Source organism: Malania oleifera, chromosome 11 (genome assembly GCF_029873635.1).
Source record: "Malania oleifera isolate guangnan ecotype guangnan chromosome 11, ASM2987363v1, whole genome shotgun sequence".
Taxonomy (NCBI): Eukaryota; Viridiplantae; Streptophyta; class Magnoliopsida; order Santalales; family Ximeniaceae; genus Malania; species Malania oleifera.
The window spans coordinates 17774169-17846257 of NC_080427.1; the positions used below are offsets into that span (position 1 = coordinate 17774169).

Below are 72089 nucleotides of genomic sequence, written 5' to 3' on the forward strand. Positions count from 1 at the left end.
AACAATGATAAACCCTTGGAAGTTAAAAAGAAAAATATTTTCATAAAGGGTTCATGTTCTGTTTATCAAACCCATGGTCATGTCTCATCAGGTAAAAACAGAATAAATAAGCATATCCCTTCATGAAAATCCAAAGCCTACTTATTTCGAAAAATAAAATGGCACGTTCAATCTACTTGTCCATCTAGAAGTGCCAGAGGCTTCGATAGGAAGATGAAGTGGGTAATCATGAAAGCGAACCCCGTAGTACCTTTGGAAAAATGGATCTAGATTAATATTATATAATCATCTAATCCATCCTTAGTACCTAGGTTTAGGGGTTAGTAATGCCAATAGGCTTGGGTGGCTTAGGTTTAAAATGTAGAAGCTTTGTATACACAGCCACTTCCAAATGGACAAGGCTTCTATGCCTGGTATATAATTCAAAATGCTTAACTCACACATAAATATGAAAATCTTAAGGTTAAGTATACATTGTCCATAGCTCAAGCTTGTGGTTGACGAGATCCATATATATCATTTAATCCTAAACCCATCCTTGAACTTAAAAGCCTTGAATAAGTAGCAGTCATTACACTAGGCTTAAAACACTATTGATCATAAATGACGAATATATATTGAATGCTTCTCATAGCCATAACCAAATTAGGGACATCCACTAAGGAAATCAAATCATCTAGTTAAATCAAATATTTCTTTTGTGCTTAAAACATAAAAATATTCTAATTTTGGTTCACCGTATCTTCCACAGGAAATCCTTACCAAACCACGATCATATTCGGTAAGGTTTCACCCATTCCTTGGTTCGTATCCTTGCTTCTCTATGTGATCATATCTAAAGGATACATTCCAATCACCAAAGAGCATCGGTTACTAGTTATTCATATCCTCCACAATGCTCTTTGCCAGAATAAGTTAGGACATATTCTTTAAAATGCTACTAACTTGTACAATGTCCTGCTACTACCAAAATACTCTTCCAAACATAATAGATATTAAAAACTTTAAGAGTATTTATTTTAATTTGCTTCATAAGTTCTCAAACTTTAAATCAAATAATTTAGAGCTTTATCTTCACGAATTAAGTTTAAAGGCTAAAATGATTCTATAGGTTTCAATCTAGATGATCGAACAAAATTCATAGAAACCTATGCATGAACGATAAGATGGAAAAGCCATTTGAACTTAGGCCTCTCGCGTATTGCAAATCATAAGAAAATAGGCAAATATAGGCTTAGAACTCTCAAAGATATACTTTATTATGACTTTTTGGTCCTCTAAGCTGATAGCATTTAAAGCCAAAATATAATCATAGAAACTTAAAACACTTGGCTAAAGAACTTGAATAATCAGAAAATGGCATAAAATGAGTTGAGCGCATAACTCAAGGGGAGCATATATTTTTTCATAGTATAAATTAAAATGCTCTCATATTTTTATTTCATGCCTAAATGTCCATATGAGTACTGCAGTGAATTCGTAACTATCCATGGTTATTTATTGTCCATGGTATCTAGTTAGATGGTTCAAATTTTATATGGATTGTTGATTATACTACTGGAATGCATACTTAGTCTAGAATGCCTCCTGCATGGCAGATGCAGTTGATGTATATTGCATGCTAGTAGTGGTTATACGTTCTCACATGCTCAAACTGAATTATTTTGAATTGATTACTTGAATCTATCAGGTTTTGGTGCATGAAAATTTGGGAAATGTCTGATTTACAGACGGCATGCTGCTAAAATTTTGATAGGAATTTTCCCAAACCAAAACCTTGTGTTCAAGATTATTGTGATAAAATTAATGTTAAAATATTTTTGAAAAGATGAGTGAAAACTCAAATATATAATTAAACTTCATCCTAGCATAATCATCAATCGTTTAGAAAGGCTCAGATCCATCCCTATAGGAAGTGCATAAATGATCCATATGCATCCCTTTTATCTACTGAATTATTGAGGCTCTTATGAAATCCCTGAACATTATATCCTGCGCTTGAAGTTTTATGGTTTGATATAGAATGTTCTTGGGTCATGAACATTATTGCATGTCTTAATATATATCTTCTGATACATCTATGGTCTATAGGGACAACTATACTAATCAAGTGACAAATGTAATTGACAAATACTCAGTATAGTTGATTTTAAAGATTTGGATTAATGGCTTCTACTACTAGGCATAATGAAATAATTCTCTATCTAGTATAAGCAGCTTATTGTATCTAAGCATGAATTCCAAACGATAAGGGGAGCATCTAAAATTAAATATTCATCTTGTTATGCTCTCAAATACTGTTAGCTCAGATCTGTTTTGAATCAAGTGTGGTTTATGCTTAAATAAAATGATTATATTGAAAATCTTAAGTTGAATCATGTTGATTTGTCACAGTCATTTGATTTGTCATATGATCTTGCATAAGATTGTCGAATTTTTAGGATCATTATGGTCTTGGTTTTTTGGTTATATTTCAGTTTGTGTGCTTAATTAACAAACCAGAAAAATGTTGTTTGCTTGCATGATCTTTAAATTTTTTTTTTTTTTTGCAAGCAACCCCCAGTACTTTAAGCAAACATCATAAGGGAGATATATATTTATATACATACATACATACATATATATATATATATATATATATATATATTGTAATACTTTATGGCAAGAACTAATTTCAAAACTAAATTTTTTCTCTCTTGCCTTATTATTATTATTATTATTATTATTATTATTATTATTATTATTATATACATATATGGTTTTCAAGTCGCATAACTGGTTTAGTAACTATACATAAAAATGCATACGAACTAATTAGACTGTTTTTATGCTCAAACCTTCTCTTTGCTATCATATGTCGTGTGTTTTAAACTCAAATCTTTTACGAGTCTCATGATATGTTTCAATTGCCATGGTTTGTGCATATTTATGGTTTAATTTAGTTTTCATGTCATTTAAATCTTTAAATGACCAGTTATATTATTTGTGTGCATAATTGCTATATTTCATACTTTGTCATTCATTGTGCATTGTATGGTTATATTATTATCTTTTTGGATGCTGAACGTAATAAGTCTTAATCATATTGAACTGTTTGAGTAAGTAATTGTGGATATCTTTGAAGATATATTATTGAATCATGTCACTTGTATATAGAGATTTTTGGGAAATGCTCTATTCTCAAATAGCATGTTGCCGAAATTTTTAAAAATCTTCCCAACTTATCTCTTGTATATAAATGTGTATTCCTATTTGCCTATATACTTAAATGTTTATTTAGGTTCTTTTTGTTGTTGCCAAAAGGGGGAGAAGTAGGCAAGTATTTGTCATCATCAAAAAGGGGAAGATTGTTGACCCTATGAGTCATTCTCAATTTTGATAATGACAAATACTCTGATATTTGATGGCTTTCAAGTTTATGTGCAGGTTCTTATTGGCAAGTTCATACTTGATGGCACGTGAAAGCTTGAAGCTTGAAGACCCTAAAGATTAGTTGATGTTGTAATTTATATTACCATTCAATTCAGGTCTGTAATAGTAAATAGGAAAAAGGTTTGTAATATTTAATGCATATCATGCATGTAGAAACTACAAGCTCAACTGTTATATTTAATGCATATCATGCATGTAGGAACTGCAAGCTCAAGACCTTAGGGAGCACCCTTCGGTCGACTTTGGGACTATCTCAAAACGACTTTAGAAAAGACTCTAGGTCTTGCACAATCACTTAAGTAAGTCTCCAACATCACTCCCTATATCAAGGGAAATTAAGTAAGCGAAATTTGCATCTTAATTGAAAATCATGAAAGAGGTTAGGCGACCAAACCATGGCGTGTAAAACACCTCGGGCGACCGAATAAGTCCACATGTTGACTTTGTGTTTGGGCACCCGAACCTGTGTCAAAACACTTTTCAACTACCCAGGCACCCGAACGATCATGTTCAAAAAGGATTCGGGCAACCGAATTGGTCAGTTCGGTTAACCGAACTTAGCTTTGGGCACCCGAACCTCAGATATTTGGCTACTAACTTTGGTTTAGCCACCTAAGCATAATTTCGAGCATCCAAACCTTTTAAAAATGATTTTCTGGCTAATTCTGTTCGGGCGACCGAACTTAAGTTCAACCACCCGAATCTCTCGGGTAAAATTATTTTGTTAAGAGGTAAATGGGGTTAATCTTTTTCTAAACCTATTTTAAACTTTTCTAATTATTCCCATTGGGTCCCCAACGTTCAAAAATCCTTCCTTGCCTATAAATACATGTACATTTGCAACAATTAGCAAGGATTAGCAAAATTGATTAGGGTCAAACTCTCTCAAATTCAAAAATCCTTCTTTAGTCTAATACTCCAAAACACTTATACACATCATCTTTCTTGATCTTGCAAGTGTTTTGAGTATATTTTGTGTGCTTGTGCTTCATTCATACTTGCTAATACTCTCATTAGATTATATTGATTGTTTGATTTTATTTAGAGTAGAAGCATCAAGTTCTTCTACTAATTTAACTTGATAAATCTTGTTTGGGAAGACTTGGAAGGTTGTGGTTCTTGCATTGCCATTGCAAGTTACCTAAGCCTATATTTTTGTGTGCAAACATCATTTTCAAAACTTGTTTTCAAACAACTTTTGTGCTTGCTACATTGAAGAAAATATTTTTGAGTTTGTTTGAATATTATTGCTAACATCTTTGAAACCATAATCAAACATTGAGACTTAGTTTATCTGGTTTTCAAAGAATAGCTTGTTTTATACACTCTTATGCTTGATTGTTTATAGACACAACCTTGAGTATTGATTGCACACATAGAGCACCGAGCTTATAGTTCTTACATTATTGAGGTGCATTGATTATATTGTGCTAAATCGGTACATATCAGCTTATGTAAGAAACGTTTATTTGTACTTAAAATTTCATATCTGTTGTATTCTAGGCGCAGGCCTGAAGAGGGAGACTAGCCCTGTTGAATAGTTCTAGATTTGCTTAAACCCAGTTAGGAAAGTTAGGTACGCTATCCTAGTAAGGCGTGTTGGTTGAGGTCAACTCTATTAATTGACCCAGTTGTAGACGGTGCCGCTCCACTCGTTAAGTGAGTATTAGTAAAATCCTCAGGCTTGCGAACTAGAGGCAGGGACGTAGGCAATATTGGCTGAACCCCAATAACATATCGTGTGTCTATTTATATATCCGTACTTTATATTTACAGCACGTGTATGTTATAGTGTGAATGATGCACATGATTTAAATTTTTACATATTATATTTATCTACGCATTTGGGGTTGCATAGAAAGATCCTAGGTTGTGATATTCTGCTAACATTTGTTTTAACCTAGGAATAAGTTTTAAAATTCCAATTCACCCCCCCCCCCCCGCCCCTCTTGGGAATACACCAAAGCTAACAATAATAATAATAATAATAATAATAATAATAATAATAATAGTTAGAATATTAAAAATTAATAATTGTTTATATGACCTAAAAGAAACCACGACATTTAACTTGACATTAAAAGACATCAAGAAAGTGATGTTGTCTCTTCTCTAAAAAGATGAAATCTTTTGTGCTGTTAAAGTTAAGGTTGAAGATGGTTGTGAAACTCATGAAAGTGATGTTGTCTCTTCTCTAATATGGGCAGTACTTAGAGCCTTCATAGGAGAACCAGACAATGCTTTAGAAAAAAAAAAAAAAAGTGTAATATTAGTAAATTTAACTTGTCCTAAACCATCAGACTTTACATGGTACAAAGATGTGTTTCTTGCAAAAGTCTTATGGGGATCTGACGGAAGAAGTGGATTTTGGAAAGAAAAATCATAGGAGGATTACCAAAACTATTTGCTCAAAGAGGTCGTGAAAGAATAAAAGATACTTTAGGAACAAACTATACAAATATAACATATGATCAGATTTTTGTAATGAACTCAAAGTTCAATCTCAAATGAAAAGTGAATTCAAGAAAAGCAAAGGAGAATTAGGAGATATTTATACTCAATATGGTTATGAGAAAATTCAAGCACCCTCAAGCTACTCTTTCTACTGTAACTTTCCGCTATTGTCTAGACCCAACTCGTCTAGACAAATTAAGCAACTCAATAAAGATTGAAATTGGCTCATTAATCGCTATTTCTTATTGTTTGCTAGCTTAGCAATTCTGATTTGTTTGGAGTGCTAATTTTTGCACTGTCTGCTGCCTCCCAGTCTTTGTAAGTAAAAAGATTCCTATATACATTATTTGTAAGCATTATATTGAGTTATGTAAGTATCAAACTGTTTAAATAATTCTAGAAACATTTAGTGTCCATCTAGTTATGGAAAATAGTTTTTATTTTTACATTTTAGTTTTCCAAAAAAAATTACAAAAAAAAAATTAAGTTAATTTTTTTACAGCATTTGTATGAAATAAATGAATAACAGTAAATAGTTTTGGCACTATTTACTAGTGAATGTTATTAGTATACATTCACATGTTTCACTTGTTTCACATGCATTTATATTAGTATACATTTATAATGTGACTGTTAAATTAATTTACGATAAAAAATAAGATTTTTAATTAAATTAAAATTTTAATTTATTCTATGTGAAAATTTAAATTAATAAATGATTCTTCGCTCCAAAATTTTAATTTATTATATTTATAATAAATAAATAAGAAGAACACAAAGAATTGAAACAATTCATGTTGTAATTGTAGTTAAAAATATTTTTGAAAATGACATACTTTGAATTATTCATTAAAAAAAAAACGAATGCAAGGTAAATCTCACTACTTGGTAGTCCAGCCAAATTTAAATGGTAGTCCAAATAATTGAGTGACGCGTGGCAAGCAAATTTCGCTGCTTGGTCCAGTAAGATTTGCCTGAGAGATAAGCTGGGGTTGACACGTGGGTAATCTCACTGGACCAAGTAACGAGCTTACGTGAGCGTCATTTTGGAAAATATTTTCTCAAATAGGATATTATTTAATATATTTTTTAAAAATAAAGATAAAACGGGAAAAAAAACTCTTCTCAATCACTTTCATCTTTTTGTTTGGTTAAGGGAAGAAAGAGAAACCTGTAGACAGGGAAAACTAATTGTAATTTGTTTATTTTTGAAGTGTTATTAAAAGGAGATAAATGAAGAGGAACTGAGAACTTGTTTCATTTTTTTGTACTTTTTTTTTTTTTTTCAATTTTCGAATTGGCAAAATATATTTATAGAAAAAATATTCTCAAAATTTGAATTGTAAGAGTCATTTTATTTATTTATTTATTTATTTATTTTAAGGATTATTCATTTTAAGAGGGAGAAGAATGTTTTGCGTCTGGCTTCTTTTCCCTCAAGTAGATAAGACAGGAGATTTTTTTAAAAAAAATCTTCACACACCTTAGACCTAGGTACAATGTCATATCACATCAACTGCTGTATTCTTCTTCAATATCTCGTGTTTTCCTACTTCCTTCGCTTGTGCATGACCCAAAAGCTATATTCTCGACGTCTCTTATCATTCTTATTGTTTGAAAATTGGAAGCAACACTAAGGAGAGCGCCACAAAAAGGAATGGCTGTGGCAATGGCAATGGCGCTTGCTCCCACCTTTACTAGAATTGGCATCTCTACTGCTAAAAAATTCCACTTATCCATCCGGTGTTTGGAACTTCAACTTTGAAGTTCAAATTTAAAAGTGTAAATTTCTCAAAAATTCAATATTCTATGTTACAGGTCATCCGAATTTATACAAATCAAAATTTCAGTTCTAAATTTCATGCCCACAAATACTTTACTAAACCCTCATCAATTCTGAATGAACCAAAACATACCCCCATGAAGTCAGCATTAATGGCAACACGAGTGCCATAGGTACAAGAGTTGCATGGAAAACAGGTGGAACAGGGAGGTTCCAATTGCTGAATTGATTTCATCTTTATCACTCCTATGTAATAACAATACCATTATCCCCTAAATCGGATACAAATGAACTTCAATCCTACTACATTAGTCGCCCAAAAGAAGGCAGAAGTAAAAATACGAAAGAAAAATTACAAAAACAAATCATTGATATGTAAAGCAGGGAATTTGCCAGAACTAAACCCTCTGAAATCTTGGAAGCAACTGACGTGACCTGATATGCTTGTTATGTTCAATTTCCTTAATAATATGAGGCAATATCGAGGCAAAGATAACAAAATGGGGCTAGCTCTGGCATAATACTTTACACAATATACAAATATGATGAGATTGCCACCTAAGGTAAGCTGGTGAAGCTTGGAAGTTGCAGATTAATGTTCGTGCTTGACGCGAGCTTTCAATATTCCAGGAAGAGGCGGTGAGGATGGAGGCCTACCCGGATTGTTCGACAACGATGGATGGGGGATTGGTGGGGGTTGATAGACGCTTGGCATGCTAGAGCCTTCACCGCCTTCAGAAAGATTATTGTGACCCATATCATCACTACTTTGAGGTCTATCACAAAATTTCATTGCCTTGAGAACGTAATTGTCGTCATGCAGCTCAAATGGGGTGCTGCAATCACAGTTGCCAGACAACAGTTAGAAAGCTTTAAAATATATTATACTTTGTTTAACTATTAGCTATTCTTTTTAAAAATAAAAATAAAAATAGTGGAGCCTGCATAAGAACAGTAATTCCCGAGTCCCAACCACAACCAGAAGCCTACTCCCACAACATATGAACTAATAGATATGAGTTGGGATATCACCAGATATTAATTTCTTTTTCTTTCTTTTTTCAAATCTAGCTAGATAGATTGGATTTGCACCAGTTCATGCTGATTGACATAGCAGCCTCAGTATACAGAGTCATGTTCAAATTGGTAATCTATGCCTGCATAGAGATTGAATCAATCCACTTATAACTGCTGAGAAATTGACTAGTGTCAAATTTGTTTACCTTCCTTTTATCTTTACTTCAACAATTACACAATGATTTTTGTATTAAAACTAATCTATGTCCCATGTGAGCAGCTGTGTGCCCACATATCAACTCCACAACATCAAAAATGAAATTAACTCCGTGATTTGGTCTAATGCAAGGTGTGTACAACATTATTTCAGAAAGCCTCAGGAAGAGTTTGTTCAACACAGGACTATATGTACATATAAATATTATAATATATAGAAGGCTCCTGCAGCATTTGTTTTTAGCAATATCCTTTCAAATTTCTATCGATTACCTAAAGCAAATCGAGAAGCAAATCAATTCACCCATCATTGTGTTGCAAATAGACTAGCACATTATTAAAATAAAAGGAAATGACTCAGTAGCCCTAATGATATGAACAAAAAAACTGACCCCATTGTTAAAGGCTGTTAGAGCTAGCCTGCCAGAAAGAGGTCAAGCTATAACTTTAGTCCCCTAATTCGAGTGCAGCTCAGCAGGTTCCTGTTAAGCTGGCACCCTGTTAACATTTGGCCCTTCAGAGAGGCTTCATGTTGTTTGAAATGTTCAGCTTCTATGACTACAGCTGTTGACCAGGCTTAGTAAAAATTTTCACTCATAAATCAAATGACCCTTAGGCCCAAAAGCTAATGGCAGGTCGTATTTATAACTTTTTTGGTGGTGTTCAGTTGGGGGTAAGAAATATTCAATGAAAATGTTTTCTCAAGGAGAAAGACAGAGAGAGACTAGATTAAGTTGAAACTTTCAAATTGGTAACAACTTTTAATTGAAGTGGATGGAAACATAAATTTGGCTGAATGAATAATGCAAATTATCATTTTATAGTTTATAATGATTCAAGGCCAGTTGTGAAGGGATTACAGGCGATTAGTTGAGTGATAATTTCTGAATTGGAGGCATCATCCAACACTTGAGAAAGGGTATGTGTGAACTCCATAGTTCATTACATAAGGAAGACCATTCACATATGTGTTGACTGTTGATTATGATTTTGGCAATACAGTCATAATAAACTTGACTTAATTTGCTTACGCTTGAATGAGATAAAAAGGGGTTTCCAAAGAAGCCTCAAAAACATTTCTTTTGCCTAGGGAAAGTTAAGGGCAATGGAATTTTATTCAAGAACTTGAATTATAGAATAGCTAAAATTGGGCCTTCGCAAGTTTTAAAGGGTTGACCACCACTCCTGGCCCTCCCCTCGTTCAGCCATCGTGTTAGGACATCACAGCACCTATACGTGACTACTGCAACTCAAACAGAATTTGACACAAGGCACTTTTTTATTGAAGTAATTTTTTGTGGCAAGCAAGTACAAGGAAAACAATTTTACATGCCAAGGCCATGCTAATGATTGATTCTTACAATTGATTCCAGCTAACCCCAATGTTGTTTGGGCTTTGGCTCAAACAACTGTGAAGCTGGAAAATAATTTTTATCATAGCATCATGGTTTTAAATCACAGTAACGGGTAACATAACGTAACGGTAACAGGTGTAACGGGAAGCGGGAGTAGCAGATATTACATAACAGGAAGTGGGTATAATGGGTGTGATTTTTTTTCAAGCACGCACAACCTTGTGCATATTAGTAATTGCATGTTTTAAGTTTTTAACCCTTCTTAGAAAGAGTTTCAGTTTATTTTGGATCCTTTAGTTCAACTAAGTCATGGACAAGAAGTTTACATTTGTTTTGAACCATCATTGGCAAAAAAAAAAAAAAATTGAGTGAGTGCATATTTCTACTTTCTCATTATTCTTATGCATGATAAATTCTTATGTGTGCTAAATTAATTATAAAACAGAATATGTTATATACTCCATTAATCTATTAGACACATAAGATATACGAATAATACAATTTTACAATAATTAGAAGAGAAAAAAAGATTGAAATTGAAAAATACAACGTAATATCAATTTGCTAAAATTATCAAAATAAAATGTTTTCCTAACAAGTTAGTATTTTCAAACTCTGTTAAGTAATGCATCTCTCGTACAATAACAACAAAAACCAAGCCTTAGTTCCACTTAAGTGGGGTCGGCTATATAAATCCTTTTCCGCCAATTTATGCGATCATAGACCATTTCTTTTGATAGATTCAAGGATATTAAATCCTTATTCACTATCTCCTCCCCAGTAATTTTAGATCTACCCCTACCCCTTCTACTGCCCCCCACAGTAACTAAGTCACTCTTCCTCACAGGTGCACTATAAGGCCTATGTTGCAAGTGTCCATACCATCTGAGTCGTCTCTCCCTTATCTTATCTTCTATAGGAGCTACACCTAACTTACCATAAATATGTTTATTTCTTAATTTATCTTTCAATGTTATACCACTCATTCATCTAAACATTCTCATCTCGACAACTTTTACTTTTTGGATATTATGTTTCTTCGTCGTCCAACATTCCGATCCATATAGCATAGTTGGTCTTATAGCTGTCATATAAAACTTTCATTTCAATTTTAAGGGTATTCTGCGATCACATAGCACACTTGAAGCACATCTCCATTTTAACCAACCTGCTTTAACTCTATGCATTACATCATCTTCAATTTCTCCTTCACCTTGCATAATAGATCCAAAGTATCAAAATCTACAAGTGTTATTTATTTCTTCATCATCAAGTTTAAATTTGTCTCCAATATTCCTCCTATCATTACTAAAATTACATTTCATATATTCTGTTTTATTTCTACTTATCCTAAAGCCTCTAGATTCCAAAGCTTCTCTCCATAATTCTAACTCAGCCTCTACTCCGTCCCTAGTTTCGTCAATTAATACAATATCATTTGCAAACAGCATACACCATGGAACCTCCTTCTGAATATTCTTAATTAATTGGTCCATCACTAAAGCAAAAAGATAAGGACTCAAAGCAGATCCTTGATGTACACCTATGGTAATTGGAAATTCTCTAGTTTCTCCATCTATAGTCCTTACACTAATCATTACTCCATCGTACATATCATTAATGACATCGGTATACCTACAACATACACCCTTTTTTTCTAAAATCCACCATAGAACTTTCCTAGATATCCTATCATATGCTTTCTCAAGGTCAATAAATATCATATGCAAGTCTCTCTTCTTTTCCCTAAACTTTTCCATTAATTTTCTTAAAAGATAAATAGCTTCTGTAGTAGATCTCCCAGGCATAAAACCAAATTGATTTTCTGAGATCTTCGTTTCTAACCTTAATCTTTGTTCAACTACCATTTCCCATAGTTTCATCGTATGACTCATAAGTTTAATTCCACGATAGCTATTACAATTTTGAATATCTCCTTTATTTTTGTATATAGGTATTAAAGTGCTTCTCCTCCATTCATCTGACATTTTCTTTGTTTTGACAATTATATTAAATAAATTAGGTAACCATATAATTATATTATCACGCAAGCATTTCCAAGCTTTAATTAGGATGTTATCTGGTCCCATAGCTTTCCCATTTTTCATCTTTTTTCTCTAATTTTGCAAATAAATCTTATATTTTTAGTCTTTTCCTCATTTGATAATTCTAAGTTTAAGCCTTCTATTTAGTTTTCGTTAAACAACTTACTAAAGTAACTTCGTCATCTTTCTTTAATATCTTCGTCCTTAACCAAGATAATCACTTTTTATACATTTTACATTTCCTCAGTTCTTGCTCTTCCTTTCTCTAACTTTAGCAAGTTTAAATATATTTATCCCCTTCTTTTGTACCTAATCTATCATATAAATTATTAAATGATCTATATTTAACTTCACTAACGGCCACTTTTACATCTTTTCTTGCCTCCTTATATTTTTCAAAGTTATCTCTGTTTCTACATTTTTGCCATATTTTACACCAAATTCTCTGTCTTTATGATTTTTTATACATCTTTATCCCACCACCAACTCTCTTTGCTGTTCGAGAATCTTCCCCTTGATTCACCTAAAATATCTTTTGCTATCTTTTTAATAGAGCTAGCTAATCTATTCTAAAGAGTATTTGTATCTATCTCATCCTCTAAGGTCCAATCCCCATCTTTGATCATTTTATCTTTAAATTTTATTTCTCTTTTTAGGTACCACCATCCAGTTCTCCTACACTGGTTTATTTTATCATTTTTCTTCCATTTTTTAATACATATATCTAACACTAAGACTCTATGTTTTGTGTGGTTAGGTTTTCACCTAAAATAACTTTACAATCCTTGCATGATAAATGATCTACCCTCCTAGTTAAAAAAAAATCTATTTGACTTCTATTTCGTCCACTTTTAAAGGTTATTAAGTGTTCTCTTTTCTTAAAGCAAGTATTCATTATACTAAAATCATATGACATAGCAAAATCTAAGATCATCTCCCCAGACTCATTTTTGTCTCCATATCTATATCCTCTATGTATTCTCTCATAATTTTTATTATCTCTTCCAACGTGTCCATTCAGATCTCCTCTTATAAATATTTTCTCAGTCTCTAGTATGTCTTGTATAATACTATCCATATTTTCCCAACATTGTCTCTTAAGATTTTCTGCTAAGCTAACTTGAGGAGCATAAGCACTAATGAAATGCATATCTCGTGAGTTTTTTTTAAAAAAAAAAGAAAATTTTGTATCATTATCATCCTCAATATAATCTTTTACCCCCTCTTGCCACATAGTATTTTGGGAATGATATATGAAAGGGGGGAAAAATAGAAGTGAGAATATAAAGTAAAAAATAAAATAATTTTTTTGGTGTAACAGTCATATAGCAGATACATAACGGCTGTAACAGCCTTTACATAACGGTCACAGTTCGTAATGGCACTACGGCTGTGATTTTTCTTCCCACCAATTTCGCGATGTGAAACAGTATTGGAACCCAAAAACCATTACAATAACGGCATTACGTAACAGCCGCAGTCACAGCCTTTATTTCAAACCATGCCTAACATTAGCAGCATCTTTGGAAATGTTAGTAGTTAAATTTAGTTTTAGATAAGACTAAAAAATGCAAGAGGATAACGCATGATAATGATAATAATAAGATCAACACTGCACTCCAAAATCCCTTTGAAGATCAGGCAGTAATAACAACCCTGCCTCTAACAACCACCCCCCCCCCCCTCCCCCGCCCCAAAAAAAAGGGGGGGGAGAGGGGAAACAAACAAAAATAAAATATGGTGCTCTAGAAAGAAGCAAGAAAAATAACTCTATTCCAAAGCAAAAACAGAGAAGCCTTTGCATCCTTGGAATTTCTCACTTTCCTCCTGAGCCATGCTTTCAGAAGCTGGCATACGCTACACAAATACATAAAGCCCTCACTTTTACCTGTCCCAAAAACCCCCAAAATCTCACCAACACAAAATCATACACATTTTGCTGAGTAACCTATTTGTACAGATATGGTGAAGGGGACATAAAAAAAAAAAAAAAAACAGAGCATTCCGAAGATATCCCACTACCCAGCAATGAAGAAAAAGATGCACATCATACAAACATCTAGGATGAGGACCTTATAAAGTCCCCTCATCTACAGCAAGTGATTCATAACAATCCTGATAAAAGCTAGAGTCAAGATGAAAGCCCAAATCTTAAACAGTAAACTTCACTTGACATGCAGCTTTATTCAAAGGGAAAAGGCCACGGTTTTAAGGTCCTAGACTATGAGTAAAGAAAGATTTAGAAGAGAAGGACATCAAAGAATCCCCTAGCCAAGTGCAGGCATCTCCCCTCGAAGTATGAACAAAGAATCCAGCACACTACCAAGTAAGCTAATCAACCTCTCTTTCATTGAGACTTCTAAAGAAATGGAAGTTTTATGAAAGACAGCCCCGTCTGGAGGGGGAAAAAGGGGGAGGGCAGAAGTTGATGCATTATAAACAGTGCATAGTCTAAAGTGCACCCTTCTCAGTGCATTTTTTGGCTGAAACACATCAAGGTGCATTTTAAAAGGCACAAATTCTTAAAGACGCGTGCTTTTTCCTGTGAAGCATATCCCAACATAAAAAGGTTGCCAGAAAAAGCATATGCATAGTGGGAACATTGTTTTTCAACAGGAACATAAAATAAAGAAAATAGACTAGGGCTTGAAGCCTCATTGCTCATAAATTCCAGATCAGAAATTCAGATAGGGAAGAGAATCAAGAGATGAGCTGCCCTTGCCCACCCTTTACAATCTCAGCTGGTCACACACAAACAGCTCCTCGAACAACCTTTGGCCCTCCTTTTTCTTTGGCCAGCTTCTTCGATGCCAACCTATGATAAAATTTGATTTTGAAAAGCAAGACAGGCCTGTGATGGCATCTGATTTGCTAAATCTCCATGAGCCCTATGAAATTTCATACTCAATGCTTTGTGACGAAGACAACGTGCATTTGTGGACAAAAGAGCAAGGGAGAGAGCAGAGAGAAAGGAGGGCGAAATCTGGGCTATGAGAATCATGTGGAACCTTCTAGAGTTCTCAAGAACTGTGTGTTTTATTTCTTTTTTACTAGCCAGAAAGGTTATTTTTTCCTTGGATAGCCACATGGATGTAGCTTTACAATTCATGGGCAAAGACGGCCAATTTGAAGTGTTAGAATTTTATATGACATTTTGTAATTTGTTTAATAAAATTTATACTATTTATAATACATATAATTTTATTTTTATATATCAATATTAAAATTAAATTTCCAAAAGGCTTACGCCCCAATGCCTTGAGGCTTTGGCTTCGCCTTGCCTCACCTGGTTGAGGGTAAAATGCCTTGCCTTATGCACTCAGCTTTTAAAACACTACAGTTCCATTTAAATACCTCCCAAAAATGAATTCTATTACCATCCCCACTTTAGACAAGTGATTTTGGAAACAAACTAACAAAGGCTAACATGGGAAATATTGCCATTCCCTTTAGCACCCCACACTCCAATGAATTCCATACTAATAATAACCTAGAGCCATCAAGAATAACCTCTAAGGGTAACCCCCCCCCCCCCTGACTACTTTCCAATTAAAGAGGTATTTTTTATATACCATGTTACCACCACATCCCAGCTAACAAGGTGATCCCTCTTATTTTCCCCTGAACCAGTCCAAAGAAAATCTCTCATAATTCTCTCCGAAACCCCTGCACCTTCAGTGAGATTAAAAGGGATAAAAAAATATATATAGAAAGGGAAGCACTTATAAAAGTGATCCTACCCTCCAATGATAATAAGCCTCCTTCCAACATTCTGCTCTGCCCCCCTCTCTTAAATAGTTGATCCTCAAAAGTTGCAGAAAGAATTACCCTAAAGGAAAATTTAAATACGAAATGCCAGGCCAAAAAGTCACAACCAACTAGAGACCCAAAACCCTTTAAAGACACCATTACAAAAATTAATATGCCAACAAGCCCACTTTCAGGAAAATTTATCTTTTAACCTCAAAATATTTTCAAAAATTCTGAACAAAACATGAAACTTATGGAATTCCCAAACACTATTCTCCAAGAAAAAAATAGCATCATCTGCAAACTGGAGATGATTCACCTCCACCACCTCCCTCCCGATTAATAACTGCTAATCACCTCAAGACCTTAAGCATGTAAAATCAGCACGTTCAACACCTCAACCACCAAACTGAACAAATTAGGAAACAAAGGATCCCCTTGAATTAGCCCTTGAGAAACCCTAAAACAATCCCTAGGCTGACCATTAACAAACATATTAGAGGCACCCAATTAACCCAACAAATTGTCCCAAAGCCCTTCTTACACATCACATTATCAAAAAAGCCCCAATTCACCATGTCATAAGCCTTTTCAAATCCTGCTTAAAAATCACACCCTTCTTACCCTCTTGTTGACATCCTCAGCCACCTCATTTGCCACCATAACTGCATCAAAAAACGTTCCATTTTAACAAATGGAGTGGGCCACGTCACCGTATCCCTAACACCTCCTTGAGTCTTTTAAATAAGTTCTTAGTGCCACCAAACTAATTCTCTACAACCTCTCCTTCTTAGGAATAAGTGTTATTATTAGATTACAACTATACCTAAAAACTTAAGCTATTAGATTCTGGGCCAACAATATATATCAAGTTTTAACACTCCCCCGCATGTGCAGCCTGACAGCACATGGAGAGATAAACACACAATAAATAACACCCATGAGAGGGAAAACAATAATTTTTTTAAACACCACACAATAAACACAAACAATAAGACTAGAACCCAGGAACCTTGGTAACCAGCTCTGATACCATGTTAGATTACCACTTAACCTAAAAACTTAAGCTATTAGGTTGTGGGCCAACTATGCATATCAAACTTTAACAGTTATAAAGGTTGAATTCATACTATTTTCCACCACCTTATTACAATGATACTCCCCAAAAAATCACATTGTATCATCTTGCTACACCTACAAACTACCCTGAAAAAAGAGGCCATCGTAAAATCAATAGGACATGATCCTTTATCCCTATCCATGTCAAACATAGCCATCCCAACTTCCTCTATTTGCAAAGGTCGCACCAACCAACTAGCAATATCCTCCCGCAATGGGACTCCGATCAAGACCCTCTATTCTTGCAATCAATATATAAATTCGATAAAAATGTTTTTCTCATCTCTAATCTATTTGTGATCCCTTACTACCTTCCCAGAATCAACTTCAACTCCTTAATATAACTCTTACTCCCCCAATTAACCACCCCGGGAAACAAATGAAGAAGTGCAATCCCCTTCCTCACCCATTTGACCCTCAAGGTTTTACATCAACTCCTCTCTCCCCTTATCAAGAGCAGCTCCAGCTCATTACAAAGACAAATCCTCCTAGAACTATCTTCCTCCACCAACTACTTGCACTCCTCCAGCCTATCCAACCCAAAAGGGAAGGAAAATTCCTCATTAGGTATCCACTGAATGGGGTTGGACAACAAGAGCAATTGGCAATGATAAGAGATAGGCCTAACCAGAACCTGTTGCACAACAGTCAAAATAAGTTTTCCCAAGCATTGGTTAAAAAATCTATCAGTCTATCAATGCGAGACAAGGCCTGTCTATCCCCAAAAGCCAGCCAGGTGAAACTACCATTATTCAAGGGCACATTCCTAAGGCCACAATCCCAAATAAAAACATTAAATTTCTTCATACTACTAATCACTTTTGAACCCCCAAATGTATCCCTAGAATTTCTAATGACATTGAAGTCACCCCCCACCACCAACCAGCACAGACTACCAATTCCAATCCAATTCATCAAAGAAAGTATTAAGCTGAAAATGCTGAGTGGGCATATGCGGATGTGAACCACCACACCCCCAAAATCCCTAATCTCTAACAGGACAAAGATAAAGACCCAAATATATAATCTCTAAACATATCAACCCTGGAATCCCCAGCTGCGATCTGATCCATGGACGTGCTGGAAGAAGCGAAAGACACCCACTCTTTGAAACTAGATTCCCAAATACTCCTAAAAAGCAAGGCATCCATCTCCCAGTTCAGACTCCTGCAAACACAGAATATCAGGTCTAACTCTATTAAGCAGCTTCTTAACTATTATCCTCTTTATCACCCCCCACTCCACCCTTGCACGTTCCAGGAAAGAAGCCTCAGCTAAACCCACTATTCACCCAGGAAGACCTACCCCCTTATCATAATTGACCAAAGAAGCCAATCCAACCAATTCCCTGTGCAACTTGTCAGACATATTCCTCTCCTTTATACCTTTTTAACCCTAACTCGGTCTCTGTTAGTAATCACCATGCTAAGATCCAATCATCAAGAAGCTACTGGGCATCCTAGTCATTTCTCTCATCTCCTAAACGGTCAATCATGTCAAGATTCCCCCCAGGTTCTGACTTCCTATGGCATTTTAGAGATTCAAAGTTTGAATGAAACAACATAGGAATGGGAGAATTAACTTCAGGATTTGCAATGTCCACTTGCTGAGCTTCTGAAAGATTATTACCAAACTATCTTGTTGCCAAGCTAGAATATAAAAAACGATTTGGAACTGTAGATCTTTCGAAGGACTTAAAACAAAGGCCATTAGACCCCAATATAGTGTGACTATGTCCTGTTAAAATCTAGACTTCACATGTGCCCTCATCTCTATGATAGGACTCATCTGATGCTCAATGACAGAGCCTCTGAATTTAGACCCAGAGTGTCCCCCCTACCACCCACATGACCACATCCTACAAACCACCAAGTGGCCAAATGATTCACAGCATTACGAACTTCTCCACCTCCCTTCTTCTGCAAGTGCTCAATTAATAGCTCTTCTTCCTCAAGGTCATAAGAGGAGAACGAGCCATCCTCTTCATCTTCCTAATCGAGATACAACTCTTCTTGACTATCTAAGCACATAGCCTTCCCTTTATTCATGTTGCATAACCCCTCAACATTCACTCGATCATAGACATCTATTGAATGCCATAGTGTCTATGTTGATACCGTCTGAAGCATTATACCCAATATGTCTAATCTGTGGTGCATCTTCTGATTTTCTAAGGGGTGTCAGTCCGTCAGTTCCTCTTGCACTTTCTTCTGGAACTGCCATCTCTCAAACTCTTCTCGTTTTTGAATATTTGCCATCTCTGATAAAATTTCCTTGATCACACTTTTCCCTTCTATCGCCTCTCACCAGTTCCACTATTGCTGCAGGGAGTCCCCATCCATCAACACAACATTCGATTTCCAGTGTGCGGCTGTTCTTGTTTCCCAAGCCCTTAACACATGTTTGTGGAGCCACAATTCACACATTGCAAAGTTGGGGCAACTTGTCATGCTTCAGAAAAATGCTCTGCTTCCCTCTGCTCTGCCCTTCATTTCCCACCCAAAAAGGAAAAAATAAATAATCCAACCCTCAGCCTCTTTGCCATCCCGGATAGATATCATTGGTATGGTGCCTTATTTGGGATCTCATCCTACAAAATAAACTTCACATACTGCAACTCATCGTGCTTCAGAAAATGCCCTGCTTCCCTCTGCTCTGCCCTTCATTTCCCCATCTAAAAAAGGGAAAAAAAAAGAAAAAAAAAATCCAACCCTCAGCCTCCTTGCCATCCAGGATACATGACATTGGTATGGTGCCCTTATTTGGGATATCATCCTAAGAAACAAGCCACCATACCTACTCACTCTCAATCGCAACATAATTAAATTATTTAATGCCTTGAAAGTTAAAACCCATGGATTTGCAGTGTTATTTGAAAAGAAAAGAACATCACTCCACCATTAACCACCATCTTTCCTCACTTGAAAGCATCACATGGAAGAAACTATGATCATTTTTCTCTGTTATTATGAATATCTCAAATTATAAAAACAGAAGAGCCATTCCCAATTCAATGCTAGCCTCCCCTGTGGAATCGAGAGAAGACATCATGTGAGTTGTGAAGGCATCTCTCTTACGTTCCCACCAAAAAGAAGACATCATGGCGTCGTCATAGGAAGCCACGTGCTGCTGCCAGAGCTAGAGAAGAAACTAAAACACAACTGAATTTTAAACTTTATTTTCAATTTTCTTAATTTTAAAAATAAATGTAATTTTTAAAATATTTTAAAGTGAAAATAAAACTTTTTAAAATGCTTACACAATTATATGTGGCACCTTTTTTAATAAAGCACATAAGCAAACCTTACATGCAAAAGCTAGATCTCTCTGTGCACCTTTCCTCAGCTAACACACATGACATGTATATATTCTTTTGGCAAGTTTTAACTAAAAAAAAAAGTTACTATTGTCGACATCAATAGAAAAGGGAGATAATTTATGTAACATTTTTAAATGTCATTAACAGTGGGGTAAGATTAATAGAGTTTGTCATGTTTAGTGACTAGATTGAGAAAATAAAATCTTAGGATAATAACTGAAAAACAGTCCGATTTCAGATTTTAGGGGCTATTAACACCTTCATAGTTGGCTCATTTAAATTGGTAAACAATTTTAATCCATAATCAGAAAGAGGAATAGAAAAAAACAAAAACAAAAAAACAAATGCTTACAAGGTTGCCTTACCTATTAAAGTCAAAATGCACCAGCTGCATGTCTTCTGATATTTCAACCTCAACAGTTGCATGTGGACGTGTCTATGATGCAAAAAGCAAAAAAGCAAATGAGAGGCCTCACAATAAAGACAACAAGATTATCAAGTAAAAATGGAAGCCTGTAACCAAAATAGGAATCTCTGAATAGAAAATTTCTAGTTACAAGGTTGAAAATCATATCTAAATATTTAAACATATACTTCATAACATTCTATAAATTAGAAACACACCATACGAAATAAAGACAGGCCAATTGAATAGATCAAATTTTACATACTTTTGCTTCATTTCATATCATGGTTGACTTTATTACTTCCAACCAACAAGGCACTAAACTCAAACATGAGGTGAATCACAGCCAAAGCTGCCTCAAATAAGATACGGAGACAAAAACACAGATATAGGGGAAGAAAATTGTAAAGAAAATTAAGAAATATTCACTCACTTGTGTAGGGTAAGCATATGCTGAACAGACTTGCTAGAACTTGAGAAATAATAAAAGTCAAACAAAATAGAATGAAAATCGAACATAGATGCACATTTCATATTGACCAGACATTGTGAAAAATTCGGCTTCATCAGTTTCTGCTAATGGAAGTCATGTTCAATTCAACCATGTGATTAACAAATCTGACACTAATTATAATCCATTCTTCCTCGGCCACCTCATCCCCTTCATCAACTTCAATCTGCATCTTCTGAAACCTTCTTATACGTGCCCCATTGGCCTCACTCAAAATGTAAAAGAACCATATGCATTCACATTTTCCCTTTTACAAAAATATTGCTGCCACTCTCAAACTTTCACGAAGACAGCAACCAAAATATGTCTCATTTTAACAACTTTCCGTTGCCCTGTCCCCGACTCTCATCCCACTACAAGTCTTCAGTTGCACAAAAAATTTGCCTCATTAAGCCAAGGCTTGTTTTATTGCTGTTTTTAACTTGGACTGACTGGAAGAAAAATGTCACATTGCAGATCAAAATCTCAAGGAAAAAAACCCACTATCTCTTGGCTAGAACCAATTTCTTGTGAGTCTGGAAGTTGCAAGAGAATCTGGAACAGTACCACGCGCATGCACATCATTGGTACGTGGGGCATGTGCAGAGTGCACCACCAATGGTGGTTGCCCAGCCGTATTCAGCACAGTGATAGATTGAGAAGTGATGATTCTAGAGGTGGTGGCATCGTGAAGAAATAATACCAGGATGTTAAGAGATTTCGAAGGGGTAATGGCTGGTACGTCTTCAGGTAGAGTGTGGCGCCTCAATAGCGAAGGCAATCATGAAACTTGAGGGAAGGGCCTTCTGGTGGTGGCTGTCTTTGATGGTGATGGTAGTGTCGTGAAAATCATCCAGCAAAGTGGTGCTCCTGTAATTTCATCTCGAAGTTGCACATGATGAAGAGTCATTGGTCCATGTTGATTGTGGTTTGTTACTTTTTTCTAACACCAAATTGCATTAGGGCAGAGACAAACAGAATCAAAGAGATAATTGAATGAGAGAAACAGACAGGGAAGAAGTAAAGAAGAACCAACAAGAAGGGAGGAGAAGAGGAACGGCTGTAGGCAGAACAAAAATTATAGGCGAGCCGAGAATAGAAAGATCAGAGAGAGAGAGAGAGAGAGAGAGAGAGAGAGAGGAGAAGGGAAGAAAGAACAGGAAGAATGGGGAGAAAGATGAAGGAAGAGGAGAGAAAGAGAGGCTGCATGAGACAGGGAAAACCAATTCCAAATGCAAAAAGATAACTCTTTCATACAAATCATGAACCAAGTAATTATACATAGAACTAACCAAAAACACTTAATTACATAAAAACCCCAAATTAAACTAAACAGACACGTCCAAAACAAGCAGCATGCATAGTTCCCTAAATCCATGCCTAAAAAAGCATACCAAGTAGATGGCCTAAATGATTCAGGCAATCTTTCTTCAATGAGGCATACAACTTCCGGGCTAGACATCTCTCCACATAGGGCTTCTACCACATCATACTTCCTCACTCTGTAAGGGCGCATAGCAGGAAGAGAAGAAGAGAGGGACAAGAGGAGACACTACACTCACAAAGGATCATCAAGAAACAAAAGTACTACAAAACTCCATTCTCATCAAGAAAATCTAGTGCATTCGCTCAAGTAAGCTGCAGTCATACTAAATCTAGGGTTAGTGTTACGGCCAAATATACATTACTAGCCCACAACCTAACAACTTCAGCTTTTAGGTAAAGTGGTATTCTAACATGGTACCAGGAGGTCCTAGGTTAGAGCCTAGTTGCCCGCGTTTATTGTTTATTTGTTAAAAATTATCCTTTCGATTATTGTTTGTTTCTCTCTCCATGTACGGGGAGTGTTAAGGCCTGATATACGCTGTTGGCCCTCAAACTAACAGCTTAAGCTTTTAGGTAAAGTGGTATCCTAACAATTGGCAACAAAATCATACAAAAATTCAAATAAATAACAATAGACAGAATAACTAATTTTTTCCCCTTAAACTACTGCGGGCATTCCATTAAAACCATAGTTACACTTTTGGATGAGAAACTTGCAATCCTAAAACTTAGGCTTCCATAGTCCTTCGCATTGATCCAGCCAGACTATTTGTCCTGCATCAACTCCACTCCACTTGAAAGAACTCAACTCTGGGGAGTCAAAGGCCTGCCCAAGAACATAAGCATATAAATCTCTCTGAATAAAAACTGAAAACTTCAGTTTGTGTTTCGTCATTTTCCCAAAGTATTACTGAAACCAACAAAGGAATAAATGTTGGCATGACCAGCATATTGTGCATCATTATCCCAAATCACGCGTCTTCTGAAAGTATATGAAAGAGTTTGAGAGGCAACATGCGGTACATAATTTTCTCCTAAGGCTTCCAATAATTACAATGGTTGGGCACTGTTTAACAACCTTCAACTTTCTATTTGTGATCCAGGCCACTTGATATGGCTCTGGTCCTTCCAGATGTAGTTCAGCATTCAGTCTCAGCTTCTTTACAGCATCCTCAAATGTCTCAGCAGAACAAAACCCAGCATCAACTACCAGCAAACAAATTTGTTCACTCACCCTTAATTTTGCCCTAAAAGATTTTACCTCAGAATAAGTGCATCATTAATTTTCACTTGCTCAATACTTGCCATACGAGGACACATGCTTTCCACAATTCTTCTACCTCTTAACTCCCCAGAAAAAATTCCTCAAAAAAATTCATAACATCCTCTTGCAAAATCTCCCTATTCGCCTGAAAAATGCCATAGTGAATTGTTAGGGCTGGGGGCCTTCTCTCGAGACATTTCAAACACACTTTGTTGAATCTTCAATTTCAAAAGGCCTCTCAAGTCACTAAGCTTAGGTCACCTCAATGGGACTCCAATCCAAACCCTCCTACCTCAGCCTACTCAGGCAATCCCCAGCAAATAGGTGTGTGTAAAAGTTTGTAACCTCCGCCATGAATCAGAGTGTGGCCCCTAACCTTGATCCCGAATCTAACTCCAGGTTCTTAATGAGATTCTTCCTCCTCTCATTAGCCATTCTATGAAAGATTACTGAAATGCAGCCCCTTCAGTGACCCGCTTCACCCTAAATTCTCACATACATACTAACACCTCCAGATCATTACACAGCCGAGGCCTTTTCGCCCTGGCCTCCCCATCTAGCAAGTCAAACTCCTCCAGCCTATCCATCCAGCAGTTTCAGAAAAAAATAAAAAATAAAAAAATAATAATAATAAAATTTGTTATTGTCAGCCTCTCACATGCTTAGAGGAAGGAGGAGGTACAGGCGTCCCATCTCCGGTTTGCTAATGGTACTATGCTGTTTCTTGAGGACAATGTGGAGAAAATTTTGAAAGGCAATTATTTTTTTAAAAAATCTTTGGAAAGATTCCAGAGTTAAAGATCAACTTATCCAAGAGTTTTGTGGGGGTGGGGGGTGGTTTAATGTGAGAGGTAGGGATCTAAAGGGGTTTAAAGCCATGGTGGCTCGTGCAATTGTGGAATGGCCACAATCCTATCTTGGGCATCAACCACCCTCATTAGTGCTGCCTATTTACTTTCTATCTATTTTAGAGTGCCCAAGTATATTTCTAGGATTCTTGACAGGATGATGTGAGAGTTTCTTTGGCTAAGTTCAACAAAGAATAAGAGAGATCACCTTGTTACCAGGGAGAGGTGTTGGGGCTTGGGAATGTGGTTTCCAGAAACAACTTTGGTTGTGCAAGCTCTCCTTAAAGGTAGATTCCTCATGTCACAAGATGGTAAAAATAAAGTATAGGGTTCTTCAGAATGGGTGGGATTCTAGAGGAAATGGCTTTGTTTCTCATGCTAGCTCCTAGAGGCTAAAAGTTCATGCCTCACGTTGCTAGTCTTTTCTTCCCTCTCACCTATTTCAAAGTAGGTGATAGCAACAGGGTTCAATTTTGAGAGGATGTTTAGGTGGGTGAGGACATTGCGCCTCACTTGTTTAAACTTTCTTTCCTCCACAATGCACCTCTCAACACCATTTTTCCTTTTGAGGGAAGTTGTCTATCTCAAGATTTCCACTTTTCATAAATCTCAACAAAAGAGAAGTTGACGAGCTTACCATTTTACATTTGAATCATTTTGTATTGTCCAATAAAAGAGATGAGAGGATGTGGAAGGGGGATTCTTCAAGCCATTCTTCCACCAAATCTTTCGTTCTTCACCTCCTTAAATTTGTTACACCTAGTTTTTTTTTCCCCATCGGACCACCTCTTTTTAAAAGGCTATGATTGCCTTCAAGATTTGAACTTGTATCTGAACTGCAACTTTGAACAAGATTAACAAGCATGATTTACTTCAGATTGGAAGGCCCTACGAAGCTCTCAAATCTCAATCCTAACATGTGCGTGATGTGCCACAAGTCCAATATGAATGCTCACATCTTCCTACACTAGAGGGTTACAACCCATCTCTATAGTGACTTCTTTTCTTGTTCTAGTGAAGCTTTGGCACCACCTTTGGCACCCCCTTTGGTGGTGGACAAGTTTTTACATGTGAATATCAAGGCTTGAGAAAAATAAGAGAGATTGATGTAAGACAAGAAGCACGACCATGGAATGATCCTCGTTGGAGAATAATTCAGAGTTGGGTCAAGTGATTGTTAGGTTTAGCTAATACTTAATTGTGTTTGGTATAATTAGTATAGGGTTGTGTATTTGGGGGCTTGTTTAAAATATTTGTGTATTGTAGGGGTGTGTTTGTAATTTCATGTAGTTTCATGGGTATATGTGTAACTTCATGGGTTAGAGGATTTCATACAAATAGTGTGTGAAAGCCATGCAGAAGGTCGTTGATGAATTTGAATTGAAAGTGAACATGTGATCTCCCCCGCCTTTTGTCCTTTCTTCGCACTTTCTTCTTCTCCTCTCCTCCCCTCTCTCTCTTCCACATAATCTCATGGCTGCAGATCCTTCATGCTGTCCCGCATCAGAATTATAGCCTGGTCTTTGCTATTTCATGGACCTTATTGATCAAAAGGTAATGTAAGAAACTTCAATGACTGCTCAACCTCTCCGAGTCTGCTGAGGGATAGAGGAGTGCAATTGGCCTCTCTCTAGGCCCTCTCCTTTCGGTTTTTTAGGGGTTTTCTGCTGCCCAATCTTGTCAGGGATTGGCAGGCAATGTTTTTCTAATTTTGTTCTGGTTGTTTCCTTTTGATCTTTGAAGAACATCTTGTTTCCCACTTATTGTACTCTTTGGCTCATTGAGCATAATCTTTTTTCTTCATTAAGGGGATCACAATATTTGCCGTACCCTTCGGCAGAAGGACTACAAATTCAGTAGGCATTGAAAACATCAATGACCATACCCTTGGTAACTAAAACACCTAGCTCTGAATTGTGCTACTTGTCTACTATGAATGAGGCACACTAGGTGGTGGTTTGCCTCCATGCTGAAAACCAAATAACTTGCTTGGAGCTGACTTCAACTAGTCTTTATAAAGTCCGCTCATTCTATGTTACATTCTTCATCAAGATGCCAGCAAACAATTCAAATTCCATCTAATAAAACCCCTTGGACTGCATCTGCATCAGTATAAAGTCAAATGCCAGCTAAGGCAAAAGAAATCATGAGTTCAGATAGCCCAATGCACAAAGACTACCATGTCCTCATTCCATTGAAAATTGGATATTGTCACCATGCTGTAGAATCTAGGAGGGCATTCACACATGATTACTAGAAGAAGTTTGCTGATGCTGAATTGGGGGCATTCATACTATGTCTGTTGAAAGAGATTGCACAAAGTATGTTGCAGAATGGGAGGCACTCATACATGAACACTAGAAGAATCAAACTCCATAACTGTACTTTTGTCCATAGGCCGTCGCCTAAAGTAGCAAGTTAGCAACACACATCCTCTCTCCAAAATTGCAGTCATGGGTTCACTTTTTTAAATGGAGAAAGAAGTGTATTAATAGGAGAAAAGAAGTATACAATGAAGAAATCTTTTCATAAAAAGAAAGAAAAAATAAATCATATTAATAAAGCCTTCTAGTCCCACTGAAAATCTATACTCTATATTAAAATACAACTAGTGAAACTCATTTTGTGGACAAATTATCCTTCTATCTTGAAAGTAAGACCAAAAAAATCCTAAAAGTTAATTTTTCTACCATATATATCCTAATTTTTTAAAAGAAAGACTCTAACATTTCTAAAAGAAATAAATTTTTATACTATATATAAGTGAAAATTGTGTAAATCATTTTGTACACAAAAATATCCTTACCATTTTGTGCACAAAAATATTCTTATCCTTTTATGCACAAAAATTACTTTTAGAATGTCTAAAAATTCTTACTTAAAAATAAAATAAAAACTTTCAGTTGATTAAAAAATAATCCTTATTTTAATGTAATATTCCAAAAAGTAAATTTAACAAAAATTAGATTAAATTATATTTAATAATATATATTCTGGATAAGTTAAATGTTTAAACAAAAAAAGAAACTTCATTTGGCTAAAAACAAACTAGACTAGTAGTGTGTGTGTGTGTGTGTGTGTGTAACTACAAATATTGTACATAATTTTGTAGGCAAATAAATACTATCTTTTAAAAATAAGATAAAGCATTTCTAGAAAAGAAAATTATTTAAAATAGCATAAGTTAATATACATTTAATTAAAAATAAAATAAATATAATGGTATTAAAAATATTAGAAAAAATATATATCTCTAAATAAAATAGGTAAATTCTTCTAATGTCATCCAAACTTATTTTAAAATATTTAGTATAATTAGATAGGTAATAATATAACTTCTGAAAAAATTAAATTTCAGAAATAAAATTATAGAACTAGAAGTACTCCTAAATAATTTACTTAAAGTTCAGAAAAGCAAATACTCATTAATAGATCATTAAGAGAACAAAAAAAAGTAATTAAAAATATTTTAGACAGCAAATCACAATTTAAAATTTTCAAAAAATTTATTAATATTTTTATTGGAAGAAAGGTCATATATTAAGATTTTTTATAAAATAATAAATCATTATAATATTATTTTATTATATTTCTTATCTATAACGATATGTAAATATTCAATTTAATATTTCATGTAATTTTAATTAGAGCATTCCTATCATATCACATCTTATATTTTAAATATTAAAAAAAAAAAAAAATTAGTCCTATGACTACATGGTGTCATAATGATTTTTCATGTCGATGTTCATATTTTGCAATTTTAAATAAAATATAAATTTCTATAAATAACTTCAAATGATCATACTTTAATATTTATAAACTAAATTATGAGAATCTATTGTTCATTTTTTAAAAAATATATATTAAAAAATTACAAAAATACTTTACACAATATTATTCACATGCAATCGCGTGCAACGCACGTGACACATTCACTAGTCATCAAACATGGATATCAAGGATTCCCAACTCAAATTCTTGAAACCCTCAATGATTCATTGCACCGAAAAACTAGTTAGTGTCACAACATCCTCAGTGATTGATGCAAAACCTTCGAGATGAGACTTAATTTTGCAATGAAAACCATATTCAAAAACAAAAGAAAAAAAAATTAAAAAGAAAAGATTCTTATGTTTTTTTGGATTGCTGCCCCTCTTTTCTATTCCTTCTTCGTTTTTTGTGGTTTTTTTTTATGCCTCCATTTTTTTTTTGTATGTTTATTTGCGGTTTCTGTTTGTTTTACAAATAACAGGAAAAAATAATTTGAAAAAAAAAAGGAATGTGGGAAAAATAGGAAATCTGGATCCCGGTCGGTTGAGGTCAAAATCAACTTCAGATCACGGATTGGACCCAAGTTAGGATCACCTTACATGTTGGATCTTTGGAATAGAGTGCAAGCCAAATCTTAATTCAGGGTTATGCTGTGCCCAGCACTGGAGCACCGGCTCACAGCTCTGCAAGTGAGTAACAATTGGTGGTGCATGTGGTGTTGGAAGCTTTATTGGCAGTGGCTTTTTATATATGGGGATTTTGACAATATCTGCAGTTGTGGTGGCAATGCTCCAAGAAGATAACAGTATGAGGAAACTTGAGATGGCAGTGGGAGGAAGAGATTCTGGGTGCACAAGTGCTCGCATGCAGTACCAGTTAGCTGCCGACAGCTGCAGGGGACAAGGCTGTGCCCACCAGCAATCTGATCCGAGTCAAAGTTGCCTGGTGGTATTCTTTTGCCAGGACAAACAGTGTAGATGAAGGAGGTTACTTTTATAGACAGGTGGGGTGGGGTTGAGGGTGGGGGGTCGGGGAGATGAGAGAGGCAATGGATGGCCATGAATAGATTAGGCTTGTGTCTTGATACCAATTTTACAGTGCACACTGAAGATGGGGTGGGGGTTGTAACCAAGAGACAAAATCCTCCAAAATTCTACTCATCATAAATAATGCAGCACATCCAGTTATATATGCTTCAGTCCTAATACAACTAGGCTTACCAACTTAGGAAACATAATGGCACCAAAAGAAGGTGGTCATAGGGATGTGGTGGGAACCTTCCAAATTGCTTTTGTAGAGGGAAGACAAACCTTGGGGCCTTAATTGCTGATGTGGACAGTAAACTGGAAGGGGAGAGCACACTGGGTTTATTTGCAAGCTTGTTGTGGGGAAAGCTTAGGATTGCTTGTGGTGATATTTTCTTGCTCATGTCATGGAGAAAATGGGATTAGGATAGCTGCAGAACAGTTGGATCAGAAAATGTATCTCTACCACAATTTTTTTTTTTTTTCCAATCAGAATCGCTACCCCAATGTTTTTTCTGTTTGCATCAACAGTACTCTTGAGGGGTTCTTTCACTCATGTAGGAACCTAAGACGAGGATCCTCTCTCCCGTGGAGATTTTAAGCCAAATGCATTTTGGTGCAGTGGAAAGTGGTCTCAGTACAGGTTGAGAAATGGAGAAATCGAGATGAGGGTTATTTCTGATCTACTAGTTGCAGAGGACACCATCATTCTCTTTGGTGCAGATCTTAGGGAAGTTCTTTACACTACGTGAATTTAGCTGTGTTTTGAAGCACATTCTGGTGAAGAGAAAATTAATCCCTCTTAGGGATGAAGTGGAAGAGGAGATGTTATTGAGCATTTTGAGGTTTTACAATTAGGGGTAAGTTTAAGGGCAGGGAATTTGGGACTCAGGGATGGAAAGATTTGAAAAGTAAAATAGTGGGGGTGAGAGAAGTTATCTTTCAAAAGGGGGGACAGTTACCATTATACTACATACTTTGTCCAACTTACCAGTGCACCACATATCTCTTTTTTGCATCCAAGCTCGCTAGCCATAAGTTGGAAGAGATTCAGATGGGATTTTTGTTGGGAAGCAATGGGGAAGAGTTTAATAGCGTTTACTAAGATGGGACATTCTGAAACAACCAGTATGTAAAGGACGACTGGGAGTCAAAACCTTCCCAACTTTGACAGGGGTTTGTTTGGAAAATGGTTATGGAGATCTATGACAAAGAAATAAGAGTTATCGAGGGGAGCGGTAAGGGCCAGGTATGGTATTGAGAGTATTAATGGGTGGATGACTAAGCAGCGCAATAGCCACATGGAGTGGGTTTGTGAAAAATGTTATAAAAGGCCGTGGATGCTTCTCTGGTCATGTTTCATTTGAAGTAGGAAATGGGGAGTCTCTTCATTTTTTGGCATGATATTGGCGTGGGGATTCTCCTTCAAAAAAAAAATGCAGTTTCAACCTTACACTCATTGGCTACTGACGAAAATGCCTTGGTGAGCACTTGTTTCCATACCTCTAAAGGAAGGAAGAGGTGGGATGCTCCTCATTTTGAGATGAGCACAGGACTGGGAGTTGGAAATGTTCTGTCACTATTAATGTTTGCATATGGCATCTGTTAATGGGCGAAGGGAAGGTGGTGGACAGAAAATTTCAAGAAGTGGTTGTTGTTCAAGTGAAATCCTGCAACACAGGGAGGAACTGAGAAGATATTTGAAGCTTGTTGTGCTGGAGATCCATTTGGAGGACAAAAGCTTCCACAAAAGTGGCATTTTTTCCTGGGAAACCTACATGTTATGGTATCCAGGCACTGGAGATTTTGCAGAAAATGGGTATGGTGCTGGCAAATAGATGTGTGCAGGAGTGAAGATGCCAAAGTGCATCACCCTTTCAAGGGGATTGTAGTTGGATTATAAAACTGTGGGAGGCCTTGGGTATGGGAAATTCGTTGGGTGGCAGCAGGCTCAGTAATGCAAGACTAATGTCCAACAACTTTAATTCTCAATTCCAATCTCTAGGGCATAGGCTTACTATGTTTGGAAAGTAAGTAATTAAGAAACCTAATTTCCTAGACAATAATGCCCTAGAATCTTGCTTCCTAAATAATAATATCCTAGAATCTTGAAGGACCCTGAAAAATACCCTAAATAAAAGAAAACGAAAGTAAATAGGAAACTAAAGTCATTCTTGTACACATGCTGCATCATTCTCCCCCCAATCAGAAAGAATCTGACACTGAATTTTAGAACTCAAAATGATGAAGAACCCAAATTATGACCAGGTTGAAGACCAAAGTAATATGCTGGTTGCAAATCGAAATAGGATTGTATGAGTGAACGCATAAGTACAGCTGACAACTTTATCTGCGATGATGAAATCAACGGGCTGTTAAGGATCAGGTTAGTCTTTCAATCTCAATAGTAGCATCCTCAACTACCTCTTATTTCTGGACTCTTTTATTGAATGGGAAAAAAGGAAGGCCCTTCTTTTAATTCAAAATAACCAGGGTCAATGATATAAAAGAGTGAAGCATAGAATCAAGCTTGTTCATCCTACAATAGTACATTTCCCAGGCCAAATTAAAGCCCAGCTTTTCTTTTTTTTTTTCCTCTCTATTATGCCCTTTCTTTCTTTTTAAAAAAAAAGTCCTGCTGTCTAGCTGGTTCGGATCAGGACGATGCGCTCTGGCCTAGTCTGACTGAACCTGTTTTGGCTGACCAGACAGATGGTTCAGATCTTTTAGACTTCTTCATTGGAAGGCAGTTCCTCAAATTGGCCTGCATCAACAGCATGAAGGCTCTGACCACAACAGATATATTCACTGGTGGCCATAGGAGCTTCAAACAGCAATGGCCTAGATGAACAATGAACTATAACAGTGCTGGCAGTAAGGGAAAAAACAACAACAAAGTTATGAGAAGAACTCAACCTCTCAGATGATGATGAACTTCCATTCAGCAATGGTTCTGTAGGCTATTGCAAAAGGCAGATCCCAGCAAAGAATCAGCAACCGTCAGTGGGAAGATTTGAAGCTGATGCTAGCTCCAATCATGGATTAGTTCTGGTAGAGGGGGTCGGGTCTTTGACTACAGTTCTGTGGTCTCCAAAGGGACTCTGGAGACAACAACGCTAAGCACTTGGGAATTCAGGAAGCACAATGTTTTGATAACAATGCTGTAGCAAATTGTTGATTGAGGCGGCAATTTAAAAAAACAAAAAAACAAAACAAAACAAAAAACAAAAAAAAATTATTCTGTAAAACATGGATCAACAGAGAGATGGTGGCAGCAGCGATGGTGGCACAAGGAAATTTAAGTTGAAATGGCAACGCTACAACTTTAAGTGAGACAACCCCATCAAACACTGACCGCAGTGGTGATTTGAGTTGAATCACGAACCCAGTCAAATAACAGTGACAGTTGTGTCGGATCAGAACCTGGCTCTCATACCACTTGATGCCAGACCAACTTCCAATGACTTCAATTCTCAAGTCATGAGTAGCCTCTTTTGGCTTACAAATTACAATGCTTGGAAGCTAGGAAGCACCTACTGACACGAGGCACGGATACAACATGATACTGACACAGCGTTGCAACAATTTCAAAAAAATGAGGAAACACGACTGCAAGGATACTTTAATTAATATAACTATATATATATATATATATATATATATATATATATAGACATGCACATATTGATTTAAAATGGCAGAGATTGTGGTAACATTGATTTAAAATGAAATATAAGAACCATTATATAAATTACACATCTTACAAATTACAGTTATGCAGTCATCAACTAAAGGAAAAAAAATCAACTCAAGGGCATGGCTCGTCAAAGTTGGGGATTGGAAAGGGGGGGGGAGGAGAAGTGGCAAACCAGTGATGGCTTTGAGGGGGGAATTTTGGCGGCTGGGAGGTCCAATGGTGCGAAGGATAGGGCACTGGTGCTAGGGCTCCAAAGTCCAATCACTCACATCATGTTTGTGGAATGGAATGGGGTTATAAAGGAATGGAATGAAATTTCGAATGGACAGCATGGAAAAATCAAGTGGTAAATTCAATTCCATTCCCATATACCAAACACAGTCAATGTAAAGACCACCTTGACTCCTAGTCTCTATACTTCACACCCCCCCCCCCCTTTTTTTTTGTGTGTGTTGGGGGGGAGGGGGGAGAATTTTGTTAATTGAATTAAAGGGGACCACAAAACCCACCATTTCAGTGCAAGCAGTGTCTCAGAAGTATTATCGCCATGTAAGGAAGTGTTGAGAAGTGTCTCAGCCGTGTCCGAAAATTAAAAAAAAATTAATTAATTTCCAACATGTGCTGGATACGCGTCCGGAAGTATTGGGCAGGTGTCGGTAGCCTATACGTGTCGAATACTGACACTTCAGGCTACTAGAAGTGTCTGTGTTTCTTAGCTTGGAAGACAAGGAAACTAATTAAAAAACGTATTTAAGCCTCAATACTAGTTTTCTGTACGATAAAAACCTATAATCTTGAAGAAATAAACCTAATATACAAGCTAACAATGCTTGCAAGATAAGAAAACGGGTTAAGAAACCTAATTAACACCAAAATACTAGCTTCCTAAATGATAATACCCTAGAATCATAAAGGTATAATCCTAATATATAGGCTTGCAATGCTTGGAAGATAAGGAAACTAGTTAAGGAACCTAATTAAGCCAAAATACTAGTTTCCCAAATGGTAATACCCTAGGATCTTGCTTTCTAAATATTAATTTCTCAAAATTTTGAAGATATGACCCCAATAAAAACACCCTAAATAAAAGAAACGAAAATATAATAAAAATTGGAAAACTGAAGTAGCTATTATTTGCATGCTGCGTCACTCAGTTTCAGCAGAGCTGTGGGCCTGGAAGGGCATCAGCAGGGACAGGGAAAGAAATTATAGAGTTAATCCATTAAAAAAAAAATTGGATTATCCAGAACAAAAGAAATTGTAATGCTTTTGATAGTACTTGTTCATCTCATAACACTGTAAAAGACCAACGCATCAAAACTTTAGAGGTCATTTGATATCACTGTCAGAAATTTTGGAAATGAAAACTGAAAACCAGAAACAGAAACCAACAAACAGAAAACTGTAACCTGTTTGGTTCTGTCACTGAACTTGAAATCATATATTAAAAACCGATTTGGCTATTTGTTTTTAATCTTTTCCTATCTTTTGAAATTATAAAAATGCCTTGTTACAAAACATCATTACCAAAAATGACTAAAATAGGTGTTATTCGTAACCTGTTATGAAAGGGTGTTTAATGGGATCTGGGACAAACTGTGCTGCTGGCTAGAACAAACCAATTAACTCTTTACCAAAAAAAAAAAAAAACAGTTTTAAAAGAATTTTCTGAAACAGATTTTAGGTTAGAAAATGTTCCCAAATTTTCCACCTTTTCTGGAACCTGTCTTGCTTAATCTGTCTTAAAGACTGGAACAAGACACCATGTTTTGTCCTCGGATTGCAGAGCTACCAGTAGATCTTTGATTTGGATTATTCCCCATATGCATCCTTGAAATTGATGATTTTGAATCACCTTATTGCTGCCTTAACTTCTAGAAGATAACATTTCATTGAAAGCACCGGGAGGTGCATCAAATTCATGATTGATTTCCAGAAGAAGAGATGCAAGTGGGCAAAGGGGCAAGGAGATGAGAAGTTGTGAATAGGGGTTCAGGCCGCTGTATATAGAAAGGGGAGCTTTGCTGTACGAACGAAGCTCTGAAGCCATAGATAGCAGAAATAAAGCACAGAAAAAAGGGGGAAAAAAAAAAGCCACAAAAGGCATTGGGTGGGAATCAAACCCAAAAAACCTATGCATGATTTTAAAAGTGACCGTCTCCCCTCTGTTGTGCAACAGCCTAAAAACCACTTTTTTTGGTTTTTCAGTTTTACAGAAACAAAGGAAACGGTTTCCTTGGTGACTTCCAAAGAAAACACAACCCAATATGTTTTCTTCCTTCGTTTTTTGCATCTAAAAACACAATCGGAAAACCATAAACAACAACAATACCAAACACACCCTTATTAACTTTTTTTTATTTAGTAGGCAGCACTTTGTTAATAGTGGGCTGACATTTCCAGACAACATCTCTCTTTTTGTAATTTTCTCTCTGGTTCTTGTTTAGCACCTCCATAGTGCTCTTAGTAGTACTATTGTCATTAGCACCTCCATAATGCTCTTAGTGTACCCAAAATAATCTTAAAATATTTGGAAGAGAAGCAAAGAAAAATTCAGAAACCTAGTGATACTAGGAAACTACTTTTCTACCAGATAACATCTCAAACTCCCAATTTAGGACCTAACAAAATTGACTAAAATGTATGAAAAATAAATTACAATTATTTCCAAAATGTTCCAACATTTTGATTTAGAATTTAAGTCTTCACTTCTCATTCTGCATTACGTACTATATAAATTCCTTTCCACTCTTCTTCACCTTCACATAAAACAATTCTTCCGTCTAAATAATGTTCTCAATCCCTTTTACGTTCCATTCATCCATATCAGTCTCCAGGAATAACCCCACTATCCTTGAATCTTTCCTAGACTCCTAGAAATCAAGATCAAACAAATTTAACAAGCGAAGATTTAGAAGCTCCTATCAGCCTATTCTTGCAGCTCACCAAACAAACCTTCGCATTCTAAATATACACATGTGCTGCAATACAATAACAACACATATATTGCAGCTCCAAACTACTTTCCTATACCCCCAACCAGTTGATCTGTGCACTATAGCAAAGACTGTATACTTTTCAAGCATATTTATTTTCATTCTACTTACCAGGCATAAATATTTTTTTTAATAATAAAGTACTGACAATAATTTGTCAACTTATTGTCATTCTATTTACCTGGCATAAAAACAAAATTTTCAGAGACATGAAAAGGAAAAAGGAGTGCAGTCGACTCAGTTCTCTAGGCAGTATAAGAAAACATCCCAAACATTATTCAACGATCATAAACCTGAGAAACTCTCAAGCAAAAAAATATTAACATTTTCTCCAATCTATAACAATAAACACTAAGGAGGCATTTGGTTCGAGGCATCAAAAATATTCCCACGCAAAGATGCTCCTGGGAATCTCATTACTGAGAATGGGATGCCTGCTTCATGGAAATATTTTTGTTTGCTTCATATTGTAAGATTCCAAGAATGTACACAGGGTTCCCATATCAATGTTTGGTTCAACGTGTGAATCCTAACATGTATTTTAATAAGGTGACCATTATGCCCTTGATATGTGTAACTAATATATAAAAATAACTATAGTTTTCAACATAAAAGCCTACTAAAAACACGTGCTTAGTCAAAACTAAATCCTAAGATTTTCAACAATTATAAATTTAAAACATTTAACATTTAATAATCGATTAATTGAAATAATTGAAGGCAATATAGTGTCTAAATATTAACTATTGTATTAAATTTTGCCCAAAAGACAAAATAATGAGGGCAATTTGGTCCAAACAGTAGGATTTACATGGGAGTGGGACTTCTGTGAAACTTACCCATGGGGAAGGTTGGAATAGGATGTCCATATTTCATGGTTTCCTTTCACTCCCAGTAAAGTGAACATTTCCACCACATCATATTCCCATGCTCAAACAAACGTGGGAATGAGATGCCATGGTCATCACATTCCTAGGAATCTTGAAAGATGTCGCAAACCAAACGCCCCTCTCAAGGCAAAAAATAATAATTAAGCATGACACAGTTTAAAATTGCAAGTCAAACTAAGAACTTTTTGAACTAGGAAGCACCAGTCCAGACACAGGACACAGATACAACATGATGCAAACATAGAAAATATAGCAATTTTGAGAAAATATGGATACAACACAGCCGGATGCATTAATTAATTAATAAATATATAAATAACCACATATTTATTTTAAAATGACAAATATAATTTAAAACAAAATATAGGCATGATTAATGCACACTTGTCATGAGTTCATCCATCAATTTTTTTTAGAACAAATAGACCACAAAAAAAAAAATCAGAAAAATGTTTTACTGCTGCTGCTTTACTGTGGCACCCCTGCCCCCTCCATTCCTAAACACGCCAAAACCCAGTATCTTCCCATTTCCCTCCACTACTTTACTCCACATGCTTTCTCTCTCGCATCCAAACAAAACCCCATTGAAAATCCACAAACCCATATCCAGAACACCCATAACCTTTATTTCTTACCTTCCTTGTCCCCACCTATCCTCTCTGTCAAAACCCAAACGATCTCTCTCACTCACCCACCATGCAAAGTAATTCTTACTTTCAAGTACTACATATCCCTGCAGTAAGAGTGCAGGCTTAGAAGTTGATGATAGAAAACTTCACGAGAAGACGATTCAACAACTCGTTGGCCTTTGAGGCTTTTGCAGAAGGCAAGCAAGAACGAAGCAATAGGACATCCAGCGGGCAAGAATGAGGATCCACTGGTTGTGCTCATGCTAGGGCTCCAAATCTGGGAGGAATCTCAAGTCTTGGCATTTGCCTCTCCTTTTCTTTTTATCCATTTTTTAGTTTTGTATAAAGGGGACCCAAGGAAACAAAACACACTGTTTTCACTACAGAAGTGTTCCGAATGTGTCAGTAACTTGATGCCGTGTCATAACATGTCCAAGTGTCCAAAACATGTCCAACAATAAAAACATTGAAATTATTTTTTAACGTATGTCAGACATGTATCGGGCTGTGTCAGGAGCATGTCAGTGTCTGATAGGTGTCGAATACTGACAATTTGGCCTCTTAGGAGCATCGGTGTTTCCTAGCTTTTCACCATCTACAGCATCTTGGCTGGGCATACTGCAATAATTATATTATTTCCAAAAAAGCAATCCAATTTTTTTAGGTAAACTTGTGCTTATACAATTCAACTCTCGCACTTAAGGTACTAATAAACACTGATGTACTGTAAACACAGTTACGAACAATTTTACGTAGATTATTCTTGTAAGTGCATATATGGCTCAAACAGTCTTTAAAAGCAAATATAATTAATAAAGGCTGCAAACTTGGATGCCTCATATTTCTATGAAGAGGACGACTCTTAAAATGCCAATCACACTATACTAAGATTAAAAAGCCTTTTCAACTTTAAGCAGCTGCCGTAAAAGATGTTTTTTTCAAATTTCCAATGCCTCATTAAGAAGAAAAGCATCCAGAAAAATTAAAAAAAAAAAAAAAAAAAAGGAATAGGTCGAGATCCAAAACAGCAACAGTTATCAATGTGTTCGTACAATATATCAACAGCCAAATGTAATTTAATTCAAAGTAACGCTGAAAAAATTCTGAAGAGTACACTGACCAATTAAATTTAATACGACCATTATAAGATAGAAAATTTAGGATATGTTTACTTGTGGAAAAGAGTTTTCATTTTCTTTTCCCAGTTTTCTAAAGAATTAAAGTCCACCTTGTTTTCCAATTATCCAACATTTATATAGGAAACATGGAAAATATCTTTTTATTGCTTTCTGAGTTAAACATATAAAGGTTGGTTTTGCATAGGTTGGTTTTGAAACTGTTTTTGGAAAATTGGAACAGAAATTGAAAACTATTTTCCACAACTAAACAAGCCCTTAATGTCTGGCAAGAAGAGAAAAAACGATAAATAGCAATCATTCTTAATCCTCTTCTAGCACAAACAAGCCAATAAAAGTAAATAAACTACCAACATATTATACCTGAACCAGTATAAAAGGTAAAGCCACGCCTCCGCTGGGCGCATTTCCTGAGCTGTATACTTGCTCATTGCGCTGTATCAGGTTCTGAAGACCTATGTACTTCATCCAAAAAGAGAGTAAGTTAGTGCGTACACATTAGTCCCTAAACATGGTTCACCAATAAAAAAGGTTACCCTTCTAAATACACATTATAAAGAAACTTCACAACAGTGACAACATAAACCAAAGACGATATAAGTAGTAATTCTTACTTGTTCCTCTAGCTCTTGCAAATATGCAGCTTTCTTTTCAATCTTATTTCTCAGTTCAATACGCTCACTCTGTCATAATTACATTAAGATACAGGATTAGCTCAAACAGCTATCCTAGAAAATTATATATGCATCCAAGCCACACTCAAACCTTTAATTCTTCAATATCATTCAGGCTAGTACGAGGCAGACCCTTCCATTGTATTTCTTTTTTGTCCTTCGAAATAATATCCATTGCCATGAGAACATTCAGGGCATCATATACCCTTCGTCGTATATTTTTCTCATCATATTGTTGCTGGTACAAAAACAACACAGAATGAAATAGTTCAATTGATTTGAGTTACAATTTTACAAAGCACATATGCCTGAGCACACACACATATATTTAGAGGGCGGCCAACCTGATCTGGAGAAGTAGCGCTATTACCAGGATCAGCAAATTCAGCAACAAGTTCATCTGCAACCTGCAAAGTAATTGAAGATCTCAGTTTTAGGCAAGCCATTATAAAAAAATATTTGGTATTAGGTCTTAACATGAGGAAACAATAACAATTGCAAAGACATGCCAATCACAATTGAAAATATTGGTGAAAAAGCCTGATTTATGCACAAATGCATATTCTCAAATGATGGATGAAGACCAATCAAACAATAAAAAACTGTGGACTGTGATATTTCATTATCTTAGGATATGGCATGTGAAATCAACTGAAACAAAAGAAAATTACACCAGCTTGGTGAACTTCTTGGGCTTACTTTACTCATTTCAACTACATTTATGGCATTGCAAAATGAAATGAGAAGTGTTAGTAGTAATGTTGACGATATAGCTGTGCATCAATGAGATTTTGATATCAAAGTAATATTATTAAAGAATTTACAAAAACATGAGCTGAATGAATCTGATAGCCTAGCACCCACTACACAACCTATTTTACTTAAATACACAATTGCTGAACCTAAGGACGCGGTTATTTCCACCATTTTGAATAAGTGCAGAAATATAGTACAAATACTATTGCAGCCGGAAAAACAGTTCCTGAAGTTCTCCAAATATAATTTTTCAGTATAACAGAAACACCATTAGCATTTGAAGTTTTGTCAGGATTAACCAATCCATTAACCAAAACCTCAACTAAAGGATCAACATCTCTAAAGGAATACTAAAGAGCAAGAAAGTCTTCGGATTAATCCAAGTTCCTCTAATTATAAATAAAAGAACTATGATCTAAACTAAATCATTCAACACCATGCGCTATGATCTAAACCAAAACATTCAACACAATGCATTGCATGTATTGATAACAACAGTATTTGTTGACTGATTTGATTCCTTAACTACTCCTAGGTCAGATGTGAGAATTTGCAATGGATGACTATTTTATATGATTAAATCCTTCTTGATGCATTGTTGAGAACATAATTTTTGCCATTTTCACTCTGGAAAAATTATTCAGCAGGCAAAAAGACCCTTCCAAGGAGGATATCTTGATTCTTAAAACAATTTAATCTTTTTTTTTTTTATCAAGGAAGAAATTTTATTAGAGAAAAACTGGGCACCAAGAAGATGCCATTCAAGTACCACGAAAACAACAAAAACCTAAAATAATACGCCAATCGCGGAAATACATCCATGAAATCAAGAATAACAGAGAAATCCCTCGCATGCCTCCCGCTATGCCAACTAGAGATCATAGAAATCCAGTTATCTTTTGACAGCCTGCAAAGAAGAGACCATCCCATTGAAAACCCTTTTGTTCCTTTCTTTCTAGACTGCCCAAAAAATAGCAAGGGGAATAAACAGTCTTCTTCTGAGCTTGTTGGCCAGATCCTTTCCAATCCCAAATCTCACTCTCAATCGAAGTTGCAATAACCAAATTCTGATTGACCAAGGAAATGGCCAACCTCCAGAGACTCCTGGTCCAGGGGCAGTGAAGAAGGACGTAATCCACAGATTTTGCTTCTTCAAAGCACAGGAAACACCTAATTAAGGTAAAAAAAAGCCCTTTCTTTGATGCTTGTCAAGGGTGAGGATCTTCCCAAAGTGGCCTCCCAGGTGAGAAAAGCAACCTTGGATGGAGCTTCTGTTTTCCAATCAATAAGAGTATGAATCTCCCAATCAAAAACATTCCTAGTCAGGGAAACGTTCCAAACAGTCCCATGGATTGAGCATTCCTTGAGTAGGCAAATGAGGGCACTTTTACTGCACGCAAATCTATAAAGAGAAGGCAATGAAGCGATAAGTTGGGAGCCCCCACACCAAACATCATGCCAAAAGATCATATCCTACCCTTTTCCCACACTGAAATGAGTGGTGAGGAAAGAAATTCTCCCACCCTCTTCTGATGAATTTCCAAAACACTAGTACCACAGTCATCAGTCACCTCTCTAGAAGCCCAACCATCGTGGTAAGGCCATATTTAGAAGCAATAACTTCCCACCAGAAATAATTTTTCTCAGACATGAACCTACAAAGCTGCTTCCCCAAGAGTGCCTTGTTAAAAGTAAGAAGGGGTCTAAGGCCAAGCCCTACCTTTTGCATGTGTTGTTTGACAACCCCCATCACAAGATGATTATTGAACTCCTATCATGTGTTCCCCAAAAGGAATATTCTTTGAATGCCTTCCAATCAATTGGCCACTACACTAAGGATGGGAAATAGAGAAACAAAATAAACTGGGAGATTGGCTAAGTACCATAAAGATGGTTTGCAGGCAAGGTTTTATCAAAGGACTAGGAGAGTTGTGGGGGACAAAGTGTCTACAGCTTATTCTAAAGTCATCAGACAGCCAAATTTTAGAGACAGTGCTGGTGACTTATTAAGTGGTTGCTGGTGACTTATTAAGTGGTTAAGGATGAAATGGGGAGGGGGCCCATCTTAAAGTTGGATTTTGAGAAAGCTTAAAGACATGTGAATTGGGTTTTATTGGACAGGATTATGATCAAGAAAAAAATCCGCCTGCGATGCACTCAATGTCCTAATCTTTGAACACACAATCAGTCCCAAGCTCAAAAAAGCAGGAGGGTTGCATTAGATAGCTAACAGCCAGCATAAAATTTATTAGGTTACTATGATATAAATCCTTACCAATTATTTGCTGGGGCATCCCCTACAAGTAGTTGGCCTATCTAGGTTTCATCCCGTTTTGATAATGACAAACCAAGGCATCTAATTGTGCTACTAAGTGTGTTCACAGGAATTAAGGTATTAAGCACAATAACAAGATGCAAATTGGAAAGCCATGAAGCATACAAAATGATGTTATTTGGCTATGAACATGGAGCTTATGAAGACTAAGCTTGAAGAATATGGCTATGATTATGGAGCTCATGAAGTCCAAGCTTGAAAAATTAAAAGAATTTATTTCATGTATATTGCAAATAGAACCTATGTGAGTACACCACTTTTGATTATGTGAAGAAACTCATAAGTGACCTTAGTTGGACCCTAAGCACTTTATATTTCTTTGAAAATTATTTTATAAATGTGCAAAAATTATTTTAAAGTGTCAAAATCATTTTTGGAATGAAAAACCAAGGTTTTTGAGGCTTTAGGAAGTTCAAGCGACTGAAGCTGGGTACTCAGTCGATCCCTTCTTATCTCCCCAAAACAAGATTCTCCAAATCCCCTCCTTTTTCTGCCGCCGCCTTGATGTGCGATTTTCTCTATCGATATCTTCCCATCTTCAAAAATCTTCAATACGAAAGTTGTGGGATTTTTTCTTAACTTTCTATAGATACCCCGATCGCCCTTTTTGGAATTCTCTAGCAAAAGTTATGCTCCAAATACTGAAGGGTGTTTTAGGAAGGTCGTATTGCCATTGGATGTGCACAATTCATGTTCCACGTAGTTCGGGCGACCGAACCTCAGAGATCGGGCGACCACGTTGCTATTGACTTGCACAAATTCTTCCAAGGAATTCGGGCGACCGAATCCCAATTTGGGCGACCAAGTCAACGGAATTGAAACCACAACGGCTAGTTTTGAATGTAATAAATTATCTTTTTAAAGCCCAACGGTCATAAAACGGCTAGTTCATCATCTTGCCTAAAAATACAAGTTTTTAAACTTGTTTTAAATAATGGGAGAGGATTGGATTTGATTTGTATTATTATTGGTATCACTCATACATGAATCCAAGCTTTTGATCTTTGTTCAAAAATCTTTTCAAGCACTTTGCAAATTCTTTGTATCTTTCAAGTGCTCACCTTCTAGTTACTCCTAAGCTTCATTCATAATCATATTGAGAGTGTATTAGTGTGGTATTTTCATTGTACTTATCCGCTCAAGTTTAGAGCATTCTTTGTACATCTATTTCTATTGATTTCACTTTGCAAGGGCATATCCGCCTATTGAAGGAGAGAGGCGACTCTGCCTAGTGAAGGAGAGAGGCATCTCCGCCTATTGAAGGAGAAAGGCAACTCCACCTAAGTAAAGGAGAGAGGCATCTCCGCCTAGTCAAGGAGAGAGGCAACTCCGCCTATTGAAGGAGGAACTGTAAAGGCATCTCCACCTACTGAAAGAGAGGTTTCTCCGCCTATTAAAGGAGTACATAGTGGAATCTTCAAGTGGGTTACTTGAGACAAGGACGTAGGCAAGGATTGTCGAACCTTGTAAAAACAAAGGTTTTATTCTCTCTTCCCTAATCTCTTTAATTTGACCACATTTATATTTGTTCATATTCGTTGTGAATATTGATTACATTTACGTAGTTAGATCACTAGCTTAAAATTGTAGCAAACATCATTTAAGTACTAGCATAAATTTTTAAATATCCAATTCACCCCCTCCCCTCTTGGGATTACACTCAACTCACATTTGGTATCAAAGCTCGATTATAATAAGCCTAACCGTTTTTTGTATAAAGATCACATGGCACACATTGGTGTATCCCCATTCGGTGAGGGTCAATCCTGTGTAAGGCCTCCAATGTTTTGTCGTGTAAATTACGCCTCTTGAAAATAAAGAATGAATATTTTTGTCCAAACAATGGATTGGAGAGCTTGGAGAGTAATTGTTCAACGGATTATGTGGCAATGAAAATTGTTAATAATAATGAAATTCCCAAACTAGAAAATGAGATGAATGAAAATGACATTGATATATGCAAATCAATTTTAGTACCATGAATGTATTATACTGTGCTTTAGATACTAATGAATTTAATAGGATCATAGCATGTCAAAGTGCTAAGGAAATGAGGGAAGAATTAGAAAATACTTATAAAGGAAACGAAGAGAAGAAGGCCACCACTTGGGATGATTCAGACTCAAGCGATCAAGAAGTGGAAAATTGTTGCTTGATAGCATTAGACGATGAAGGGGTACACGTCTCTCCTTCTACCTCATTTAATGATTCATGTAATGATTCTTGTAATGAATTCTATGATAAATCTTGTGATGAATCATGTGATGAATCTTATGATGAAAGCATGTCATCTTATGAGGAACTACAAAAGGAGTTATTTAAGGTTCATAAGGTTCTAGATGTATAAAAGGAACATAATTTTGAAAAATGAAAATGAGAGTTTGGCAAAAGAATTAAAAGATTTAAAAGAATCTCATGCCCCTATTGAAAAGGAAAAGGATGTAGAAATCACTAGCTTAGAGAGAAAGGTGGAAGATTATTCTAGAATAATTTGCAAAGTTACAAGTGAAAAAAGATAACTCAAATAAATCCTTAGGAGTTAAAGAAATAGCTTTTTCAAAAGGGGTTTGGGTTTGGGTTCATCTTATAAATCCCATGGTTATAATAATTTTAATGTCTCATCAAATAGAAATAGGATGAATAAAAACAAAACTTGCTTGTACTGTGAAAGGAAATGTCACAACCGTTACACTTGCCCCTTTAGAGGTGCTAGAGGCAAAGATAGGCAGCTAGCATGAGTAGTTAAGAAAACAAATCCCTTGGAACCGAAGAATGGGTACCAAAATGAATTGCATAATTTTCAAAATATTGCTTCCTTAAAACTTAGGATTAGTTAATAAGAATTAAGTAAATTTATTCATACATAAGTAAAAAGGGATTCAAGTTTTTTATGAGTCAAAATAAAATATTCCCTCTGTGCTTAATCTGTGAAAAATTCCTTAGTTATTGTTAATGCCAAAGCATTCTCTTCCATAGGAAAACTTTACCAAACCACGATCAAATTCGGTAAAGAATCATCCATTCATAGTTTCGTATCCTTGCTCAACGTTGTGAACATATTTGTAGGGTACCTTTCCACAAGTGGTAAATCAGGAATCACCAAGAGCATTGTTCAAGAAAGCTTCATATAATCCTAAATGCTCATTGCCAAAATAGTTAGGACATACTTATCATGCTTAATCCACAAGCATGAAAATATTATGCTTATTTTTGAAAAAGTCCATACTCCCTAATCAACTCTCAACCCTTTATCAAATACTTGGTAAATCTTTATATAGGGTAACTCCTCACTCTTCACTTTAAAACATAGGTAATTATTCTACACCCATAGAACCCAGCAAATGTTTTTGGTGCAATTAAAGACGAAATGGGTTAAGACAATTTTGGACGTTAGTTCCTAGGCCTATTGATCACATGATTATAGGAACTAAATGGAAACAAGAAAAAAAACATGGCATTGTTATCTGCAACTAAGCTAGGTTGGTTGCACTAGGTTTCAACCAAGAAGAAGGTATCAATTTCAAAGAAATCTAAGCACCAATAGCTAAATTGAAAAGCCATTTGCATATTATATTGCCTTTGCATCCCATAAGGGTTTCAAGTTTTATCAAATGGATGCTACTCAGGTTTTAAAAACCCTTACCCCTGTGCTGAAAAAAAAATCTTTTAGCCCTTCTCTACTCACCCGAACATTCAAATTTTAAATGAGATGATGCTCAATTTGAGAAAATAGAGCAAAGGAGAGAGTTAGTGAAAAATGCAAAATGAATGAAGAACATCAAATGCAAAATGAATGAATTTAGAGGGAGAGCTTAAAACAAAGTCTTATCTATTGATAATATCAAAAGGAGGAGAATTTTAGCCGCAAGATAGAGAATTAAAAGCATTCTTGACATTTGGTATTAGAAATATAATGAATATTTAATTTATGTCATGAAATTCAAAAGTCTAAGCGTACAAGAAATAATTGAAAATTCTTTTAAAGTCATACTATAATTTTTTAAGATATTATGTTTAGATGACACCTTTTGCTGATGTCAAAAGGGGGAGAATTATGAGCAAAAAGGTTATATGGTTAAAATTGGGAGAATTATGAGCAAATACCTTTTGAAACTAATATGGCTAAAATTGAGCTTAAACGACTGTAACTTGAAAAATTCTAAGTCTTAATCTCAATATGTCAAACATGCTTTACATTGCTTATTTTTATTTTATGCATATTGTGAAGAGGAGCCTTGTAAAGGCAACCTTATTTTGCTCCTTGTTTGTCATCGTCAAAAAGGGAGAGATTGTTGGCCTATCTAGGTTTCATCCCGTTTTGATAATGACAAACCAAGGCATCTAATTGTGCTACTAAGTGTGTTCACAGGAATTAAGGTATTAAGCACAATAACAAGATGCAAATTGGAAAGCCATGAAGCATATAAAACGATGTTAATTGGCTATGAACATGGAGCTTATGAAGACTAAGCTTGAAGACTATGGCTATGATTATGGAGCTCATGAAGTCCAAGCTTGAAAAATTAAAAGAATTTATTTCATGTACATCGCAAATAGAACCTATGTGAGTACACTACTTTTGATTATGTGAAGAAACTCATAAGTGACCTTAGTTGGACCCTAGGCACTCTATATTTCATTGAAAATTATTTTATAAATGTGCAAAAATTATTTTAAAGTGTCAAAATCATTTTTGGAATGAAAAACCAAGGTTCTTGAGGCTTTAGGAAGTTCAAGCGACTGAAGCAGGGTACTCAGTCGATCCCTTCTTATCTCCCCAAAACAAGATTCTCCAAATCCCCTCCTTTTTCTGCTGCTGCCTTGATGTGTGATTTTCTCTATCGACATCTCCCCATCTTCAAAAATCTTCAACACGAAGGTTATGGGATTTTTTCTTAACTTTCTATAGACACCTAGATCGCCCTTTTTGGAGTCCTCTAGCAAAATTTATGCTTCAAATACTGAAGGATGTTTCAGGAAAGTCGTATTGCCACTAGACGTGCACAATTCATCTTCCAGGTCGTTTGGGCGACCGAACCTTAGAGATCAGGCGACCGAGTTGCTACTAACTTACACAAATTCCAGTTCCAGGGAATTCGGGCGACCGAATCCCAATTTGGGCGACCGAGTCAGCGGAATTAAGACCGCAATGGCTAGAAAACAGCTAATTTTGAATGTAATAAATTATCTTTTAAAGCCCAACGGTCATAAAACGACTAGTTCATTATCTTTCCTATAAATACAAGTTTCTAAACTTGTTTTTTAATGATGGAAAAGGATTGGTTTTGATTGTTATTATTATTGGTATCACTCATACATCAATCCAAGCTTTTGATCTTTGTTCAAAAATCTTTTCAAGCACTTTGCAAATTCTTTGTTTATCTTTCAAGTGCTCACCTTCTAGTTACTCCTTAAGCTTCATTCATAATCATATTGAGAGTGTATTAGTGTGGTATTTTTATTGTACTTATTAACTCAAGTTTGGAGCATTCTTCGTATATCTATTTCTATTGATTTCACTTTGTAAGGGCACCTCCGCCTATTGAAGGAGAGAGGCGACTGCCTAGTGAAGGAGAGAGGCATCTCCGCCTATTGAAGGAGAGAGGCAACTCCGCCTAAGTAAAGGAGAGAGGCATCTCCGCCTAGTGAAGGAGAGAGGCAACTCCGCCTTGTGAAGGAGGGATTGTAAAAGCATCTCCGCCTACTGAAAGAGAGAGGTTTCTCCGCCTATTGAAGGAGTACATAGTGGAATCCTCAAGTGGGTTACTTAAGGCAAGGACGTAGGCAAGGATTGCCGAACCTTGTAAAAACACGGGTTTCATTCTCTCTTCCCTAATGTTTTAATTTGAGCACATTTATATTTTTTCATATTTGTTGTGAATATTGATTGCATTTGTGTAGTTAGATCACTTGCTTAAAATCGTAGCAAACATCATTTAAGTACTTGCATAAATTTTTAAATATCCAATTCACCCCCCCTTTGGGATTACACCTCAACTCACACAAGCGACACGTTGCACTTATACCACCCAGGTGTAGCGAAAAGTGGACGAGGGTGGGCTACATCGTCACCGTAAAGCAACACACTGTGTTGGCACCTGGGTACAGTGTCAAATAGGTGAGAGCTCTCGCATCATTCTGGACACGAGCAGGTAAAGAAGTTAGTTTAGGAAACTAGGATTAGATTAGCAACTTGGAATATAGGGACACTTACAACTAAAAGCATGGAGATTGTGTACACAATGATTAGAAGAAAAATTAAATTAATCTATCTTCAAGAAACTAAGTGGGTAAAGGAGAAAGCTAGAGAAATTGAAAAATCAGGATTCAAACTTTGATATACTAAAAAAAAAAAAACCATAAGAACGGGGTAGGAATTATTGTAGAGTAAGACTTAAAAGATAGTATTATAGATGTCAAAAGAGTAGGCAATAAAATTATAAAAATAAAGACGATCTTAGGACAAGAGATGATAAATGTCATTAGTGTTCATGCTCCTCAAGTAGGCTTAGCAGAATACCTTAAGAGACAATTTTGGAAAGATATGAATAATATTAGACAGAGAAAATATTCATAGGAGCATATTTGAACGAACACATTAAAAGGGATAATAAAAGTTATGAGAGGATGCATGGAGGATATAGATATGGAGGATATAGATATGGAGATAAAAATGAGTTTGGGGATACGATCTTACACTTCACCATGTCATATGACTTTATTACAATGAATACTTGCTTTAATAAGAGAGAAGAACACTTAATAACCTTCAAAAGTGATCAAAATAAAAGTCAAATATATTTTTTCTTAACTAGGAGGGTAGATCATTATCATGTAAGGATTGTAAAATTATCCTCAATGAAAGCTTAACAAAACAACATAGAGTTTTAGTGTTAGATATACGTATTAAAATATGGAAGAGATAGGATAAAATAAATCAATGTAAAAGAACTAGATGGTGGAACGGGAACCTAATTAGAGAAAATATAATAAAATTTAAAGATAAAATTACCAAAGATAGTGATTGAACAACAGAGGATGGTGTAGATACCAACACTCTTAGGAGTAGGGCAGCTAGCTCTATTAAAAGGATAACAAAAGAGATATTATGTGAATTAAGAGGAAGATTCTCAAATAGTAAAGAAAGTTGGTGGTGGGACCAAGTTGTCCAAAAAGTTGTAAAGACAAAAAGAATTTAGTATAAAACATGGCAAAAATGTAAAAACATAGAAAACTTTAAAAAGTATAAAACATGAGAAAATATGCAAAAAAGGCTGTTAGTGAAGCTAAACATGGATCATTTAATAATTTATATGCTAGATTAGATATGAAAGAAGGGGAAAGAGACATATTTAAACTTGCTACAGCTAGAAAACGAAGGAGTAAGGACTTTGGTAATGTAAAATGTATAAAAGCTGAGGATGATATCTTGGTTAAGGAAGAGGACACAAAAGAAAAAAGCCTAAGTTATTTTAGTAAGTTATTTAATGAAAATCAAGTAGAGGGCTTAAACTTGGAATATACAAATGAGGAAAAGGCTAAAAATATGAGATTTATTCGTAAAATTAAAGTTAATGAAGTTAAGTATATGACCGGATAACATCTCAATTAAAGTTTGAAAATGCTTCGGTGATGGCGTAATTATATGGTGAACTAATTTATTTAACGCAATTATAAATGTCAGACGAATGGAAAGGAAAGCACTTTAATATCCATATACAAAAATAAAGGAGGTATTCAAAATTGTAATAACTATCGTGGAATTAAACTTACGAGTCATACAAGAAACTGTGGAAAAGGGTAGTTGAACAAAGATTAAGATTACAAATGAAGGTCTCGAAAAATCAATTTGGTTTTATGCCTGGGAGACCTACAACAAAAGCTATATATTTTTTCAGAAGATTAATGGAAAAGTTTAGGAAAAAAAAAGGGACTTGCATATGGTCTTTATTGACTTAGAGAAAGCATATGATAGCATACTCACGGAAGTACAGTTGGGTTTTAGAAAAAAAAAAAAAGGGGAGGTGTATGTAGTAGGTATACTAATGTCATCGAGGATATGTACAATGAAATAATGAGTAGAGTTAAGACTACAGGTGGAGAGAGTAGCGAATTTCCAATCACAATAGATGCACAATCAAGGATCTTCTTTAAGTCCTCATCTTTTTAATTTATTGATGAATGAACTAACAAGGAGTATCCAAAATGAGGTCCTATGGTGTATGTTGTTTGCAAATGATATTGTCTTGATTGATGAAACTAGGGGTAGAGTAGAATCTAAGTTACAATTATGGAGAGAAGCTTCAGAATCTAGAGCCTTTAGGATAAGTAGAAATAAGATAAATTATATTAAATGAAATTTCAGTCACAGTAAGAGGAATATTGGAGACAAAGTTAAACTTGATGATGAAAAAATCAATAGCACTAGTAGATTTCGATATCTTGGATCTATTATGCAAGCTAAAGGAGAAATTGAAAAAGATGTAATACATAGAGTTAAAGCAGATTGGTAAAATAAAGAGATACTTTGAGTGTGTTGTGTGATCATAGAATACCCTTCAAATTAAAAGGGAAGCTCTATAGGACAGTTGTAAGACCAGCTATGCTATATGAATCAAAATGTTGGGTGACTAAACAATATATTCAAAAAGTAATAAGAATGCTTAGATGGATGAGAGATATAACATTAAAAGATAAATTAAGAAATGAGCATCTTTGTAGTTAGGTGTAACTCTTGTATAAGATAAAATAAGGGAGAGACAGCTCAAGTGATTTGGGCACTTGCAACGTAGTCCAAATAGTGTGCCAGTGAGAAAGAGTAAATTAGTTACATAAGGAGTAGTAAAGGGGCAGGGAGCCAAGGATAGACCTAAAATAACTTGAAATAAAATAGTAAGGATTTAATAGCCCTAAATCTATTGAAGGAAATTGCCCATGATTGCATAAACTGGTGGAAAATGATTCATGTAGCTGACCCCACATAGTGGGAGTCAAGGCTTGGTTTTTTGTTGTAATTATAACCAAGAAAGGTTTTGGAGCTACATGGAGGAAGTGAATTAGAGGTTGCTTGAGTTCTATCAATTTCGTGTCAATGATTAGCCTAAAGATTCATTCAAGGCTTCCTAGGGGTGTAGGCAAGGGGATACATTATCTCCATGTTGTCCAACCTTGTGGTGGATTTCTTGAGTAGGATGCTTACATGCACCCAAGATGCAGGTCTTTAGTGGGGAGGAGAGAGGTTGAAGTGTCTCAATTCTAGCTCACTAACAATTCCATGTTATTCCTTGAGAACAGCCTTGCGATTTTCTAAAAGGCCATTATTTGTTGGAAAAATCTTCGAAAAGATCTTGAGTTTAAATATTAACCTATCCAAGAGTGGCTCATAGGCATTAATATGGAGGGCAGGATTTTATAGGGCTTTAAGGCTTTGGCAAGGTGCATTTTCTTAGATTGACCACTTCTCTCTCTCGATCTTCCCCTTGGTGGCAACCTAATTCTAATGGCTTCTTGAGACCTAGTGATCAAGAGGGTGGGAAGGAGGTTGGAGGGGTGGAATAGGGTGTATTTATCTCTCAAGGTCAAAAATCACACTTATTAGTGCCTCCCACTCTAACATCTCAATTTATTTCTTATCCTTTTTTCAAGTGCCATCAGGGATCACTAGGATTCTTGAGAGGTTGATTCGGAACTTTCTCTTGTCCAATTTTTTTTTTTTGGGCGGAGGGGGTTGGGGGGGGGGGGGGGGGGGGGGTGGGGCACAAAAGAGATCACCTCATTACTTGGGAGGTATATAGGCATCCTAAATCTAAAAGCGGATTGAGGCTCAGTAATGTGGTTTCCAAAAACATCTCTTTCATAGGCAAATGATTGTAGGAATTCCCCTTAGAAGTTAACTCTCATTGGCACAAGGTGATAAGTACAGCATTCATTGGAATGGGTAAGATACTAAAGGAATTCGCATTGTTTCTTGTACAAACCCAAGAAATTCATACCCCAAGTTTCTTTCCTCTCAATTGCTTCAAAGTGGGTAATGGTAAAAGGGTTCAATTTTGAGAGGGTGTTTGAGGAGGCGAAAGTTCGTTGGAGCTAATTGTTTTTGCTCAAACTTTCTTCCCTTCACAATGCACCAATCAGTCATTCTTTTCTTCTAAAAGGGTAGCTTGAAATTTCCACTTCTTCAAGAATCTCAATGAAAGAGAGACCAATCAGCTCTCCACCAGCTCTAGCTCTTTTTTTTTTGTTTCATAAGGGAATGAGAGGGCTTGTAAGGGCAACGCCTCGGGCCTATTTCCTTCCAAATCTTTTTCCCTTCACCTCTTGAGGACCCCTTCCCCCTGCATTTGTCCTTGTAGCCATAATAGAAGGCAAAGTCCCCTTTTAAGATTTGGGCCCTCATTTGGACCACAACTCTCAATGGGGTTAACACGCATGATATGTTGCAGCTCAAGAGACCTTATCACTCTCTTGGTCCCAATATGTGTTCCATGAGCTGCAAGTGCAGCAAAACCAATGCTCATTTTTTCCTCCATTGTTAGACACAGACTATCTTTGGAATGCCATTTTTTCCTACTTTGATGAAGCTTGGGTCGAACTCAGGAGTGCGGAGGATCTATTACCTGTGAGGTTTTCGGGTTTTAGGAAAAGTAGGAATGGCAAAGTTTGATAGTGCTGTGCAGTTTTGGCAATAATGTGGACTCTTTGGCTCGAGAGGAATGCGGGAACCATCAAGTGTCAATCTAGCTACCTAAGTTATCATGGAGTAGAGTAGTGTTTTAGCATTTCTTTGAGTTCTTTCTTTTAGTATTGTTTGAGGGTTGTCGCTCTCTAACCTTCAAAGAGATTAGAGGGCAGCTATAGTTTTTTTGTTTGAAGTGTTTGCTCTTTTTTGGTTGCTTTTAGGAGGTCATCTCGTCAAGCCCTCCTTGCCTTGTAATTATGTTGTTAAAAAATTCTCTAATCAAAAAAATATGTTGCAGGTGAGGAGAACTTAGAAAGTTTTTAGCATGTGTTATGCGTAAAGTCTTCTCAAAAAGATAATGTGCTTCTCTTTCTTCACTGTAATATTACAAAGTTGTGGGGTAATCCAACACAACAATTGAGTAACTTGTAAATCAAAGTTGACCAAAATTCGCTTTCCAGACATTTCGACTTATGATCGATTTGTCATGTTATTAAAAAAAGATGCAATCCATGAATAAAATTGGATCAACATCAACTAGAAGATCTTTATGTTTAATACAGCACAAAAACAGAGGAGCGTTTTTTTGGAGTTCTAGCTGGAAATAGAACACATAAATAACCAATAAATCTCCTTATTCGAAAGGATCAATCAAGGCTCACCTCAAGACAAGGCATACCTAAAACACCTTCAGGCCTAGTTTAGAATACCAAATCACAAAAACGCCAATGCATTACACATTTGAGGCTTTCGCATCTGTATGAAAAGCATGTCTTTTGCGCCTTTTCAGTTGGGGCTTGTGCATTTTGGGTGTGTGAATCTCAAGTTAGATTTGGCTAAGAAATTTTAACTACATATTTATATGGAAAATTAAAAGGGCATCCCCGAACCACAAAGCTCCCCATTTCGCAAGTGTAGGGGGAGGATCGTCACAGTGCACAAAGTCTTATCCCTACATTTATGCTGAGAGGCTGTTTCCTTGGACTCAAACTCCTAACCAACCAATCACAAAGGAGCAACATTTACCATTGATCCAAGGCCCACCCTCATATGTTTATACAGAATGAATGTCATAATATGAGTGGATCGTTAAGACTCTTAAACCTCAACCATTTCAATATAATAGAGAGTTGCATCTTAGATCTTCAAAATAATTTGAACTTTGTAATGTCGTAGCTATCCCTTGGCATGATTTTACTTAATGAATTTAAGCTAATATTTTTTGAAAGGCCAAATCTTAGTTTACAAAATTTTTTTCTTTACATTTGATTCGTAACTTTCTTAATTTTTTCTGTATTTCAAATATATATATATGCAATTTATTTACACATTTTATGTAAAAATAAAGTTCTCAAAAAGACTTGCGCCTCAACACCTTAAAGGTTAAAACGCCTTACTTTACGACTTCACCTTTTAAAACACAACACTGCCTTAAAATATTTTTCAGTGTAGCAATTACTTTCTGATAGGTTTTCAAAGTAACCAATTCAACACCTCAAAACCACATAAGACTGCCTTAAAATATTTTTCAATGTAGCAATTATTTACTAATAGGTTTTCAAAGTAACCAATTCAATACCTCAAAGCAACATACATGAGATTTTGTCCCAGTAGGATGGGGACAATTGGCCATTATGAATTTTAGAAAATTATGAAACTCCATTTTTATAAATTATAAGGGGCTTGCATTGCATAAAAGAACACAAGTTAATCAGCCTTCATTCCCACAGTTAAATCTCTCTTATTTGATCCTTTATAATAATTTATGTAAATTAGTCATATATTCTGCCCATGAACAACATCTCCAAACTACCAAGTATATCAGACTTAGTTTGCAAAAACGCAAGAAATTTTACAATCCAAACAAATATAGTCATTTAGAGGATCAAAGAAATAGGCATGAAAAACACAATTTAATTAATGGGCAAAATATATATAACACGACATTGAGAAGGCAGCCAATCAGACAATTTAAACGCAAGTAAAAGATAACTTGAATAACGAACATTAGTATAAACTAACAGGAGGTTGGGCAAAAACATAACTTCTATCCTTAGGATTTAATTGTTCTTTTTTTATGAATCATTTTCAGATTTATCTCTTGAATGAATCAAATATATAAATAACTTGACACTGAAATGCATTATAAATCATGAAAAATAGAGGGAAAAAAAAATCATAGAAGCATGAATAACAAAAAACTTACTAACCTCATTATAAGTGGTTCTTCCCTTGCTTTCCACTTTCTCGCACACTACAGTAAGAAAGCACGGAGATGAAATCAGGAAGACAAATATCAACAATCATTACTAGCCTGCAGTAAGGCTCACTGGAGCAAAATCAATTGCGTGAACGCCACCAACATAAAGAACAACTTTTAATACGAAATACTTCAAAATTTCTTAAGAAATGCCATTCTCCCAAAATCATATAATTCCTTCCTCCCAGGAGCAGAACTCACAACTTACAAAAAAAACCAATTGTTTTGGGATGAAAACAACAAAAGTAAGAATGAGTTAGATACCTTTCATGCTGAACTGGCGGAGTCCCCTACCACTTTTATCACCTCCAACTGCCCGTTGACCTCTTTTTTTCTTCCTGCTACTGTTTAAAATGTATTATCAGTGGAAAATCACAGACGAATAACAAAGACATCACTTCCCCAATATAACTGTGGATTTCATGCAAAATCACAGCCTCACAAAAACATAACAGAATGTATAAAGATTAGGAATTATAAGATGACACTAAGTTTCACAATTTACTGGAAAAATATCAAATTTCTTGGCCACATAAGATTCAGGCAAAAATAACCATCGCATGCTCCATCCATGCTAAATTCAATTCAAGTATGAATCACTCACTAGTGGCACAGTACAAACTTTGGTGGGCATGCCAAATTCAAGCACAACGCCCATTTCAACATTGCTAAAGAGATCATCAAAACCCACAATTTAAAACAGTAAAAGTGATCAACTCTCATAAGCACGCCAAATTCAGGTACAAACAATTTCAGATAAACGACCCAATTCAAGAGTTTCACATCATTATAACCAAAACAAGCTTAACGTGGCTTGGCTACTCCATCCAGAACCCTTAAGGGTGCACCTCCAACTCACAATCTTTCCAGCATAATATCATTTCTCGCCAAAATTTGAAGCAGGAAATAAAGCAAATCACTCACGCAACGGCGCCTTGAGATCCAGCATCGTCGCCATGAATGTCGAGATGGTTCAATCTGAGGACTGTGTTCTCGCTGGCTGGTGTTGCCATCGCCGGCTCGCTCCGACTGGACGGAGACCCCACGCTTCCGCTCGTCGAGATGGATTGGCCTGAAATCGTAGTACCCCACGACCTCGCTGCCCCGCCCCTTGAGATGCTCGCTGGGTTCTTCTCCCCATCCTCTTGATGAATCGCTCCAGTTACCATTCCTGCAATAACCCAACAAAATTGACGCATGAATATGAGAGGGCAAAACCAATAAAGCTTGATAATTTTTAGTTTCGAGGGATGCCCAGACGAGAAATTACCCTAGAGATGCTAATCAAAAGAAAAAGAGGACTGACCTTGAAGATTCTGCGGATTGAAAAGCTATGAAGGCGTTGACATGAACAGAGTTTGATAGGCATCCGTAACAACTCCCTCACTCACTGCGAAGGAGTCCGCTGCGGGTAGAATGTTGGCAATGCTGTGTGTATCTGAGAGAGAGAGAGAGAGAGAGAGAGAGAGAGAGAGAGGTGTGACAATGGAGAAGGGACTAAGAGAGGGATAGGAGAATTCAAGACCAGCAGGTCATGGAAAGAGGGAAACCAGAGGGTTTGGTTTTTAGCTTTTAACTTCAATTTCCATTATTTTATAATATCCTTTGAGGAAAACATGACTCCAATTTGATAAAAAAAGAAAATATTTTGAGGAATTTCATGTGTTTGTCCTCAAAACTTTTTTTTTTTTTTTTCATCAAGTAAATTGTATTGATCAAAATGAACATGTACAGTATACACTCGGCATACCAAGGAAAGGGGGGAAACCAAGTCCCCATTATAATTGCAAAGCAATACAATTAAAAGGCCAACCAAAATAGTCACTTACATCAAAAACAAAGGAGACCTAAGCTCCAATTCGAAACAACACAAGTAACAAAAGTTGCACAAAAACTTGGGCATACCCAGGATCTCAAAGCCATAACAAATCCAAGATAAGCGAAGCACCATTACAATCGTAGCATCAACACCTGCACAACCACATATAACCGAGCAGTAGGAGTACAGGTAGAACAATTGGGAGGAGACAACTCGAAGCACCAACCAGGAACCGAACCCAGGACCCTTTCACCTAGGACCCTTCACCTAGAGACTAGGAGGAAACAACTGGGAGCATCAACCAGGAACCGAACCTAGGACCCTTCACCCAGAGACTAAGAGGATACAACTGGAAGCATCAACTAGGAATCAAACCCAGGACCCTTCACCCAAGACCCTTCACCTAGGAACCTTCACCCAGAGACTAGGAGGATACAGCTAGGAGCATCAACCAGGAGCCGAACCCAGGACCCTTCTCCCAAAAAAAGGACACAATCCAAAAGTGGCCTACTGTCAAAACCATTTAAACCACAATCAGAACAATGAAAATTACCAAAGTATCTTCGGCTGAAGACACATTGGGAGATGGCAAAATCAACACTATAGTGCCCATCTGCATTCATCGAAACACATAACCTATGACACTTCACCCAGGACTGGAAGCATCAACCAGGAAACGAACCCCTATCCATTGTGCCATACCCTTAAGGGCATCATAACAGCTTTTGAAATTGTCCCCAAAAGCATGTATATCTAAATCGTTCCAATCACCAAATGGTGATGAAAACATCTCAAGAATTAGCATCCATATGTCCGAAAACAGATTGAAAAAAATTAGTTTACCAACACTCCCAAACATTGTCCAGGAAAATGACACTATATTTGTCGTAGTATTAACTAGCCAAATGGTGATGGAGACAGCTGAAAACTATTCATCCACCTTTCTTCAATCACACTCCTTCAGTGTGACACATAGGCAATCCACCCCTCCTACTTGTGCAACACATTGGCCTTTCAAAATTCAAAAATCAAACTGATTGAAGGAAACTTTTTTAAAACAAAGAAACACATCATAACAGTAGACAAACATTTGAAAACAACACTAATTCACGTGGGCTACTGACAGAAACACCCACCCTAATGACAGACCGAAGCTCGCTGATAGTCGAAAGCTCAGCGCACAGTGCACAGACAGTCAAGGAAGCGCCAAATTGGAATTGCTGTGGGGGAAAGAATTTGAAATTCAAAAGTCACATGGAACATTGAACACGTGGACCACACCTACATGAGCTGAAACCAACTCCAATCGGAACCTATGAGTGAAGAACAGTAACCGCCAAACAAGACGATAATTAACTGAGGAAGGAGACAACTCATGAACTGAGGAAAGAACTAATCAAGAAAAAGAACGAAGCCAGCAACTAAAACCAAACGCAAAAAAATGAACGAAACCGATCAAGAAGACAACAGAACCCATAGAATAAACTAGAAAGGCGACAACTCATGAACAGAGGAAAGAACAGACCAAGAAATGGAACACTGAACTATAAGAACGAAGCCAACCACCAAAACTGAACACAATAAACAAATGAAAATAAAGAAAAAGGTAACCTCCAATTAGAAAAAGTGTGTCAGAAGAAGCACGAAACTTCGCTTCTGCAAATCTAAATCAAAACTGATATTGAACTTTCGAAATCGAACAACCCGCCCATGGTGGGTGATATGTGTCGCGATGTGCCCCTATGGGTGATGGTGCCTTTAGACGAAAGAGGGGTAATAGATATTGGAAATTGAAATGGAGTCACCACTAACCTATTATTTACCTAAGTGCAGTTAGGATACCTAATTACTGTTCATTTGATTAGTCACTAGACTAATCTTAAGCCAAAAAACCAATAGTCTCAAACTATTTTTACTACAGCTGGATTGAGAGTTCAGTTATGTGAGGGGAAAGTATCAACACCCCCTACGCACCCATTATACGAACCATACCTAATTAATTATGAATTATCCCTAAATTGAATTCAGTGGTCTTTAATTCATTCCTTTAAAAATAAAACGAACAAATAAGCAAAAAATTAAAAGAGAATGGAATTTAAGGTGCGATTTAGGAATGTTGATGTTTGTTCAAGTTGAACACGCGTAGCGGAAGCACACAATCAAACAAGAAACAATCAACAACACTAATGCAATCACTTGATGAAGAAATATACTCAAGAAGCAATCAAACAATAATAAGAAGAATAAAAAAATACAATTAGAAGACACAAGATTTACGTGGTTCGGCAATAGCCTACGTCCATGGAGCAGCACTTCGGTTTTCACTATGATCAATGAAGCTTACAAGCTTTGAAGCTTAATCTATCTAAGGTTACATAATGATGTTTATATAACCATTTAATGCCTATAGAAGAGTTATAGTAAACCTAAACTACATCTATAGTTATCCCCCGGAGGAAAATCCTCCAGATAAGCCTAATCTACAAGCCCTTGAATTCAAATCATGTAATCTACGCCAACGAAAACTGTCAATGATTTTGCATTGAGCAAAGGTCCTCCTGTGTACTGCCTGAAACATCTTCTCATGCAATTGTCCCTCGCTTCATGTAGTTTTCTCTGGTATATGTGATCCGCTCTGAATAAGAGTCACATTTCTAACAATCTCCACCTTGGCGAATATTCACCAACTTGGAAATCTGAAAGCATAATCCCTACTCCACTTGGGCCTGTAAATTGGGACCCACCTCCCTTCTAACACTTGGAGACGTAAACTAAGTCTAAGACACGCTTGAACTTGACTATGATCACAGGAACATCACCTAACTGAACACCCAACTCCTTGAATGATCCGCCGAACCACAATACTACCTTGACTGCCTTAACCTCTGCCAAGAACTTCGATCCAGTTGTAACCAGCCCACCCTGAGTGAAACGCCTCGAACCCTTAAACCCAGGTCCGGCGCGTTATACCTGATCATATCCTCATAAATCATATTCCAAAACATACGCAGCGGAAAAACATGATCATAATCTCCATATAACATAATACCAGAGTTTACTAATTCTAACTACCAACTATAATAAATTAATCATCCACCAGTATTCAATTATATACATGTCTCCAAAACATTATCCACTAATACCAGTATGTTTAACAACTAACCTTTCATAACTGAGTTAAAACATAAAGATATAAAACATAAAATATATATATATCAGAATTAACATAAAAATATACCCTTTTTCTTATATCTTCCAAAAATGTTATAAAATCTCGAGCTCTCAAAGCTCGATCCTGAGAAATCCTGAAAAAAATGAATTCATATTCGGGTGAGACACATCTTAGTAAGGGAAGAAACCATATATTAAAGCAGTGTGTGGCCAACATGAGTTTATATATAACATAATATTTAACATTTAAAAATCCTTAACATAATTTTCAAAAGCATTCCCTGATCCTAATCAAACACATGCGAATGTTTAACTCACGAGATTTCCTGAGGATAGGGGTGATTACCCGCCCATACAAGTAGCACTCCTCTGCTCTGATACATTTGGCAACTCGAAGGTCATAATTTAAGCATACCAGGACACTCACCTTACTCAGTAAGCCCTCATGTGATAAATTAATCTCGTACTCACGCATTCAACAATAGTTTATCAGCAAAGGCCCTAAGGATAGGGAATTCTACCTACCCATACAAGTAGGTTCCCTCTGCCCTAGTACGTTATGTGGCTATTGCCACATCTGTAGCTATTAGTGCACACGCCTTACTCAGCAAGCCCTCAGGCGAAAGGTACGCCTTGCCCAATCGTAACATGTTCTATGTACATACATACTTCTAATATCATAATACATCATTCTTTTTATTATTATTTAATCATACACATCTGTTTATATTCATGGCTTAACATTACATTGCATTTCACTTTAAGTGTCTCTTTCCCATTTTACATTGTTCACATTGCACATTTCATTTCCATTTCATTCATTTCCCTTTTCATTTCATTTCATTTCATACCCAGCATCTTTCAACTGTTTTACCCAGCATATTTCAGCTGTTTTACATTTACCCAGCCACTTTCAGCTGTGACACATTTACCCATCCACTTTCAGCTGTTTTACCCAACATCTTTCAACTATTTTACATTTACCCAGCCACTTTTAGCTGTTTTACCCAGCATCTTTCAGCTGTTTACCTAGCATTTTTCAGCTGTTTACATGGTTGCATTAACACATACAAGCAACATTGTCCATATCATATTTTATTTTCATGGTTTTACTTACTTAGCCTACATCTCATACATTTAACATATATTTGCACAGAATCTCATGCCACACAATTTAACAGTAAAATTCATACATTGCCTGTAAAATAAACCAAGCAACATTTAATGTTTATATACTAAAAATACCTTTCATTTCTTACTTAATTATCCTGAAAATATTTCCCACTTTCATCAGTTCATTTTCGTATATACATATCTAATAAACAACCCTAAACTTGAAAAAAAATATAATTTAAACAGTTGGCATTTTATCCATATCGAAACATATACACGTACATATAACACAATTTATTTTTCCATTAAATTCATAAAAATTTTGATTTAATATATATTTTCCCCTTACCTGATTTCTTGAACTACGCCAACAGGGACTCCAAAAAATACCTGCGGCGCTCACCCGGACCCTGAAATTAAATTCCTAATTCCAATAAATTATTCTTGAATAAAATATTATTTTAATACTTCCTAGGGGCATAATTCCTAAATAAATAATAATATACCCTTAAATTTAGTCAAATTGTCAAATTTCTCAAATCCCACTCTCGCTTTGGAGTAGGGCCTAGAAAACCCTAATTGGAAAATTATATACGTCAAAATGACGATGATGACGACTAGGACCCCATGGTGGTGTCTATTCGTCGATTTAACCACATATTAACAACGAAATTGAGAAAACGGGGAAAAACTACCTTTCCCTAGGAGCAGTGCCTAAGCCGTTCCCATGAAAAATCTGCTCCAGTAGAAATGTCGGTGGCGGAACTAGGATTCCAATGGCACCTTCCATTTTTCGATCCGCTACCAATTCGCCGAGTAATTGAGAGAAGAAGAGAGACGGAGACGGAGCGGCTGCTGACTCTTCTTCTTCCTTTTTCTTTCTTCTTCTTCCTTCTTCTTTCTTCTTTCTTCTTCTTTTACTCATTCTGTCAGTAACTTTATATATATATATATATATATATATATATATATATTAAACTTATACTTATCATATATATATATATATATATATATCTTATTTTAATTATTTTTTTTATAAATCCAATACAATAAAATTTAGTTTAACAACTAGTTATTTAATTATTTAATTTATCTTAATTTAATTTAATTTCTTTAATTTTAATTTTTTTTCTTTTTCCCACGTCATTCCTTTTATTTATTTATTTATTATTATTTTTAATCATTTTAATTTTTCAGGTCTTTACACTGAGACTGTACCCCCAGACTTCCAACAATTAGGCCTTCCCATAACGTATCCCATTACAAGCCTCCTGTCTTCCAAGCCCCCAATGTAGTCTCCATTAGAGAACCTCACAATTGACGAAACCCTCTGTTGCCTACCGAAGTACCCAACTACACTAGCATAGGAAACCTTTGACATGCCCAAACATCATCGTTCGTCCTGGAGTACTAAGTGGAAGACTGTTTACTTAGATTTGGCAACGGTGTACCGATGACAGGTTTAACATCAACCATGCTAAACCTCATCAACACCATATTCCCAAAACCACCCTAAGATAACCACAATCTCCATGTAGTTTTTTCCATACAACTGCCTTAAGATAACACCAATCTCCTTGCAGCTACAAAGTCACCCTGAGATATTCCCAATCTCCCTATAACCTTGCGAATCCCTAACCCAAAAACACTCTTGGCAGCACTCAAAACCTTCATGCAGAATCCCCAAATGATTTACCTCATTCAGGACCTTTCTAGCAATCGGCATGTCACTCACATAAAATAACAGAATATCTGCCCACTTACAGCCTATCTCTCGCTCCCTCTCTAGGAACACCACCAACTACCCCTGTCTAATTCATATACAATACCTCCATCTCCTCTGGCATGGAACCTATCCACCTACCCTTCTCTTGGCCATGCACTGCCTCCTAAAAGGTATTAGGATCCTTCCTGATAGTAATGGTTACATAAGACATCATATCACACTTGGGTGGTGGCCTGATAGTGCCTATAAGCCCATTGTGATCCTGTTGATCCCCTGAGCTCAAACTCCCTGCATCATGACCAGCGTCATCTCTGCCTTGAGTCTAAAACTACACCTGCATCATAAACTCCTTTTTGCTCCAATTTATCCTGTGATACTGCAAGTCCCCTAAGTTAGAACTCCCTGCACTGCCTTGAGTCTCCAACTCTACCTGCATAACATGCTCTTTGCCACTACTGTAGCTGTCTAGCACCCATTTGTCTTTATCTGCCTAAGTATGTTGTCTCATAACTTTAACACCTAAAACCATGTCTCCACCAATCACCACCCTATTTGCCACTGGATCACCCAGCTTGAACTCATCTTTCTTATATATCAGAAAGATGCACTGTTTGGACATAACATCAAGCCTAGATCTCACCTCACTAGAAACGTGCATAGTTGTTGACCTAGTTAGGCTTACAAACTCTTGATTTTGATGATAACAAAGCAAGTTATCTAATGTGTTTCCAAGTGATATTATTTCAGGAAAAGATTATTTGCTCAAATTTCACATACCCTGACATGAAAGCTTACAAGGATCAAGGAACAAGGAAAGCCTTAAATTAATTCAAGTGATCCATAATGAAAGCTTAGAGAAGTATGAAAGATCCAAGATCAGCATCAAAAGGGCTCAAAGCAAAGAAATGTCAAATATGTTTATAGAACAAGCTTTGTTAGTTCTTCAAAGTTGATTCAAATATAAAATTTCATTTTGAAGCTCATTAGGCAAAGACACACTTAAAAATCTTAGTTTTAAAGACTTGGAACATGTTTTTCAAAGTTAAAACAAGTTAAAATTCCAAGGTTAATTAAACAAAAGAGAGAGAAGTAAAAAAATGACTTGAAAAGAGAAACAACCAGCTGACAGACGGCTGCCAGTGAAAACTGAGACGTCTGTGCATGTTTAACCAGCTGACTGCCACCTTTCTGAGTTGTTTTTAAAACTGAGTTGTTCTGGTGACAGACAACTGCCAACTTGAGGACAAGCGATTGCCACCTCTCTGTTTGTGAATTTTGTAGTTGTAATACATGGACAACCGACTGCTAGTGACTATACAGTCATCTGGCTCGCAGCAGATTTCAAAATTTCCAACGGGCATATTTTTTAAATTTAAATTATTTGAAGCCCAAACTAATTTACAACTTGGACCCTACTCCAAGTAAACTTGGGGAACAAGTAAGAAGTTTTTCTACATCTATAAATACCCTCAAGTTTTATTAATTTAAAGACCAAGAAATCAATTCAGTTATCATACTCTTTCAAAGCTTACTAAAATTCTGAAAGCTTTCTATTGCTCTCATCACTCACGAAAATATTTGAAGTCTTGATGAGTTTCCTCACTAAGTTTGTGCATCAATTTTTGATTCTTTCATCTATTGAAAGAAACCTACAGTGATAAATATTTAGAGCTTCAATACTGAATGTCATATTCTGAATTTATTGAAGTACATAGTTTCAATTTGCACTAATCAGCTTTTTGAGGAGCAAGTTCTTGTAGGCATTGTTTTTGAATCTTTGTAACATATTGATTAACGGTTCGAGTGCTGAATCATTGGACCAAACAAGGGGATATTGTTTCAAGAAGACGGGCTCTAGCCTTAGTCAAGGAGTGTTGTAATTGACATTGTTCCACCTGGTAAAGGAACGTGATAGTGAATTCTTTGGGGGTTTTTCCAAGGGCGAGGACATAGGTTGTGTTGACACCGAACCTCTTTATTTTTTAGCAAAAGTTACAATCTATGTGGTTGCTTTAAAATTTATAAATTCTGAGTGTTCGATTGTTAAATAGATTGGAAGGTAATTTGTTTTGGTTTGATCAGCATTGATTGCGAAAACTGAAAGGGACTACGTTGGTTGATCTTCCTTAACTTATTATACTGAAAGTTTATTTAAAAGCTGAACATTGGGAAGAAGTGTAATTGTGATACAGGACTTATACAAGTTCAGCAAATTTTTATATTGATACGGGGCTATTATTACAAGAATTGAGTGGTTGATAATTTTACTTTGATTGTGATTACTCTGAATTAATTTTGATTGTATTTGAGCATTGATTATTGTTATAACACAAAAGGTATTAAAAAGAAGGAATAAAATTTTTAACTCCCAATTCACCCCCCTCTTGGGAAAGCTATTCCAATTTCAGGACCTCCAAAGTCTATCGCATAACCAGTCTAAGCCTCTCCTACAACTCTACTATCTAGTGATACCTTTGGCAATCGATTTATCGAGAAACACGCTATACTCACCGACTTTACCAAGAAGTCCCTTGCAAACCCTACACACACCATGCCCTGCTGACAAAACTCCTTGAACACCAACTGTTAGCTTTACTATAATCCCAAGTGGGGGGGGGGGGGTGAATTGGTATTTTAAAATTTTCTCTCCTAGGTCAATTATCCAGCAGTTGTATTACACAACCCTAGGGTTAATCTAGTGCAGATATAAAATAAATCAATATATTCAACTGAAATTAAATTACATAAGTAAACAAAATATGCATGCACATAAAATAAAGTAAAGAGAGATAACACCAGATATGTTATGTAGAGACCCGAATAATTATAGTAATTAAATAATAAAAGAAAGGAGAAAAAAGAATTTATTTTTCTAAGGGGGCTCAGCAGGGACTCATCGATGAGCACGGAATATTCATTGACGAGTGGCCTATTGGCAATGTTGACGAGGACACGTGTCTCATCAATGAAGAGAAACCGAGGGGGGGTTATATCAGTGCTTGAAGTTCATCGACAAGGGTTACGAGTTCATCGACGAACTCCCTTCTTGGACTCATCGACGAGGTGACGTGTCTTGTTGATGAGACTGCACTTTATAAATATACCAACCTCGGTATTTCAGTGAGAATTTTTCATGCAAACCCTCTCTCTCTCTCTAAATTCATCTCCCCCTCCTTCTCTCTAGATTTTCGACTTCGTTCTTTGCCAGTTCGACGATCGGAAGCCGCCACGCTACTCCTAGGAAGATTCTCTACAAGTCTGATGGAGTATATTGTTGGTTAGGCCAACTTGGGCACCATCCCAAAATTTGGGTAAGTTGGTTATTTTAAGTTTTATAAGGTATTTGGTATTTCTAAACTGAAGAAAATATATTAGGTGAGACAATACTAGAGTTTTGTGGGGAAAATGTGAATTTTAGGGTGTTGGAGCTAGGAACACCATAGGAGTAGGTTTGGTTAATTTTGTGGATTTCTCAGTAAGTCAGGTAAGGGGATAAATTAATTCAGTATTTTTCATGAAATTATTTATTGTCATACAGTATTTATTTTCATAAAATACGTATGTTATAGAACTATGTTTGCGAATACTGCTGTTGAACAAGGAAATGGTTTTAACACATTTTATAAGAAAATGTGATTTTAGAACAAATTATGAGTTTAGAAGGCTACTTACATTTGTGTGGCATGAGTATAATATTTTCATGAAAATTATGTTATACTAAAATATTATGATGTTTCCAAGATAAGCATGATATAATAGTTTTCAGGGAAATCATAAAAACAGTACAGGATTTATGGTTTTGAGAATATTATGTTTAACAGTACAAGACTTTCATGTTTAATATGTTATGATATGTCGGTGCCGGTGCCATAATTTACATGTTATGATATGACGATGCAAATGTCGTAATTATGCATGTTATGTCAAGATTTAAGAAAATATTATCATGTCATGTTTTACTCTGAAACATGAAACTACTATGTTTCAATATCATGAAATATATTATATGTTATCAGAACCAAGATGACTTAGTTTAGTTCCACGAAGCACAGTACCTAGCTATATGTTCACGATTATGTTTATGTTAGTGCTACCACACATCTCAAATAGAGTGTGGGAGATGGCAGTCGATGTGACTTTATGGGAGTATTGTAGTTCCCCTGGCAGTTCAGCACAGGTGGAATAGGTCATTGTACTTACACACCTATATTTGACTTAGCTTGGTTGGCCAAACATTGCTAGGTCTCGCCTACAGACCACACAACCCTATCGTGTGGGGGGTAAGACATGACAACAACTAGCTATCTATCCTCGGTATTATTTAAAGTATTGTATAGTTATATAAAATGATTTACATGTTATATAAATATAGTATGATATGTTATATTAAGACAAATTACATTTTATACAAAAATTATACAGACAGTTTTACCAGATATGATTCATGTACCATTTATATTTATCACACAAGAATACTCATGTTGTCACACACTGATGTTAGTTTATCTCCCTTACTGAGAGGTGTCTCACCCTAGCATTACAAACATTTTAGGAAATCCATGTAGAAGGATGGACAAAGCTCCGCAGTAGTAGAAGTTGACCAAACTACCCTGTCAAAAAGGGTAAGTAGGTGAGTTAGGGTCAAATGGGTTTTGGGGATTATGACCCTATGATATTTTGGTCTTTTGTCAATGATTGTATACATATGACAGATTCAGTAGAACTCTGGTATTGTGTTTGGTGTTGTATGGTATGTATGTAATTTTATGTTTTCTGCTGCTTAGGTATCAGAGATATATGACAGTTATATCCCTGGAACCCATGGGTCCAGGTTGATCATGACTTTGGCAATTTAGCAGGTTAATAGAACTATTATAAATGTTATTATGTGGAAAAAAAAAATAAATAGCAAAAATAAGAAGGTCGTTACAGTTTGGTATCAGAGCTTAGGTTGCTAGGTTCTGTAGACTCTAGAGTGCAGCAAAAACAATACCAGAGTATAGGAAAAAAGATTTGAGATTTGTTTGGCAGTTTGGAGATAGGACTTCCATGGTGGTTTCTATGTCTTTCTTGGGGTGACGATTTTAGGAAAGCCATAGTAAATTATTGTCGGGTTATGTTTCTAAAGTGTAGGACTGAATCTTGAATTAAGTTAAGGATGTTAAGATAGTGGTTAGATACATAAATTTTAAGGATAGGGTCCCTAAGTCATGTTTATTATCTTTTCGAGACAGATCTTGGGGGTGGTAGCGCTTATGCGAATGGTAGTGAGGGTGCAAGGCCCTCGGGCACAGGCGGGGTAGATTCAGATGCGGTATTACATAGTATAGCTCAGTAGGTCATGATTGAGATTACACGAAGCTCCAAGGAACAAGGGGGGCCGTCTGCAAGCCACAGGTGTACGATAGAGAAATTCACCAAGATGAATCCTTCAACATTTTCAGAAGGAGCTGATCCTGTAGTCGCCAAAAATTGGATGCAGGAAATTGAGAAAGTATTGGCAGTACTGTGGTGCACGGAGGAGTAGAGGGTCTTATTTTCCACCTGTAAACTGATAGGAGAGGCTGAGAGATGGTGGACTGCTATAAGACTATCGAAGGATCAGAGGGTAGTACCTATAACTATGACTTGGTGCTGATTTAGGGAGTTGTTCTTCGACAGATACTTTTCGGCCACTACCAGGGAAGCCAAAGTAGAGGAATTCCTGAATTTGAAGCAAGAATAACAAACAGTTTAGGAGTACGCGATGAGGTTTATAGAGTTGCCCTGCTTCATCCCGTATATCATTCTCGATGAGGTAAATAAGGCGAGATAGTTTGAAAGAGGTTTAATGCGTGAAATATATAAATAGGTAGCAGGCTAAAAGTGCAAGACTTTGTTGAGTTGGTAGACAGAGTAGCTATTGCAGAGGCCAGTGAGGGAATGGGAGCAGAGGAGCAGGGACAAAAGAAGAGGTCCACACCTTCAGGCTTTCAGCAGGGATCTAGACAGGGCCAGTGAAGGAGAGGAAATTATGGCAAGGGACAAAGGCAGGAGACTGGGGGTCGTGAGGTTTAGAGAGTGTAGACCTACCCTGCATGTCAAACATATGGAAAAAGACACTTGGGAGAGTGTCGAGTGGGGAGAGGCGTCTGTTATCGCTATAGTAGACTAGGACATTTGATACGAGATTGCCCTACACCACTTGGTACCGCTCCTGCTCCTAGACCATACTAGGGAGGTTATCAGGCACCCCGTGGAGGCCAGCAGAGGAATGTAGCTCCAACGAGGGTATATGCTTTGACACCAGGAGATGCGGACACCGCAGGTGACATCGTGATATGTACCCTTACTGTTTTATCATGTCAAGCTATTATTTTGTTTAATTCGGGTGCCACCCACTCTTTTGTGTCTACGAGATATGTTAAACTGTTTGGTGTTGAGACACAGTTATTAGAAGTTGAATTGTCAGTAGCAACACCGACAGGGTTAGTTGTGAGGTGTCATAGGGTGCTTAGGGGCTATCCAGTAGAAATTCAGGGGAAAGTATTACCAGTTAACCTAATTGTGATAGATATGCATGGATTCGATGAAATATTGGGTATGGACTAGTTGATAGCTAACTATGTTAATATTGACTGTCATCTAAAAAAGGTAACATTCAGACCACCGGGAAAGTAAGAATTCAGATTTGTGGGGTCACAGGTGCATTCCCTACCTTAGTTAATGTCGGCTATACAGGCAAGGAGATTACTCCTAGATGGATGTCAGGGGTTTATGACCTATGTAAAGGAGGCAACAGAAAATTAATTAAAACTTGTCAGTACACCAGTGGTAAAGGAGTTTCAAGACATTTTTATTTTTTAGGGGAACTACCTAGATTCCCTCCCGACCGCGAGATAAATTTTGCTATCGACGTACTTCCAGAGACGACATTGATCTCTAAAGCTCCTTACCGAATGGCTCCAGTAGAATTAGGAGAATTAAATGATCAGTTGCAGGATTTATTGAATAAAGGGTTTATTAGACCTAGTGTATCGCCCTGTGGAGTTCTAGTGATATTTGTGAGAAAGAAAAATGGGAATATGAGGTTGTGCATAGATTATAGGGAAATAAACAAAGTAACAATTAAGAATATGTATCCTCTACCCCGTATAGATGATTTATTTGATCAGCTTCAGGGGACCTAGGTCTATTCCAAGATCGACCTCAGGTCAGGTTATCACTAGGTGAAAGTTAAAACTGAAGACATTTCAAAGACATCTTTTAGGACCAGGTATAGGCATTATAAATTTCTAGTTATGCCATTTGGTCTAACGAATGCTCCTACTATATTCATGGATTTAATCAATAGAATCTTTCACCAGTATTTAGACCAGTTCATTGTGATTTCCATTGATGACATACTGGTCTACTCAAGGAGTTTTGAGGAGCATGAGACGCACCTAAGGCTAGTACTTTAGATGCTTAGGGAAAAGAAATTGTATGCCAAGTTTAGTAAATATGAATTCTGGTTAAATAAAGTTGCGTTTTTGGGGCATGTTATAACAGAGGATGGAATTTCAGTAGATCCCAGCAAGATAGAGGCAGTGGTAAATTGAGTTAGGCCGAGGAACGTTCAGGAAATCAAGAGTTTCTTAGGACTGGAGGGATATTATCGTCGGCTTGTAGAAAGATTCTCAACATTATCAGGACCTCTAACACGACTAACCAGAAAGAATGCCAGGTTTGAATGGGACAACAATTGTGAGCAGAGCTTCCAGGAATTGAAGCAAAGGCTCGTTATTGCACTAGTTTTGACCATTCCATCAGGAGGTGATATGTTATGTTAAGACAAATTACGTTTTATACAGAAATTATACAAATAGTTTTACCAGATATGATTCATGTACCGTTTATATTTATCACACAAGAATACTCATGTTGCCACACACTGATATTAGTTTATCTCCCTTACTGAGAGGTGTCTCACCCCAGCATTACAAACATTTTAGGAAATCCAGGTAGAAGGGCGGACAAAGCTCTGCAATAGTAGAAGTTGACCAAACTACCCTGTCAAAAAAGGTAAGTAGGTGAGCTAGGGTCGAATGGGTTTTTGGGATTATGACCCTAAGATATTTTGGTCTTTTGGGGATGATTGTATATATATGACAGATTCAGTAGAACTCTAGTATTGTGTTTGGTGTTGTACCGTATGTAATTTTATGTTTTCCGGTACTTAGGTATTAGAGACGTATGACACTTATATCCCTAGTACCCATGGATCCAGGTTGATCATGACTTTGGCAGTTTAGTAGGTTAATAGAATTATTATAAATGTTATTATGTGGAAGAAAAATAAACAACAAAAATAAGCAAGTCGTTACATGTTATCGAGGTTCGGAAAATGTGCCTATGTTCTCGCTTTGGCTCATAAGCACAAGGATTCCACTAAGGCTCACTTCACGGGTGGAGCTGCATCGAAATACAATCAGGTCAAATTAACACAAGGTTGACCTCAACCTTTACAACCAATTCTTCTAGGCTAGATTAAGGCCCCCTCAGGCCATGCCTAGAATACAACCAAATCACAATACAAGATGTATACAAAATATATGCTTCTCAGAC

The 72089-nt window shown here is 36.3% G+C and overlaps 1 protein-coding gene across 2 annotated transcripts; it reads right to left on the reverse strand.

Annotated features, from left to right (window-relative positions):
* Positions 1 to 7851: 7851 nt before the first annotated feature.
* On the reverse strand, positions 7852 to 57274 carry LOC131168561 (transcription factor-like protein DPB). Of its 2 annotated transcripts, none has more exons than XM_058128082.1 (10): positions 56981 to 57274; positions 56599 to 56845; positions 55939 to 56018; positions 55625 to 55668; positions 39990 to 40052; positions 39737 to 39883; positions 39586 to 39654; positions 39335 to 39433; positions 20856 to 20926; positions 7852 to 8505 (listed from the first exon to the last, which is right to left on the reverse strand). In XM_058128082.1, the coding sequence occupies exons 2-10, from the start codon at positions 56841 to 56843 to the stop codon at positions 8262 to 8264; spliced, it is 1062 nt and encodes a 353-aa protein (XP_057984065.1). In that variant the 5' UTR covers positions 56844 to 56845; positions 56981 to 57274; the 3' UTR covers positions 7852 to 8261. The 2 variants fall into 2 exon arrangements, with proteins under 2 accessions (XP_057984065.1, XP_057984066.1); XM_058128083.1 differs by having other exon boundaries at positions 55939 to 56015; positions 56981 to 57223.
* Positions 57275 to 72089: the final 14815 nt, after the last annotated feature.

What these genes read in the sequence shown, in the direction of transcription:
- LOC131168561 (XM_058128082.1), bottom strand. Translation starts at nt 56,843, where the DNA reads ATGGTAACTGGAGCGATTCATCAAGAGGATGGGGAGAAGAACCCAGCG. An exon ending in GCGCTACTTCTCCAGATCAG is followed by an intron (nt 39,884 to 39,989) that starts GTTGGCCGCCCT and finishes TTTTTGTACCAG; the next exon opens with CAACAATATGATGAGAAAAA. An exon ending in ATGATATTGAAGAATTAAAG is followed by an intron (nt 39,655 to 39,736) that starts GTTTGAGTGTGG and finishes TAATTATGACAG; the next exon opens with AGTGAGCGTATTGAACTGAG.